Source organism: Pezoporus wallicus, unplaced genomic scaffold (assembly GCF_028554395.1).
Source record: "Pezoporus wallicus isolate ANWC-B61680 ecotype Strahan unplaced genomic scaffold, APGP_CSIRO_Pwel_v1 contig_8581, whole genome shotgun sequence".
Lineage (NCBI taxonomy): Eukaryota > Metazoa > Chordata > Aves > Psittaciformes > Psittacidae > Pezoporus > Pezoporus wallicus.
Window position 1 is genome coordinate 1 of NW_026642605.1, and position 51,705 is coordinate 51,705.

At 55.9% G+C, this 51,705-nt stretch overlaps 5 protein-coding genes and 1 long non-coding RNA gene across 7 annotated transcripts; 2 read left to right on the forward strand and 4 right to left on the reverse strand.

Moving 5' to 3' along the window:
- Nucleotides 1-477: 477 nt before the first annotated feature.
- LOC130610815 (leucine-rich repeat LGI family member 4-like) lies at nucleotides 478-6,051 on the forward strand (the record flags this gene model as incomplete). The annotated part of the gene is made up of 8 exons (XM_057430917.1): nucleotides 478-589; nucleotides 1,183-1,254; nucleotides 1,935-2,006; nucleotides 2,132-2,203; nucleotides 2,881-3,050; nucleotides 3,687-3,851; nucleotides 4,447-4,955; nucleotides 5,719-6,051. Coding segments are annotated over 8 exons (1,475 nt in total), but the record flags the coding sequence as incomplete, so codon positions are not given.
- A 213-nt stretch (nucleotides 6,052-6,264) lies between these two features.
- FXYD3 (FXYD domain containing ion transport regulator 3) lies at nucleotides 6,265-8,864 on the reverse strand. Of its 2 annotated transcripts, XM_057430920.1 has the most exons (7): nucleotides 8,741-8,864; nucleotides 8,312-8,347; nucleotides 8,089-8,112; nucleotides 7,495-7,569; nucleotides 7,164-7,194; nucleotides 6,732-6,775; nucleotides 6,265-6,611 (listed from the first exon to the last, which is right to left on the reverse strand). In XM_057430920.1, exons 1-7 carry the CDS (start codon nucleotides 8,793-8,795, stop codon nucleotides 6,592-6,594), a joined length of 285 nt encoding a protein of 94 aa, XP_057286903.1. In that variant the 5' UTR covers nucleotides 8,796-8,864; the 3' UTR covers nucleotides 6,265-6,591. The 2 variants fall into 2 exon arrangements, with proteins under 2 accessions (XP_057286903.1, XP_057286904.1); XM_057430921.1 differs by lacking the exon at nucleotides 6,732-6,775.
- A 2,006-nt stretch (nucleotides 8,865-10,870) lies between these two features.
- On the reverse strand, nucleotides 10,871-15,214 carry LOC130610823 (sushi, nidogen and EGF-like domain-containing protein 1). The gene is made up of 5 exons (XM_057430925.1): nucleotides 15,088-15,214; nucleotides 14,742-14,869; nucleotides 13,994-14,275; nucleotides 12,867-13,004; nucleotides 10,871-11,077 (listed from the first exon to the last, which is right to left on the reverse strand). The coding sequence occupies exons 1-5, from the start codon at nucleotides 15,212-15,214 to the stop codon at nucleotides 10,871-10,873; spliced, it is 882 nt and encodes a 293-aa protein (XP_057286908.1).
- Nucleotides 15,215-16,951: 1,737 nt separating this feature from the next.
- On the reverse strand, nucleotides 16,952-18,023 carry LOC130610822 (uncharacterized). Its single transcript, XR_008975103.1, has 2 exons — nucleotides 17,901-18,023; nucleotides 16,952-17,119 (listed from the first exon to the last, which is right to left on the reverse strand). It is a non-coding gene; the product is annotated as an uncharacterized LOC130610822 (long non-coding RNA).
- A 2,541-nt stretch (nucleotides 18,024-20,564) lies between these two features.
- Nucleotides 20,565-33,384, reverse strand: LOC130610808 (IgGFc-binding protein-like). Its single transcript, XM_057430910.1, has 16 exons — nucleotides 32,208-33,384; nucleotides 31,722-32,056; nucleotides 30,980-31,550; nucleotides 29,937-30,535; nucleotides 29,031-29,601; nucleotides 28,073-28,659; nucleotides 27,030-27,597; nucleotides 26,547-26,746; nucleotides 26,136-26,277; nucleotides 25,559-25,890; nucleotides 24,419-24,998; nucleotides 23,155-23,753; nucleotides 22,179-22,743; nucleotides 21,219-21,790; nucleotides 20,685-20,845; nucleotides 20,565-20,595 (listed from the first exon to the last, which is right to left on the reverse strand). Exons 1-16 carry the CDS (start codon nucleotides 33,382-33,384, stop codon nucleotides 20,565-20,567), a joined length of 7,590 nt encoding a protein of 2,529 aa, XP_057286893.1.
- A 2,769-nt stretch (nucleotides 33,385-36,153) lies between these two features.
- On the forward strand, nucleotides 36,154-50,725 carry LOC130610809 (IgGFc-binding protein-like). The gene is made up of 18 exons (XM_057430911.1): nucleotides 36,154-36,250; nucleotides 36,566-36,659; nucleotides 36,742-36,777; nucleotides 37,100-37,227; nucleotides 37,558-37,839; nucleotides 38,069-38,206; nucleotides 38,455-38,647; nucleotides 41,322-42,569; nucleotides 42,965-43,281; nucleotides 43,597-43,921; nucleotides 44,209-44,849; nucleotides 45,747-46,311; nucleotides 46,723-47,309; nucleotides 47,392-47,965; nucleotides 48,454-48,653; nucleotides 49,142-49,522; nucleotides 49,638-49,924; nucleotides 50,323-50,725. Exons 2-18 carry the CDS (start codon nucleotides 36,623-36,625, stop codon nucleotides 50,399-50,401), a joined length of 6,018 nt encoding a protein of 2,005 aa, XP_057286894.1. The 5' UTR covers nucleotides 36,154-36,250; nucleotides 36,566-36,622; the 3' UTR covers nucleotides 50,402-50,725.
- The last annotated feature ends 980 nt before the right edge of the window (nucleotides 50,726-51,705 follow it).

Here is a 51,705-nt window from a genome sequence, read left to right on the forward strand (position 1 = left end):
CCCGGTTTGACCCAGTTTAGCTCACTTTAACCCAATTTAGTCCAGTTTAACCCCATTTCACCCCAGTTTAACCCTGTCCACCCCAGTCCATCCCAGTTTAACCCAGTCCATCCCAGTCCCATCCCATTCCCATCCCAGTCCATCCCATTCCCATCCCAGTCCATCCCAGTCCATCCCAGTCCATCCCAATCCATCCCATTCCCATCCCAATCCATCCCATTCCCATCCCAGTGCATCCCAGTGCATCCCAGTCCATCCCAGTCCATCCCAGTGCCCTCCCATTCCATTCCCATCCCAGTCCCATCCCATTCCCATCCCAGTCCATCCCATTCCCATCCCAGTCCATCCCAGTCCATCCCAGTCCCATCCCATTCCCATCCCAGTCCCATCCCATTCCCATCCCAGTCCATCCCAGTCCATCCCAGTCCCATCCCCGTCCATCCCAGTCCATCCCAGTCCATCCCAGTGCCCTCCCAGTCCATCCCAGTCCATCCCAGTCCCATCCCTCTCTCCGCAGGTCCCTGGTTCGCCGCCACATCGAGGTGCTGGGGGAAGGCAGCTTCCGGGACACCCCGGCCCTACAGCTGCTGTAAGGACCCAGCCAGGCCCCTATGGGGCCCTATGGGGCTCTCTGGTGTCCCTATGGGGCCCTAAGGGACTTTATGGTGTCCCTATGAGGCTGTATGGTGGCGCTATGGTGGCCCTATGGGGCCCTATGGTGTCACTATGGGGCCACTATGGTGTCCCTATGTTCCCTATAGGGTCCCTATGGTGTCCCTATGTTCCCTATAGGGCCCCTATGGTGTCCCTTTGGTCCCTGTACTGTCCCTGTGGTGTCCCTATGGTCTCTATGCTGTCCCTATGGTGTCCCTATGGTCCCTATACTGTCCCTATGGTCCCTATAGTGTCCCTATGGTCCCTATAGTGCCCCTATAGTGTCCCTATGGTGTCTCTATAGGTGTCCCTATGGTCTCTATACTGTCCATATAGTGCCCCTATAGGGTCCCTATGGTGTCCCTATGGTCTTCATACTGTCCCTATAGTGCCCCTATAGGGTCCCTATGGTGTCCCTATGGTCTTCATACTGTCCCTATAGTGCCCCTATAGGGTCCCTATGGTGTCCCTATGGTCTTCATACTGTCCCTATAGTGCCCCTATAGGGTCCCTATGGTGTCCCCACAGGTTGATCACTGCCGGGCACTTGGGGACCATTGGGGACGGGGCCTTCTCTGGCCTGGTGCTGCTGGAGTACCTGTGAGTGGCACTGGGATGGCACTGGGATGGACTGGGATGGACTGGGATAGACTGGGATAGACTGGGATGGCACTGGGATGGACTGGGATGGACTGGGATGGACTGGGAGGGCACTGGGATGGACTGGGATGGACTGGGATGGACTGGGATGGACTGGGAGGGCACTGGGATGGACTGGGATGGTCTGGGATGCACTGGGATGCACTGGGTTGGGTAGACTGGGAGGGCACTGGGATAGACTGGGATAGACTGGGATGGACTGGGATGGACTGGGATGGACTGGGATGGACTGGGAGGGCACTGGGATGGACTGGGATGGACTGGGATGGACTGGGATGGACTGGGAGGGCACTGGGATGGACTGGGATGGACTGGGATGGACTGGGAGGGCACTGGGATGGACTGGGAGGGCACTGGGATGGACTGGGATGGACTGGGATGGACTGGGAGGGCACTGGGATGGACTGGGATGGACTGGGATGGACTGGGAGGGCACTGGGATGGACTGGATAGACTGGGATGGACAGGGATAGACTGGGATAGACTGGGATGGCACTGGGATGGACTGGGATAGACTGGGGTAGACTGGGGTAGACTGGGATAGACTGGGAGGGCAGTGGGGCTATGCTGGTCCTTACTGGTCCATACTGGTCCTTACTGGACGTCCCTGGTGACCCCAGGTTCATTGAGGACAACGATGTGGGCTCCATCGCCCCAACAGCGCTGAGGGGGCTCCGGGGGCTGCTCTACCTGTGAGTCAATGGGGGGCTCTATGGGGCTCTATGGGGCTCTATGGAGTCTCTATGGGGCTCTATGGAGTCTCTATGGGGCTCTATGGGGCTCCCATACCCCATACCCCCTATCCCATGCCCCATAGGAGTTTGGCCAACAACCGCTTGGAGACGCTGCCCAAGGGCCTCTTCCAAGGCCTGGAGACGCTGACCCAGCTGTAGGTGACATGGGGGGCTATGGGGGTCCCCATTGATCCCCATTGACCCCCGTTGATCCCCATTGATCCCCATTGGGCCCCATTGATCCCCATTGACCCCCATTGATCCCCATTGGGCCCCATTGACCCCCATTGGGCCCCATCAACTCCATTGAGCCCCATTGACTCTATTGAGCTCCATTCATTGACCCCCATTGGGCCCCATTGATCCCCATTGACCCCCATTGGGCCCCATTAACTCCATTGAGCTCCACTGACTCCATTGATTTCCACTGACTTCATTGATCCCCATTGGTCCCCACTGATCCTCATTGGCCCCCATTGAGATCCATTGATCCCCACTGGTCCCCATTGGTCCCCATTGATCCCCATTGATCCCCATTGGGCCCCATTGACCCCCATTGGGCCCCATCAACTCCATTGAGCCCCATTGACTCTATTGAGCTCCATTCATTGACCCCCATTGGGCCCCATTGATCCCCATTGACCCCATTGACCCCCATTGATCCCCATTGGGCCCCATTAACTCCATTGAGCTCCACTGACTCCATTGAGTTCCACTGACTTCATTGATCCCCATTGGTCCCCACTGATCCTCATTGGCCCCCATTGAGATCCATTGATCCCCACTGGTCCCCATTGGTCCCCATTGATCCCCACCGGTCCCTATGGGGCAGGGACCTCCGGGGGAACCCGTTCCAATGCAACTGCCGCCTGCGCTGGGTCGTGTCCTGGTTGGGCAGCGTCACGATCCCCACGGAGCCGGGGCGGTGCCATGGCCCCCCCCAGCACCAGGGAACGCCATTGGAGCAGCTCCAGCCCCGCGACTTCCAGTGCCTCAGCTCAGGTATGGGGCTGACCCAGAGGAACCCAGCATGGACCCATAGAAACCCACAGGAACACATTGGAACCCACCATAACCCCTTGGAACCCACCATAACCCCTTGGAACCCACCATAGACCCATTGGAACCCACCATAGACCCATTGGAGCCCATCATAGACCCATAGGAACCCATCGGAACCCATCATAGACCCATAGGAACCCACCATAGACCCATAGGAACGCACAGGAACCCATCATGAACCCAAAGGAACCCATATCCTGACCCACAGGAACCCATCATGAGCCCATAGGAAGCCATGATGGACCACAGAAACCCATTATGCACCCATGGGAACCACATCCAGACCCATAGGAACCTTGTCTTGACCTATAGGAACCACATCCAGACCTATAGAAACCCATGGCGGTCCATGGGAACCCAACATGGACCTATGGGAACCCATCATAGCCCTATGGGAACCCATCATAGCCCTATAGGAACCCATCATAGCCCTATGGAAAACCATCATAGCCCTATGGGACCCCCCACCCTGACCCATAACAACCCCTGGGATCCCCATCCCAACCCCACCCTGGCCCCCCTGGAACCCCATTGCAGGCGTCCAGGCCCTGATGGGACCATGGGGTTGCCCCATAGAGCTTCGCCCCTTCCAGTCCCTGCCCTTCTCCTCGCTGGCGGCCGAGCCCTTCGCTATGGGGGGACACCCAGGGTTGGCCTTGGCCCAGCCCTTCAATGGGGCTTGTGCCCTACTGGAATGGGACCAGTTGGCGGGGCGCTTCCGGGCCCCCACCATCATCAATGGTGAGTCCCATTGAGCCCCATCCCCACCCCATACCCATTGAGCCCCATCCCCACCATATACCCATTGAGCCCCATCCCCACCTCATACCCATTGAGCCCCATTCACACCCCAAACCCACTGAGCCCCATATGCACCCCATACCCATTGAGCCCCATCCCCGCCCCATCCCCATTGTGCCCCACCCCACCCCATCCCCATTGTGCCCCACCCCACCCCATCCCCATTGAGCCCCATCCCCACCCCATCCCCATTGACCTCCATCCCCATTGTGCCCCATCCCCACCCCATCCCCATTGAGCCCCATCCCCACCCCATCCCCATTGACCTCCATCCCCACTGACCCCCATCCCCATCCCCGTTGCCCCCCCTCCCCACTGACCCCCATCCCCACTGACCCCCATCCCCATCCCCACCCCATCCCCATTGACCTCCATCCCCACCTCCCCCATCCCTGTTGCCCTCCCTCCCCATTGAGTTCCATCCCCACCTCCCCCATCCCCGTTGCCCCCCCTCCCCATTGCCCCCCATCCCCACCTCCCCCCTCCCCACCTCCCCCCATCCCCACTGACCCCCACGCCCATCTCCGCCCCACAGGCACTGCCCCCGTCGCCTGCCACCCTCTGCCCCTCGGGGGGTCCCTGGTGTTGGTCATGGCCCAGCTCAGCGGCGGCTCCTCCGTGTGGCGCCGCTCCGGGGGCCCCGGCTCCCGCTTCGTGCGGCTCCAGGCGCTGGGGGGCGGCCGCTTGCGCCGGCCCCACGCCGTGGCCAGCGCCCGCCTCGGCGGCCACTGGTACCTGGGGGTGGCCGATAGCTCCAAGGGGGGCACCAGCACCCTCTTCCGATGGGGGGGCCGAGGCTTCTACCCCCACCAGGCCCTTCGGCCCTGGCACCGCGACACCCACCTGGAGTTCCTGGAGCTGGGGGGCAGCCCGGCACTGGTGCTCTGCAGCGGCACCCGCAGGCCCCTGGTCTATCGGTGGAGCGGGGGGGCCTTCGCGCCCCACACCGACATCCCCCACGTGCCCGACGTCTACGCCGCCAAGCACTTCCGGCTGCGGGGCCACGTCTTCCTCTGCTTGACCAGGTTCCTTGGGGACGCCAAGGTGAGGGGGGACAGGGGGCTATGGGGGGGGCTGGGGGGGGCTATGGGGTGATCGGCATCGAAGGGGGGCTGTGGCCGGCGTGGGGGTCGGGATGTGGGCATTGGGGTGAGTTGGCGTCGTGCGGGGATGGGAGGACACCAGCATCATGGGGGAGTCAACCTAACCCTGTCCGTGATGGCCATGACCCAACCCAACCCAACCCAACTCAACTCAACCCAACCCAACTCAACTCAACTCAACCCAACCCAACTCAACCCAACCCAACCCAACCTGTACCTCTGATGACCATCACCCAACCCAACTCAACCCAACCCAAACCTACCTCAACCCAACCCAACCCAACTCATCCCATCCTTATGATGACCGTCACTCAACACAACCTAACTCAACCCACCTCAATCCAGCCCAACTCAACCCAACCCATCCCTATGATGACCATCACTCAACTCAACCCAACCCAACTCAACCCAACCCAACTCAATTCAACCCATCCCTATGATGACTATCACTCAACTCAACCCAACTCAACCCAACCCAATGCAACCCATCCCTCTGTTGACCATCACCCAACCCAACTCAACCCAACCCATCCCTCTGATGACCATCACTCAACACAACACAACCCAATTCAACCCAACTCAACCCAACTCAACCCAACCCAACCCACCCCTCTGATGACCATCACCCAACCCAACTCAACCCAACCTTACCCAACCCAACTCAACCCACCTCAACCCACCCCATCCCATCCCTCCCCATGCAGGTGATGCGCTGGGAGGGCTCCATGTTCCGGGAGGTCCAGCAGGTCCCGGCCCGTGGCTCCATGGTCTTCCAGCCCTTGGCAGTGGGTGGCCAGCGCTACGTCCTGCTGGGCAACGACTACGCCCCGAGCCGCGTCTACCGCCTGGGGCCCGGTGGCCACCTCGAGCCCATCCAGGAGCTCCTGGCCCCATCTCCTCGCTCCTTCGCCCCCATCTCCGTGGGGCACCGGCACTTCCTGGTGGTCTCCAGCTTCAAAGGGGCCACCCAGATCTACCGGCACGTCACCATCGACCTGGGGGCCTGAGGGCCACTGAGGACACCCCATGGTGGTGATGGGGGATGATGGACATCAAGGCAACAGCTACGTTGGCCCCGTGTCACCATTGGCCACCATCAACCCAATGGCACCATTGGCCACCATTGACCACCCATGGCATCTCCTGGTGACACCATCAACCCAATGTCCCCAAGGCCACCATCAACCCAATGGCACCATTGACCCCATGTCCCCATTGGCCACCATCAACCCAATGTCCCCAAGGCCACCATCAACCCAATGTCCCCAAGGCCACCACCAACCCAATGGCACCATTGACCCCATGTCCCCATTGGCCACCATCAACCCAATGTCCCCAAGGCCACCATCAACCCAATGGCACCACTGACCCCATCTCACCTCCTCCTTCCCCCCCATCCCTTTGTCCCCTCTTGTCCCCCGATGCCCCCACCCCCCAATAACCACAATGTCCCCAAATGTTCCCTTTTAAACCATCATTTTTTATTCAGTGTCCCATTTCTTGCTGCTTTCGGAGAGTTTCACCCCAAAATACCCCCCCCCCATCCCCCATCTCCACTGGGGACACTTGGGGTCACTTCAACACGTGCTGGTGGCTCCTATGGAGAGATGAGGGTCAGGGGGGGACCCACAGCCTTGGGTCATGGTTACTATCGGACCTCCCACCCCATTGTCACCATGGGGTGACCCAATGGGGGGGGGAACACTTGGGGACGTACCAGGAGCAATGAGGTGGGAGGATTCCGGGGGAGGATAACGGCGTCTGGTGGGGTAGGAGGGGTTGGCATCTCCTATGCCCCATATCCCATACCCCATACCCCATATCACAAACCCCATACCCCATATCACAAACCCCATATCCCATATCCCATATCCCATACCCCATACCCCATATCGCATACCCCATATCCCATACCCCATATCCCCTACCCCATATCCCATTATCCCCATACCCCATATCCCATACCCCATTACCCATTATCTCCAAACCCCATACCCCATATCCCATACCCTATGCCCCATATTCCATACCCCATTATCCCATACCCCATATCCCATACCCCATTATCCCATACCCCATATCCCATACCCCACAACCCATACCGCATACCCCATATCACATATCCCATATCCCACATTCCATCTCCTACCTGGCTTTGCTCCCACACTTGCACTTCCCACCTGGCAATGGGACACACGTCACCCCCCCATAGGGGACATTGAGCCCAGGGGACCCCCATTGACACAAGGACCCCCCATTGACACTTGGGGACCCCATTGACTCAAGGACTCCCCCATTGACACTTGGGAACCCCCCATTGACTCTTGGGGACCCCCCATTGACACTTGGCTCCATTGACACAAGGACCCCCCCATTGACACCTGGGGACCCCATTGACACAAGGACCCTCCCATTGACACCTGGGGACCCCATTGACACTTGGGGACCCCATTGAAACAAGGACCCCCATTGACACTCACTGAGGAGGACGATGATGCCAACCACGCACAGGACAGCGGCCACCACGAGCCCGGCCACACGCAGGCGGTGCCAATCTGGGGGGGGACACATGGGGACACCCCTGTCACCTCCATTGGGGTCCTCAATGTCACCCCCAGTGGGGTCCTCAATGGCACCTCCATTGGGTCCTCAATGGCGCCCCCATGGGGTCCTCAATGTCACCCCCATTGGGTCCTCAATGTCACCCCCATGGGGTCCTCAATGTCACCTCCATTGGGTCCTCAATGTCACCCCCATTGGGTCCTCAATGTCACCCCCATTGGGTCCTCAATGTCACCCCCATTGGGGTCCTCAATGTCACCCCCATTGGGTCCTCAATGTCACCCCCATTGGGTCCTCAATGTCACCCCCATTGGGGTCCTCAATGGCGCCCCCATGGGGTCCTCAATGGCACCTCCATTGGGTCCTCAATGTCACCCCCATGGGGTCCTCAATGTCACCTCCATTGGGGTCCTCAATGGCGCCCCCATTGAGGACCATTGGGACATCCCATCATAACCTCCATTGGGGTCCCTCCATGTCACCCCATTGGGGACCCCCCCGTCCCCACTCACCGTACTGGAAGGGACTGGTGGCATCTGTAGGGAATGGGAAGACACCAGTATAAAACCCCCATTCCCAGTATAACCCCATCATATCCCAGTATAACCCCATCATATCCCAATATAACTCCACCATATCCCAATATAACCCCCTATATCCCAGTATATCCCACTCCCATTCCTGGTCCAGCTCTTCCCCCCTCCCAGTTGCTTCCAGTTCATCCCAGTTACTCACCAGGGGGCAGAGGGTTCCCTCTTACTAGGGGCAAAACTGGGGGGACAAAGCCAGATGGGGGGGGTGTGAGTGTCCCAGTTCATCCCATTTCCCCCTAGTTCATCCCAGTTACCCCCAGTTCATCCCAATTGCTCCCAGTTCATCCCAGTTACCCCCCGTTCCCTCCCAATTGCTCCCAGTTCATCCCAATTGCTTCCAGTTCCTCTCAATTCCCTCCCACTCCTTTCCAGTTCATCCCAGTTGATCCCAGTTGCTCTCAGTTCATCCCAATCCCCTCCCAGTTGATCCCAGTTCATCCCAATCCCCTCCCAGCTCATCCCAATCCCCTCCCAGTTGATCCCAGTTGATCCCAATCCCCTCCCAGTTCATCCCAGTTGATCCCAGTTGATCCCAATCCCCTCCCAGTTCATCCCAATCCCCTCCCAGTACCTCCCAGTATCACCAGTAAGGTCATGCTGTCCCATTCCATCCTGTGGGAAAGCATTAATGGGCGGGAACTGGTGTTAATGGGCGGGAACTGGTGTTAATGGGCGGGAACTGGTGTTAATGGGCGGGAACTGGGTGTTAACGGGCGGGAACTGGTGTTAATGGGCGGGAACTGGTGTTAATGGGCGGGAACTGGTCTTAATGGGCGGGAACTGGGTGTTAATGGGCGGGAACTGGGTGTTAATGGGCGGGAACTGGTGTTAATGGGCGGGAACTGGGTGTTAATGGGCGGGAACTGGTGTTAATGGGCGGGAACTGGTGTTAATGGGCGGGAACTGGTGTTAATGGGCGGGAACTGGTGTTAATGGGCGGGAACTGGGTGTTAATGGGCGGGAACTGGTGTTAATGGGCGGGAACTGGGTGTTAATGGGCGGGAACTGGGTGTTAATGGGCGGGAACTGGTGTTAATGGGCGGGAACTGGTGTTAATGGGCGGGAACTGGGTGTTAATGGGCGGGAACTGGTGTTAATGGGCGGGAACTGGGTGTTAATGGGCGGGAACTGGGTGTTAATGGGCGGGAACTGGTGTTAATGGGCGGGAACTGGGTGTTAATGGGCGGGAACTGGTGTTAATGGGCGGGAACTGGTGTTAATGGGTGCCAATGGGACATTCCTGAGTGGGGCGAGGTCGCAGGGCCCCATAGGGCCGGACCGGTCGTACCAATGTCCTTGGGGGGGGGGGGGGCCGGTTATTGGGGTTCCCCCCCATTATACACGGCCCCCAATGGGTGTTTGGGGACCCCACCACCATCTATGGGGCAGCCCCCCCATAGGGACACCCCCCCGGGGACCTGCCCCACACGTGGGACCCCCAATGCAGTGACCCCCCCCCATAGGGTAACCTCCCCATAGGGGACCTCAACACCCATAGGACCCCCCCATAGGGGATCCCAACACCCATAGGACCCCCCCCCCCTCCCATAGGAGCCCCCTATAGGGCCCCCCCCAACTCACGTCCCGACACCAGCAAGGACCAAAGCAGGAACTGGGGGGGGGAAGACCCATACCTGGAAGGGGGCGTGGCCAAACCCGGAAGAGCCAATCAGAGCCCTCCTATAAAGCACGTGACACACCCCCCCTTATAACCTGGGTCCCCCCCCATGGACCTATTGAGCTCCAATGGACCCAATGATCCCCCCATGGACCCAATGACCCCCCCATGGATCCATTGACCCCCATGGACCCATTGACTCTCAATGGGCCCATTGACCCCCCATGGATCCATTGACCCCCAAGGACCCATTGAACCCCAATGGACCCATTGAACCCCCCCCCATGGACTCATCAACCTCCAATGGACCCATTGACCCCTCCATGGACCCATTGACCCCCCCATGTACCCAATGACCCCCAATGGACCCATTGACACCCCCCATGGACTCATTGACTCCCAATGGACCCACTGACCGCCCCATAACCTGGGGGGGGGTCCCTTGGCAAGGCCACGTATGACACACATGTGTTCACACATGTACACAGATGGGGCGCTTGGAGAGGCTTTATTGTGGGCCCGTCCTAACGTGTCCTCCATGGTGATGGGGCCTTCTATGGGGCACGGATCTTCTATGGGTCATGGCTCTTCTATAGTTCTATGTCCTTGTATGGGTCATGGTCCTTCTGTGAGTCCGGTTTCTCCTATGGGTCACGGTCCTTCTATGGGGCAGGGATCTTCTACAGGGCACGGCTCTTTTATAGTTCTATGTCCTTCTATGGGTCATGGTCCTTCTATGAGTCTGGTTTCTCCTATGGGTCATGGTCCTTCTATGGGGCAGGGATCGTCTATGGGGCATGGCTCTTCTATAGTTCTATGTCCATCTATGGGTCATGGTCCTTCTATGAGTCTGGTTTCTCCTATGGGTCATGGTCCTTCTATGGGGCAGGGATCGTCTATGGGGCATGGCTCTTCTATAGTTCTATGTCCATCTATGGGGCATGGTCCTTCTATGAGTCAGGTTTCTCCTATGGGTCATGGTCCTTCTATGGGGCACGGCTCTCCTATGGGGCAATGTCCTTCTATGGGGCAAGGTCCTTCCCCCCACCCCATCCCGTGCCCCACAGCCCCCTCCCTCCCCCCCTACCCGCACACGTAGACCCTCTCCTCCGTGCCCCCGTGGCCTCTATGGGGCTCGGTGGGGCCGGGGGTGGTGGGGGCCCGATCCACGCGGAAGATCCAGCGCCCGGGGGTGCCGGCGTTGCTGCGGCGGCCGAGGCTCAGCACCGCGGGGGAGCGGGAGCCGGGCAGGGTGAAGGAGCGGCCGCCGGGGCCGCTGTCGAACCCGGCCTAGGGCACAGACCCAAAACCGCCCCATTTCCACCCGAAACCAAAACCACTCAATTCTGACCCAAAACCATTCAATTCTGACCCAAAACCATTCAATTCTGACCCAAAACCATTCAATTCTGACCCAAAACCACTCAATTCTGACCCAAAACCATTCAATTCTGACCCAAAACCATTCAATTCTGACCCAAAACCATTCAATTCTGACCCAAAACCATTCAATTCTGACCCAAAACCACTCAATTCTGACCCAAAACCATTCAATTCTGACCCAAAACCATTCAATTCTGACCCAAAACCATTCAATTCTGACCCAAAACCATTCAATTCTGACCCAAAACCATTCAATTCTGACCCAAAACCATTCAATTCTGAACCAAAACCATTCAATTCTGACCCAAAACCATTCAATTCTGACCCAAAACCATTCAATTCTGAACCAAAACCATTCAATTCTGACCCAAAACCATTCAATTCTGACCCAAAACCATTCAATTCTGACCCAAAACCATTCAATTCTGACCCAAAACCATTCAATTCTGAACCAAAACCATTCAATTCTGAACCAAAACCATTCAATTCTGACCCAAAACCATTCAATTCTGAACCCAAACCACCCCATTTCCACCCAAAACCAAAACCACTCAATTCTGAACCAAAACCATTCAATTATGAACCAAAACCGCCCCATTTCCACCCAAACCCACTCAATTCTGAACCAAAACCATTCAATTATGAACCAAAACCGCCCCATTTCCACCCAAACCCACTCAATTCTGACCCAAACCCATTCAATTCTGAACCAAAACCGCCCCATTTCCACCCAAACCCACTCAATTCTGACCCAAACCCATTCAATTCTGACCCAAAACCATTCAATTCTGACCCAAAACCACTCAATTCTGAACCAAAACCATTCAATTCTGACCCAAAACCATTCAATTCTGACCCAAAACCATTCAATTCTGACCCAAAACCATTCAATTCTGACCCAAAACCATTCAATTCTGAACCAAAACCATTCAATTCTGACCCAAAACCATTCAATTCTGAACCAAAACCATTCAATTCTGAACCAAAACCATTCAATTCTGAACCAAAACCACCCCATTTCCACCCAAAACCAAAACCACTCAATTCTGACCCAAACCCATTCAATTCTGAACCAAAACCGCCCCATTTCCACCCAAACCCACTCAATTCTGACCCAAACCCATTCAATTCTGACCCAAAACCACCCCATTTCCACCCAAAACCAAAACCACTCAATTCTGAACCAAATCCACCCAAATATGACCCAAACCCACCACATTTCCACCCAAAACCACTCAAATCAGACCCAAATCGACTCAACTCTGACCCAAATCGACTCAATTTTGACCCAAATCCACTAAATTCTGACCCTAATCTACTCAATTCTGACCCAAAAGCCCTACAATTCAACCCAAATTCACTCAAATCTGATCCTAATCCCCTTCTTTTCAGCCAAAATCGACTCAATTCTGACCAAAATCCCCTTCATTTCAACCCAAATCCACTCAATTCCAACCCAAACCTCCCATAGCTCCATCGCATCCAGGCTGGTGGCTGTAACCCCATTGCCCCCTTAACCCCCATTGCCCCCTTTACCCCCATTGCCCCATTACCCCATTGCCCCCATTACCCCCATTACCCCTTTACCCCCATTGCCTCCATTACCCCATTGCCCCCATTACCCCCATTACCCCTTTACCCCCATTACCCCCTTTGCCCCCATTACCCCCATTACCCCATTACCCCCATTACCCACCTGGGCCGCGATGCCCCCCAGGCCGCTGTGGGGGTCCCCCTGGTTGGAGATGCCCGTGGTCCATTGCAGGTCCCCGTAGTTGAAGATGACGAAGGAGGCGGCTCCATCGGTGGCCAGCACGGCTTGGAAGGTGTTCACCTGATGGGGAGGGGGAGCACCTCTGTGTCCCACACCCCATATCCCCTATCCCATACCCCATACCCCATATCCCATACCCCATACCCCATATCCCATACCCCATACCCCATATCCTATACCCCATATCCCATATCCCATATCCCATATCCCATACCCCATATCCTATACCCCATATCCCATATCCCATATCCCCTATCCCATACCCCATACCCCATATCCCATACCCCATACCCCATATCCCATACCCCATACCCCATATCCCATATCCCACACCCCATATCCCCTATCCCATACCCCATACCCCATACCCCATATCCCACACCCCCTATCCCATATCCCATACCCCATATCCCATATACCCCCCCATACCCCATATCCCGTACCCCATATCCCATATCCCATACCCCATATCCCATATTCCACACCCCATCTCCCATATCCCATACCCCATATCCCATATTCCACACCTCATATCCCATACCCCATATCCCATATTCCACACCCCATATCCCATATTCCACACCCCATATCCCATATCCCATACCCCATATCCCATGCCCCATACCCCATATCCCATATCCCATACCCCATACCCCATACCCCATACCCCATATCCTATATCCCATACCCCATACCCATATCCTATATCCCATGCCCCATACCCCATATCCCATATCCCATACCCCATATCCCATACTGGATATCCCATAACCATACCCCACATCCCATTATCTCATTATCCCACACCCCATACCCCATATATCCCATATCCCATACCCCATACCTCATATATCCCATATCCCATGCCCCACAACCCATTATCCCATTATCCCATACCCCATACCCCATTATCCCATTATCCCATACCCCATTATCCCATACCCCATATCCCATGCCCCATACCCCATATCCTATACCCCATAGCCCCTTATCCCATTATCCCATACCCCATATCCCATACCCCACAACTCATTATCCCATTGCCCCACCTTGTCCGACGCTGCCCCAAAGTAGGAGACCCGGTCCCAGGTGGCCACCAAGGCCCACGTTGGGCTCGGCGCCTGCCCCACGGTGACCGCGGCCAAGTCCCGGCCCAAGCGGGCCAAGAGCCGTGGGTCGCGGCTCTGCCGGTAGAAGACGTCGCCCCCCAGCCGCGTGTCCACGTCCGCCCAATAGGGAGCCACCAAGGGGCGGGCCCCGGCCAATGGGAACGCTTGGGGGGTGAACTCCGGGACCCCGATCCCAAAGGACAGGACCCCGTTGTTGTTGACCTGCGGGAGGGGCCGTGGGGAGGAACCAATGTGGGGCAGGGGTTGGGTGATGGGGGGACTGAGGATGGGGGCACCCAACTATGGGGCACCAAAGCACTGGGCACCCAAGCATGGTAGCACCCAAGCATGGTATCACCCAACTATGGGGTCACCCAACCAATGGGGCACCCAACCATGGGGCACCCAACCATGGGATCACCCAACAATGGGGACACCCAAGCATGGTATCACCCAACTATGGGGTCACCCAACCAATGGGGCACCCAACCATGGGACACCCAACCATGGGATCACCCAACCATGGGGACACCCAAGCATGGGGGCATCCAACCATGGGGACACCCAACCATGGGGTCACCAAACCAATGGGGCACCCACCCATGGTATCACCCACCCATGGGGTCACCCAACCATGGGATCACCCAACCCTCACCCCCCCACCCCATAGGCCCCCCATAGGACCCACATAGACCGAGCGGTAGGGATGTCCATAGAAGGAGAAGGTCTCCCATAGGATGATCTCTGGGCTCATCCCATCGTCCTCATGGGGGGTGGCTTCGTCTCCAGCCTCTGCCCCATAGGGGTACAGCAGTCCTAAGGGAGGGACACCATTGCTATGGGGCTGGGACCCACATGGTGGCCCAGGGCCCCACATTGTCTCTATGGGACCTTCCAATATGGGGCTGGGACCCCCCCCACTATGGGTTTAAGACCCCAACCTATGGGTCTGCCCCCCACCCTTTCCATGGGTTCCAATGGGACGAGGAGGCACCCATGGGTGCCCCTCATGCGCCCACAGTGCCCCCACTCACCTGGGGGACTCCTGGGCCCCCCACATGTTCCCAGAGGTCCCCAGGGATCCGTGAGGAGGAGGAGGAGGAGGATGGGGAGAGCCTTCATCTGCCCAGGGCTAGGAGCCAGGGGGCATCCTTCATCCATACCCCATATACCATACCCAATACCCCATACCCCATACCCCATATCCCATATTCCATATCCCATACCCCATATCCCATACCCCATATCCCATATTCCATATCCCATACCCCATATCCCATACCCCATACCCCATATCCCATATCCCATACCCGATACCCCATATCCCATACCCCATACCCCATACCCCATATCCCATACCCCATATCCCATATTCCATATCCCATACCCCATATCCCATACCCCATATCCCATATCCCATACCCCATATCCCATATTCCATATCCCATACCCCATATCCCATACCCCATATCCCATATCCCATACCCAATACCCCATACCCCATATCCCATATTCCATATCCCATACCCCATACCCCATACCCCATATCCCATATTCCATATCCCATACCCCATACCCCATACCCCATATCCCGTACCCCATATCTCATACCCCATACCCCATATCCCATACCCCATACCCCATATCCCATACCCCATATCCCATACCCCATACCCCATACCCCATACCCCATACCCCATATCCCATATCCCATACCCCATACCCCACACCCCACATCCCGCATCCCTACCCCACATCCCTACCCCAGCTCCCCCCTCACCCCATGGCTCCGTCTCTCCCCTCTGTGTGTCTGGACCCACTTGATCTGCAGGGATTTATCCGCAGGATGGGGGCACCCCCAAGGTGGCACCTCCCAGAGCCTCGGGCACTTCCTGCTCTCCCCATAGGAGCCCTGGGGCACTGGGAGGGACTTTATGGGGTATGAGGTATGGGATATGGGGTATGGGATATGGGGTATGGGATATGGGGTGTGGGGTATGGGATATGGGGTGTGGGATATGGGGTATGGGATATGGGGTGTGGGGTGTGGGGTATGGGATATGGGATATGGGATATGGGGTATGGGGTGTGGGGTATGGATATGCGATATGGGGTACGGGATATATGGGATATGAGGTACAGGGTATGGGGTATGGGATGTGGAATATGGGGTATGGGGTATGGGATGTGGAATATGGGGTATGGGATATGGGGTATGGGGTATGGGGTATGGGATATGGGGCATGGGGTATGGGATATAGGGTATGGGGTATGGGGAATGGGATATGGGATATGGGGTATGGGGTATGGGGTATGGGGTATGAGGTATGGGTTATGGGATATGGGGTATGGGGCATGGGGAATGGGATATGGGATATGGGGTATGGGATATGGGGTATGGGGTATGGGGTATGGGGTATGAGGTATGGGTTATCGGATATGGGGTATGGGATATGTGATATCGGATATGGGGTATGGGGTATGGGGTATGGGGAGGGTACTAGGAGCTATTGGGGACAACTGGGGGGGCAGCTGGTGCCCACCCCATGGGACCCACACATGGTTGTTCACCCTCTTCAGGACCCACACATCTGGGTTCTTCCTTCGTAGGACCCACGTATCTGGGTCACCCCACCACATAACACCCACATGGGGCTGTGCCCCCCCCATAAGCTCCCCATATGCAGGTGCCCCCGCATGAGCCCCACATATCCGGGTTCCCACCCCATAGATCCGGCCCCACGGGCAGCTCCGTGACCAGAGCTATTGACTCAAGGGGGTCAATGGGGGGGACCAGGAAGCGCCTGGGGCCAAGATGTGGCTGCCAAAGCACTCGGATATGTGGGGCCCGCCCCATAAGTGACCCCCAAGCCCCTTTTCCCCTGCCCCACACTCTCATTTCCTGCAATTCTCATCCTTTTATTGCGATTCCAAAGGGATTTTTTGGGTGGGAATCGGCCCTTTTCCAGCCTGGCGCGGGAATGGGGTGACCTCATTGGTGACGTCAGCGATGACCTCATCGGCCAAGCCTTTCACCCCCCCTCTGCAGGGCCTCTAATTGCAGCACTGGAGGAGGGGAAGGGAAAGAGGAAATAAGGGATTAATCCGTGGGTTTTGAGGGGTTTTCCCACTTTTTCAGGTCTTTCCCCTTCTTTTGGGTCTCTTTTTCCCACTTTTGGGGCTGTTTTCCTCACTTTTTGGTCTGTTTTTCCATCTTTTTCCCAATTTTGGCCTCTTTTCCCCTTCTTTTGGTCTCTTTTCCCTCTTTTGGGGCTCTTTTCCCCCAATTTTTGTCTTTTGGACTCTCCTTTTGCTCTTCTTTTCCCTCTTTTTAGGCTCTTTCCCCACTTTTTTGGCTATTTTCCCCTCTTTTTGCCCTGTTTTCCCCGATTTTGTTCTCTTTTCCTTAGTTTTGGGGCTATTTCCCCTCTTTTTGGTCCATTCACCCCCCTTTTGGGGGCTGTATCCTCTCATTTTCTCCATTTCCCCCTCTTTTTGTGGTTATTTGCCTTCTTTTTGCCCTCTTTTCCCCTTATCTTGGCCTCCTTTCCCTAGTTTTGGGTCTATTTCCCCTCTTCTTGATCCATTTCCCCCTCTTTTGGGGGCTATTTCCCCTCTTTTTGCTCCATTTCCCCCTCTTTCAGGCCTCTTCCCCTTCTCCTGCCCCCCTTGAGGATGATGGGACCAAGAACGACCCTTTCCATGCCCCACATCCATGGGGAAACACCCATTGGGGCTAACACAAAGCCACAGCCCCAACCCCTGGATGCTTCCCCATGGTGGGGACCCCCGATCCCATTGGGAACCACAACCAAGCTCCCCCCAACCCAAGCCATGGGGCACTCACATGGGTGAAGTCCGGGGCTCTCCATGCCTTGGCCATGGCCTCCATATCCCCAACCAAGGTCCCATCGGGTCCTTGGAGGTCATTGGCGGCGTTCCTGTCGTGATTCCCACAGATCCCACAGAGCTTCCCATGGAGGCCTTGGGCTGCCGTCACCGTGGCCTCCCCATTGGGGTTGAGCTCAATGTCCAATGAGGCTTGGCTGATCCGGATGGTTCCATGGGTCTCGGTGATGTTCAGCCCCCCATAGACTTCCATAGGGGTGGTGGCTGGGACCCCATTGACCTGGAGAAGACACCAAGAGGGTGGCTCTGTGCCATGGGGTGAAACACCCAAGAAATGGGTCATTTCCTCCAAACTGGGGTGAATTCCCTTCGTTTTGGGTATGGAGACACAGGGTTAGGGTTAGGGTTGGGTTAGGGTTAGGGTTAGGGTTAGGGTTAGGGTTGTGTTAGGGTTAGGGTTAGAGTTAGGGTTGCGTTAGGGTTAGGGTTAGGATTAGGGTTAGGGGTGGGTTAGGGTTAGGGTTTGGGTTAGGGTTGCGTTAGGGTTAGGGTTAGGATTAGGGTTAGGGGTGGGTTAGGGTTTGGGTTAGTGTTATGGTTGCGTTAGGGTTAGGGTTAATGATTAGGGTTAGGGGTGGGTTAGGGTTTGGGTTAGGGTTGTGTTAGTGTTAGGGTTAGGATTATGGTTAGGGTTCGGTTTGTGTTAGGGTTAGGGTTAGGGTTAGGTGTAGGTTTATTTTTGTGTTGGGTTATTGGTTGGTTTTTGGTTAGATTTGTGGTTAGGGTTCGGTCCAGTGTTGGGTTAGGATTAGGCTCATGGTCGTAGTTATGGTTAGGGTTAGGTTTATTTGGGGTTATGATTATGAAGTATCCCTTTGTGTTGTAGTGTGATGGGAATGACCTACCCAGACCTTCTTCTCCCTCTTGATGGTGATGAAAGCCCTATTGCTGAAGAGGTGAAGAGTGAGCACCGATGGTCTCTCTTGGTCCTCTCCAACCTCAGCCAAGAGCCGGAACCATGGAGAGCCTCGAGGGTCGCACAATGTGGCCACCACATAGACCCCATTGGCCATGGTGGTGCCAGTTGCCCCATCGAAGGACACGGAGGCAGTGGCCGGGGCCAAGCTGCAGCGCCCGGGTTGCTCCACGCAGGCCCGGGCCCCATTGAGGTGACCACAGACGTGGCCAAGGGGACATGGAGAAGGTCGGCACTGGAGGGCACCGGCGCCCCGGCACGTGCAGGTCTCGGTGCAGTCCGGGGACCTGATGGTCTCGGCGATCTGGGGTGGGGGAAGAAGCATCAGTAGGGAGCCTGTGGCTGGGTTTGAGGTTGGGAGGGGGCGGGAGGGAGAGGAATGTTGAGTTTTCCCATTGGAAAGGGGTAGAAAGCCAAGAAGTGAGGGGTTTCCTATTGGGAAGAGGGGTAACATCAAGACAGGTTGAGTTTTCCCATTGGGAAGGGGTAGAAAGTCAAGCAATGAGGGGTTTCCCATTGGAACATTCCCATTGGAGAACACCCAGGAACGCTGAGGATCCCCTTGGACCGCTGAAGAACCTCAGGAAGGGGCCTTCAGCACCCACGGACACCATGGGAAGACCTCGGAGCCCCCATGGGGCCCCCGAGGAGCCCACCTGGAAGTAGCGGCCGCGGTGCAGGCACCCACAGGAGCCCATGGGGACGCATCGGGCGCCGCTGAAGAGGAAGCCCCGGTCGCACTCGCAGCCCTCGAAGCACCTCCGGGTGCAGGGGGGGGTCCCGGAGATGGCGGCGCAGGTGAGGGGGCAGCTCCGGGTGCAGGGGGAGTAGTGGCTGTGGGGGGGGCAGGAGAGGGCTGGAGGGGAGAAGAACCTGGTTCTGTGGGGCTTGGGTATGGGGGGTCCTGATGGTGACCTCCTGCACCCATGGAGGACCCCAACCGTGCTCCATCCAACCCCATTTCTCCATGGAGGACCCCAACCATGCTCAATCCAACCCCATTTCTCCATGGAGGACCCCAACCATGCTCAATCCAACCCCATTTCTCCATGGAGGACCCCAACCATGCTCAATCCAACCCCATTTCTCCATGGAGGACCCCAACCGTGGTCAATCCAACCCCATTCCTCCATGGAGGACCCCAACCATGCTCAATCCAACCCCATTTCTCCATGGAGGACCCCAACCATGCTCAATCCAACCCCATTTCTCCATGGAGGACCCCAACCATGCTCAATCCAACCCCATTTCTCCATGGAGGACCCCAACCATGCTCAATCCAACCCCATTTCTCCATGGAGGACCCCAACCGTGGTCAATCCAACCCCATTTCTCCATGGAGGACCCCAACCATGCTCAATCCAACCCCATTCCTCCATGGAGGACCCCAACCCTAGTCCATTCAACCCCATTCCTCCATGGAGGACCTCAACTGTGGTCCATCCATCCCCCCAATGACCCCCTATAGACTCACGGCATTTGGCTGCATCCCTCCAATCCTTGAGGTCCCCACCAGCAGCTTGGCAAGCAGCAGCGTAGACCTGGAAGCTCCTACACAAGGCCTCCCCCCCCGGCTCCTTGCATTGCTCCTGCATGCACCCAATCACGTACTTATGGGGTTCCACCACCCCATGGCACCCTGAGAAAGGGCCTGATGCCTCCTGGAGCACCCCACAGGGGCCCAGTTCATCCATGGGGCAGGCAGTGGGGAGCAAGCCTGGGGTACAGGCAGTTGAATTGGAGTCCTCTTGGGGTTCATCGTTATGGGGGTCCCCATTGAAGTCACCGCAGAGGCCATGGGGTCGCTGGTGGTAGGAGCTGGGCAGGGTGACGAGGACGTAGGAGATCCCATCAAAGAGGACCTTGGGGCCCCCTTGGGTCAAGAGCACCCGGTGGGTGCCCTCCTGGCTCACGGTGACGGCCCCGTCAGCCAGGACCAGGGGCAGGAGGTGCTGGAGGCCGTCTACCTGCGGAGGGGACACCAAGGAGAGGGGTCAGAAAGGGGGGGGTGGACACAAAAAGTGGGGGTTTGGACCCCAAAATGGGGTCTGGAGGACCTCAGGGGCACCCCAAAGTGGGCTTTGGACCCTCAAAGTGGGGTTTTGGACCCCAAAGTGGGCTTTGAACCCCAAAACAAGCTCTTCAAGACCTCCTGACCACCCCAAAGTGGGCTTTGGACCCCCCAAAATGGGCTTTGAACCCCAAACCCAGCTCTTAAAGCCCTCCTGACCCCCTCAAAGACATCTTTTTCCCCCCAAGTGTGCCCTTCAACCCCTGACATCCACCCCCACAGCCATTTGTCCCCCCCAAAGCCGATGACCCCCATTCCCCCCCACTCACCACCACCTCCCACTGCCTGCCCCCAACCATGGCCACGGTGACTCCATGCGCGGTGACCACCACGCTCCGGATGCCGTCTCCTTCCTTGGCCACCTCCACCTTGAAGGCCCCCATTGGCTCCGTGGCGTCCACCTCCACCATGGCGCCGGTGCAGTCGGCACCCAGGGCCAGGTGGTGGCCATCGAAGGTGCTGAAGGTGCCACCGAGCACCTCGCAGCGCCCGCAAGCACCGGGGTAGCAGCCCAAGAGCCCGTCCTGGACCTCGCAGACTTCGTCGGCCCCACATGCCTCGGGCCAGCACTCGACCGCGCCGCCTGCTCGGCACCGGCAGCGTTGGCTGCACTGGGGCTGCGCCATGAAGTCCTCTCCGTGCCTGTAGTAGCGCCCGTGGTGCCAGCAGCCGCACTGGGACAAGGGGACGCAGTGGGGCCCGCTCAGGAGGAAGCCGGGGTCGCAGAAGCAGCCTTCGGTGCATGGGGAGGGCTCCTCGCAGGCTTCTTGGCCCCCGGTGCACGTGGCCGGGCAAGGGGGACCGCAGAGCTCATAGTGTTGGTTGGGGGGGCAGACGGGACCTTGGGGGGAAGAGAGGTGGTGGTGGTGGTGGAGGGGCCAAAGGTGGCCATGGGGCAGCAGAAGAGGCAGGGAGAGGCAAAGGTTTGGTCTATGGGGAAGGCAACCCTTGGTGGAACCTCTTGGTGCATGGAGAACCCAGCCATTGATGGAACCAGGTCTTAGTGCATGGAGAACCCAACCCTTGGTAGAACATAGGTCTTGGTGCATGGAGAACCCAACCATTGATGGAACCAGGTCTTGGTGCATGGAGAACCCAACCCTTGATGGAACCAGGTCTTGGTGCATGGAGAACCCAACCCTTGAGGGAACCAAGTGGATCCATGGACCCACCACCACCTTGCCCATGGCTCCCCAACCCCACCACGTGCATACAACCCCTCCACTCACTGCAGAAGGCCGCCGTGCGCCACGGTCCGATGTGGACACCTTGGCTCTGACAGGCGGTCACGTAGGCGCCGATGGAGCTGCAAACAGCTTCTTGGTGGCCTTCATAGACGCAGGCGTCATAGAGGCAGTCATCCCAGTAGGGCGCCGGGTCAATGGTGCCGTGGCAAGGGGCCAGAGGCCCCCTCTTCTTCACCAGGAGGCCACAGTGCTTGTCCCCACTGTAGACGCGTTTCTCCCCCTTGGTGCAACCCAGGAACCCTTCGGTGCTCCCCGGTTGGCACCCGGGGCCGGGGGCCACCCTCCAAGCATCCCCAAAGTGGGTCTCGTTGGCGGCCATGTGCCCGTTGGGCAGAGCCAAGTCGTCCTCGGGGTCACCGTTGGCGTTGCCGCAGAGGCCGCAGACGGCGCTGGAGTAGGAGGTGGGGAGGAAGACCCTGGCGTAGCTGCGCCAATCGAAAGTGATGGTGAGGCCGAAGTCGGTGGTGATGAAGCCATGGAAGCCGCTGAGGTGGGCCTGGAGCTTCTCGGTGTGCTGGAAGGGGAGCTCCACCACGACGCCGTTGACCTGGGTGGTTGGGGCAATGGGATGACGTGGGGGGGGCACCAAGAGGCCATGCAAGCAGGTGGGGACGGTGTCGAGGTTAACACAACAGTGGGCAATGAGGTTGAAACCCATCCAAACATCATAGAAGGACCTTGCAACCCATCTAAACCCCATGCAAGGAACTTAGAGCCCATCTAAACATCATAGAAGGGTCTTGGAGCCCATCTGAACACCATAGAGGGGTCTTGGAGCCCATCTAAACCCCACAGAAGGACCTTAGAGCCCATCTAAATCCCATAGAAGGACCTTAGAGCCCATCTAAACAACATAGAATCACCTTGGAGCCCACCTAAACCCCATGCAAGGACCTTGGGACCCCCCCAGCTGCCTCCCAATGCCCACCCCCATCACCCCCACCTCCTCCTCCCCTACCTTGACCTTCTTGGGGTGCTCCTGGCTGAGGCCGAGGCTCATGTTGTAGACCTCCAAGGTGACCTCCTTGGTGTAGGAGACCACGGGGCTGCCCCTGTTGTTGTTCTCCACGGTGACGGCGAAGGGGACGAGGGTCGGGTCCTCGGAGCAGAGGGCGACCAAGCGGTAGGCGCAGGTCCCCATGAAGTCGTAGCGGCGCCCATCGAAGGTGGTGTAATGGGGGTCACCGGTGGCCACGCAGACGGACCTGCTCTTGGCCACGCACCTCCTCACCCCCTTGACCAGGGAGCAGGTCTCGCTCGGCTTGCAGGCCGTCTCCTCGCACACCACCATGGCCAACGCCGGGTCGCAGCGGCACCGGACGCTGCAGCGCTCATCGGCCCAGAACTCCTCACCGGGGGGGTGGTAGCGTCCGTCATGGGTGCAACCACAGCTGGCCAAGGGCACGCATTGGCCACCGCTGAGGACGTAGCCCCGGTCGCAAGCGCAGGTCTCCACGCACGGTTGGGTGCACGCGGTGGGAGCGTCTTGGTCGGCACACGTGGCCGGGCAGGAGGTGCCGCAAGGGTCGTAGTGGCTGTTCTCAGGGCAGGGTAAGGCTGGGAATAAGGAGGAGATGGAGGAGGACAATGAGGATCCATCACGGCGAAGGGCCTTTGGTTGGGTTGGGCAACCCCAAGAAGGGGTGGAGGGAAGGGCTTGGCAGTGGTGGTGGTTGAGGAGAACCTCAGTGGTGAGCAAGGAACCAACCATGTCTTGGGATCCATCACCAGAAACATGGGATCACGGAGCCAACCACACTCCAAGGCCAGAGGAGGCCATGGAGATGCTCCAAGGGCTGGAGAACCCTTGCTATGGAGATAAAGGGAGTTGGGGTTGTCCAGCCTGGAGAAGGGTCCATGGGGACCTTGGAGCACCTTCTATGACCTAAAGGAGCCACCAGGACCCCGGAGATGGGCTTTGGACAAGGGATGGGATGAGGAGAAACAACTTCCATTGGGAAGAGTTGGATGGGATCGAAGGGCTCTTTACCATGAAGGTGGTGGGACATCGGAATGGGTTGAATGGAGAAGGTTGGGATGACCAGGGTGGACAAGGCTTGGAGCATCCCTATAGTCTTGGGTTCCAAGCCCACCTCACCACCTACACCATGGTCACCATGGACCTTTACCTCCAACCCCCCTTAGATACCAGTCGCAAAGGCTTCAATGGACCCCAATGAGCTGTGGCTTCTTGGCCACGGAGAGCCATGACCAGCACTCACGGCAACCCGATGGTGTCCTCCAGTCGTGCACGGTGGCCCCATGCTTCTTGCAGATGGACGCATAGGCCTCCACCACGGGGCAGAAGATCTGCTTGGCCCCATCGCCCATGCACACGTCATAGAGGCAGTTGCGGTAGAAGTCCTGCGGCGGGACCACGTCGTGGCAAGCTTTGAAGGGCCCTTGGAAGCTCTTCTTGATGAGGCCACAGTATTGGTTGCCACCGTAAAGCTCCCTCTTCTCCTCCTCGCACAGCGGGCACGCTCCTTCGCAGTAATGCCAACAGAACGGGTCGTCCTCGTGCTCATCGAGGACCTTCCAAGCTTGGGCCCAGGCCACCACGGAGGTGAGGTTGGTGCCGCCCTGGGGGACGTCGTCTTCTGGCTTGAGGTTGAAGTTGCCGCAGAGGCCGCAAGTGTGGCTGTAGAAGCTGCTGGGGAGGTCAATGAGGAGGCGCCAGTTCCAGTCGTACGTGACCCTCAGGCCAAAGTCGGTCTCCACCACGGCGCTGAGGCCGCTCTGGAAGAGCCGGAGCTTGTTGGTCTCCAGGGTGACCGGGAGGAGGGTGGCGACGCCGTCCAGCTGCAGGGAGGGACGGGGACGCGGGGTGGGCAACCGGCCCATGGCAATGGGAAGCCACCCGTGAGAAGGTGCAAGCACTCACTGATGATGTTCAACCACCCATTGATGATGCTCAACCACTCATTGATGACGTTCAACCACATAGTGATGATGTTCAAGCACCCATGAGAGCGTTCAACCACTCATTGATGATGTTCAACCACTCATTGATGACATTCAACCACATAGTGATGATGTTCAAGCACCCATAAGAACGTTCAACCACTCATTGATAATGTTCAACCCCATTGATGACGTTCAACCACTCATTGATGATGTTCAACCCCATTGATGATGGTCAACCACTCACTGATGATGTTCAACCACTCATTGAACCACTCATTGGGTTCCCTTTGAACCCAAATCACCCTGATTTTGCCCATTTCCCTGGAGTGGATGGAGATAACTTTCACCATAGACCTTGATGGTGGCCAAGCTCATGGAGAAGATGGATGGTGAAGGATATGGATGGAGAAGGAGGTGGAAAAGACCCATTTCCCTTCCGCTTGGGGTCCACTCACCCTGACTTTGCCCACTTCCTTCTGGTGGATGGAGATGCGTTGACCATAGACCTTGACGTTGACCAAGCTGACGTAGGAGATGGATTTCACCCCCCCACGGACATCGTTCTTGCTCTCCACCTTGAAGGGCACCAAGGAGGTGTCATTCCCACAGGATTCCACCATGGTGTAGGTGCAGGTCCCTTGGAAGTCAAAGTCCAGCCCATCAAAGGTGTGGTAATGGGGATCTCCCCAAGCCCAGCAGGTTGCAACCATGGATGGGACACACTTGGCTTGGCCATCCTTCAACTTGCATCTTTCCTTGGGTCGGCACCGAAGGGCTTTGCAAGGGTCTGGAAAGAGAAGGAACCATAGGAGAAACCATGGGAGATGGGCATCAGGGACTTCCATGTCCCATTGCCCTTGGAGATGGACATCAGGGGCCTCCATGCCCCATTGCTCTTGGAGATCAATGGCCAGCATTTCTCCTGCTTTAGGCTTTGCTCCTCAACCTTGCCCCTCCCAATAGACCCTCCAGACCATCCAATGGACCTTCTCCATCTCCAGCCCCCCGTTCAGAAGCCCCATTGCTCCTTACTTTGGTTGATGCACCCCATGATCCCATCCTTGACCTCACAGGCCTCATCCTCGGTGCAGCTGTGATTGCTACAGGTCAAGCCTTGGCCAGGGACACAGGTACAACGCTGTTGGCAGGTCTCCTTCAGGACCACCTCGTGGGGCTGGAGGGGGAGAGGAGCCAAAGGGATGAGAAGAACCAGATTGTGTTGACTTCAATAAGTGGAACCATGTAGGGATGGGGGAAAGCATCGTGTCTTGAGGTCTTCAAAGTCCATCCTAACCCAACCCATTCCATTTCTCCATGCGAAGCCATGGGAGATGGAAGCCACTGAGATATTTCATCTCCAAGGAGCTGTGGATCCATCCATCTAGATGGGTCCAAACTGATGAAGAACCCCCCCAAAGGCCACCAGAGGGAGAAGGTTCCTACCCTGTAGTACTCCCCATCCACAAAGCATCCGCAGTGCTCCTCAGGGACGCAGTCATGGCCATCGGAGACGTACCCATGGTCACATTGACACCCTTCCATGCAGCCTTGGGGACATCTGGAGGCATCTTCAAGCCTTGAGCAGCTCTGGGTGCAGAGCTTGGTGCAAAGGGAGTAGCTGCTGTTGGCTGGGCACTTGAGGGCTGCAATGGAAGCCATGAGTTTGCCCTCAATGTTGGGTTAGAAGAGTGGGGGCAACCTCAAGGGTGGGCCTTAAGGTGGTGGAAGGGTCAAAACGTTGATGGGAACAGGAGCCATGGGGTGTTGGGGGCAAGGAGAAGACAACCTGAGCACCAACAAGCACCAGCATTGGTGGTCACCACGGACCTCCATCTCCAACCCTCCTTAGGTACCAGTTGTGATGGTTTCAATGGACCCCAAGGAGAGGTGACTTCTTGGCCATGGAGAACCGTGGCCATCACTTACGGCACAAGGCTGGTCTTCTCCAAGCCTCAATGGTGACCCCAGCATCTTGGCAAGCGATGGAGTAGCTCTGGATGCTCCTACAGAGGACACTGGTGTCCCCCTCAGCAAGGCAAACGTCATGGAGACAAGCTTGGAGGTACGGGTCTGGGTCAATGAGGTGGTGGCAGGAGGCAAAAGGTCCCTTTGGGAGCATCAGGAGGCCACAATAGTTGGGTTTCTGGAGGACCACCATCTTCTCCTCCGTGCAGGTGGGGCAATGGTCCTCAGGGCAATGGTCAACGCAAGGTGCATCAAGGGTCTTCCATGCAGAGCCGAAGACCGTGGTGTTGGGAGCCTGGTGGCCATCAGGGAGGAGAAGGTCATCGTCTTCCTGGCCATTGTAGTTGCCACAGAGCCCACAGAGGTGGCCTTGGTAGCCTGGGGGCACTGTGACCATGACGTGGTGGAGGAGGTCGTAGCGGACGAGGAGGCCAAAGTCAGTCTGGAGCAGGATGCCCATCCCGTGCTGGTGGACCTCAACCTGCCCATGGCTTAGGATGGCCGGGAGGTGGTGGGATATGGAGTCCACCTAGGACAGGAGGAGATAAAGCCCACCAATGAGCTCCAAGGAGGCTCCAGGGGGAAGATTATGGAGGTAGGAGTAGGAAGAGCCCTTCCAGCCAACCTTCAAATGGATTTATGGAAGCTGGAAGGCAAAAAGATGGGTTTGTATTGGACATAAGGGTGAGGTCTTCTCCCATTGTGGAAACCCAGGCTTGGTATCTCATGTCCATAAAGTGGACCCCGAAAGGTCAACATGGATGGAGCTGTCTCCCTCTCACCTCATGGCAAGGTCAGTATGAACCCACAGATGGTGATGGTGGATGACCATCATGGAACTGTGTCTATCCAGCCTCATGGTAAGGTCAATATGAACCCATAGATGATGATGGTGGACCACCATCATGTAGCTGTGCCCATCCAACCCCAACCCAAAGCCAACATGTCCCCCTTGACCTCACCATCACAACCATAGAGTGGTGGACCTCCAAGCATCACCTTACCAGGACACTCCTCCTGCCTTGCATCAGGGTCAGTGTGAGCCCATGGACTTCAATGGTCAACGTTTGGATGCTGGAGGCCTTCTTCTTCTGCCGAGCATCCTTCTGGACCTTCACCACGAAGGAGTCCAGGTCACCGGAGCAGGTCTCAGTGAGGACATAGGAGCAGGTACTGGAGATGTTGAAAGCCACCCCATCAAAGGACACATAGCTGCGGTCACCGGTGGCCACGCAGGTCCCTGGTGCAGTAGATGGGCATTGGAAGACCCCATCGATGAGTTCTCCTTCCCCGTCGCCAGGACAAGAGGTCTTCTGGCAGTCCACGGTGCCACCGGCTTGGCAGTGACACTTCTCCTGCGTGGAGGGGTAGAAGGTCTCGTTGGCCTTGTAGTAGAAGTCCTGATGGTGGCAACCACACTGGGACATGGGGACGCACTCATCGCCGCTGAGCACGAAGCCTTGGTCGCAGACGCAACCCTCATGGCATTGGGCCTTCATGGAGCATCTTCTGGAGGTGTGGATGGAGCTGCAGGTCTGGGAGCAGGCCTCGGAGCAGAGCTCATAGTGGCTTCGTGGAGGACAGGAGATATCTGCCATGGGGACATGGAGATCCATGAGGAGCAAGGCAATCCCACCCCACATCCTCCAGGTCTACACTTAGGGGCCACCACAAGGAGATGGGTTTAAGCCATGGTTGTGCCTCATCTGTACCTCCTTATGGACATCATGAGGGTTGAGGTGTCCATAGAGGTGATGGAACCAAGCTAAGAAGGGTTCCTGATCATTGTCTATGGCCAGAGCTGATGGCACCTATCTAAGGGGGGTTCTTGGCCATGCTGGACCAACCTAGATACTGAGTGGGATCTCCACCTCCCTGCTTCATCTCCACAGGGTTTGGGGCTTCCCTTGGACATTCCTGACCATTCACGAAGCCCAAACCCAGCCGCTGATCCCAACTTACTGCAGAAGTCCTCTGTCCTCCACATCCCAATGGGGACGCCAGCAGCTTGGCAGGCAGCAGCATAGCGGGCAAGGATGGGACATGCCACCTCCTCCCGATGCGGGAAGAGGCAGGAATCATGGACACAGCTTTGGAAGTACTTGGTGGCATCTACATGAGCATGGCAAGCTCCGAAAGGTCCCTCGACTTGGTGGAGGAGCCCACAACCCATCTCGGAGTCTTCCTCCCCTTGCTGTTGTCCCCTTTGGGGACATTCCATGTTGGATAGCTCCATGCAACCCGGGATGTCCATCACCTTCCAGTGGTCTCCAGAGGTGTCTGGGCTGGAGGTCGCGCTGTCGTTCTTCGCCATCATCATCATCTCATCCTCCCTGTTGCCATTGTAATTGCCACAGAGGCCACACAAGGCGTTGGAGTAAGTGCTGGGCACTGAGACCAGGACTTGGCTTTGCCAATCGTAGGTGACCGTGAGGCCGAAGTCGGTCTCCACCACGGCTGCTTGGCCACCTCTGGAGATGGAGATCTTCTGCTCTCGGTGGTGGTAGGGGAGGTTGACCAAGCGGTCGTTGATCTGGGGGCAAGAGGCAAGAAGAAGCCATCATCTGGTGTCTAAGCCTCGATTCTCCACCACCTTGACTCCAACCAACCCATGGAGGTGGAGAGTAGGATGACCCCATAACCACGTGCCCACCATCGGGCATGGATCTGCTTCAGGTGGAGATCCATGAGGCCATTAACCCTCATCTTGGTGCATGTGGTTGGCCACATTGTCCCATTGAATTCCACCCTTCCAACCCCAAGCTCTGGGTCTCAGTGTGGTTGAAGGAGACCCTTCAGTGTTACCCAATGGATGGAAGAGATGGGCTGAGGAGCAGGAGAACACGAAGAAACAGCTACGAAACCCACCATGACTTTGCCAGGATGCTCCCGCTTGACCGCAATGGTCTTGCCGTAGACTTCGACCATCACAAGAGCGATGGAGGACAACGCGTCCTCTTCGTGGCCATTCTGTACCAACACTTGGAAGTCCACCAGCTCCTGGCTCGCCTCACACAACCCAGCGAGCTGGTAGAGGCAGGACCCTTGGAAGGTGAAGCTCTCACCATCGAAGGTCTCGAGATGGGTGGCCCCAACAGCAGAGCAGGTCCCATAGCTCTTGGGGTAACAGTCTTGGATGCCCTCTTCCACCCGGCACTCTTCTCCATGGCGGCAGCTGGACCATTGACACAGGGGCCTTCGGAGCTCCGGGTCACAGCGGCACCGCTTGGTGCAGTTGGTGTCACCCCAAAACACCTCATGGGGGCCATGGAGGAGGCCCTCAAAGACGCAACCACACTTGTCTTGGGGGATGCACTCGTTGAGGTCCAGCACGAAGCCCTCCTGGCACTCGCAGGTCTCCACGCAGGCCGTGGGGTCACAGGTGGGTGGCATCGCAGCCGGGTTGCAGGTGGTGGGGCAGGAGGTGCCGCACGCAGTGTAGTTGCTGTTCTTGGGGCAGGGCAGGGCTGTGGAGGGGATGGGACACAATGGTTGTGGTGGGATGGGGCACAATGGTTGTGGTGGGATGGGGCACAATGGTTGTGGTGGGATGGGGCACAAAGGTTGTGGTGGGATGGGGCACAATGGTTGTGGTGGGATGGGGCACAATGGTTGTGGTGGGATGGGACACAATGGTCATGGTTGGATTGGACTTTCTACATAGACTTTCTAGAATCTCCATGGTCTTCCTGGAGTCTCCATGGTCATTCCAGCCCCACCTCCCCTCCATGCCCCTCTTCCAAACAACCTGTCCCACCTCACTTGAAAGTCTCTCTGGTGACACCAACATCCCCATTGCTCCCGTTTCCCTTCCTCCTTTTTCTCCTCATTCCCATCCCACCACCCCTTGATTCCATCCATTCCTTGCCCACCAAAGGGACAGCCTTTGGGGCCCACCGGGAGCTACTCACGGCACCGTGCCGGTGTCCTCCAGTCCTCAATGGTGACCCCTTCCTCTTGGCAGCTATCTGCATAGGCTTCGAGGGCTTGGCACAGCATGGTGTGGAGCCCATCGTTGACACACAGGTCATAGATGCAGTTGTCCACGTAGACCTTGGGGTTGATGGTGGCGTGGCACCTCCAGAAGGGCCCCATCCGTTGGGTCATCATCCCACACCATGTCTCCTCCTGGTACCTGGCCACCTCGTCCTGTTGACACCGCTCACAGGCCCCACTGCAGTTGTCCCAGCAACGATGGCTTTCATTGGCCACCTTCCAGCTTGCCCCCAGCTCCACCGCGTCCTGGGCCACGTCGCCGTCAGGTTTGAGGGCATCGTCTTGGGGGTCACCATTGGCATTGCCACACAAGCCACACACTTTGCCAGAGAGGACACTGGGGAGCTTCAGCACTACGCGGGCGTCCCAGTCATAGAGGACCTTCAGCTTGAAGGCTGTTTGAAGCAGCATGGACCGGCCCCTTTGTCGTAGGTGGAGCTTACCATCGGCGAGGGTGATGGGGAGGTGGGACCGGTGGTTATTGACCTGGAAGAGGAAAGAAACCCCGTGAAGGACCCAAAAAAGTGGATCCAAAAAGGGGGTGAAACTGAAGGGTTTGAGCTGTTTGGAGGTGTCTTCTGCAAGAGGTCACTGTGCAGAAGCTCATTGAGGTTGGAGAAGACCCTTCAGGTGCATCGTTGCTTTGGGTTGACTTACCCTCACCATGCCGTTCTCCGACCTGACCACCACAATGGTCACACCATAGACACGGATGGTGATGGAACCAACATAGGAGACCTTCAGGTTGCCCCGGTGCTCGTTTTTGGCCTCAATGCTGAAGATGGGCATGGTTGGGTCTGGGTCACAGGTCTTGGTCAAGGTGTAGGTGCAGGTGCCCATGAAGTCAAAGGGTTTCCCATCAAAGGTCCTATAGTGAGGATCGCCAGTGGCCCAGCAGGTTGAGAAGGTCTCTTGGACGCATTTAGGTTGCCCATCCACCATCTCACACTTCTCCTTGCAGGCCAGGTCTTGGCATGAAAGAGGAGGAGAACCTGCAGAGAAAGAGGGGATAAACCCATGGAGAAGAGGAAGAGGAAGAAACCCGTGGAGAAGAAGAGGAAGAGGGAAGAAACCCATGGATGGCCACCATGGAGAAGACCTGCGCATTGACAACACCACAACCATGATGCTGACCATACTCACTGGTGGCACAAAGACCACTGAAGCCATAACCAGCATAGTTCTGGAAGCCAAAGACCAGGAGCCCAAAAGGTGTCCTCGGGTGCTGCACACTCTGGATCTCCCCTGCCCTGGTCATGGTGATGGTGGCCCAGGAGAAGTCCGTGCCAGGGATGCTTTGCCAGGGTATGATCCTCTCCATCCTCTGGTTGAGTGTTACGGTGCTGGTGTCCATGTTGGGGGCCATGAGGACAATGTGGTTCTCATAGCCGGCCATGCTGATGACCTGGTAGGACTTGCAGTAGGTGGGCACGGGTTGGATGTTGACCATGAAGGGGTCTTGCTTCATGGAGCCCTTCTTGGAGCCGGTGAAGAAGAAAACCACCTGAACCCCAGCTGAAGCATTGAGATGAAGGGGAGACCTTGGGCCCACCTTGACCTTACGGACCTGCCCGGCCACCAGGACCTCGGTGGCAACCGCGTTACCCCTACTGTAGCTAAGGGAGGTCCTCTCCGCTGCCACCACGTAGGCCAAGTCCATGTCCTTCTGCACCGGGCTGGGAGGGATGACGAAGACCTTGCCCCATCCATCGACGGGCAGAAGCTGCTCCACCGCGTGGTCGCATCCCGTGTGGACCTTGACACAGCTGTGGCCACTGAGGACCGCCACGGGGTGGTCCGATGTGACCTCGGTGCCGGAGAGATCGGAGCGACTTTGGAGCTGGAAGCTGTGGTAGGGACCCAAGGAGACGCGAAGGATGCTCCCAGGGGAGTAATTCCTCCCTCGGTAGTAGAACCTCCCCTTGGCTTTGATGGTGACGGTGGTCGAGGTCCTTCCGGCCACCACCACCAGCTCCTTGAGCCCATCTCTCCCAGTGCCTTCCGGTGTCACCGCGTAATACCTCCGGCCCAACATCTCCACCGGTAGGACCACGGTGGCACCGGTCGTGAGCCTCTTGGAGCTGGTGGCCACCACAGAGATGTCTTTGGTGGCCTGGATCAAGACGGCTTTATCCGAGAGCTGGGTGCCCACCAGCTCCACGTTGCCGGGGAGGCGGAGAGGAACCGCATCGCCGGTGCCGAGGGAGATGGTGCTGGTGAAGGCACCGCCGCGCGTGGTCACCGTCACCATGGTGGCCGTGGAGGAGGCGGTGAGCAGGAGCTGGGCGTTGAGGTAGGCGCCTTCCTCATCATTCTGCATGAAGGCCGTGAGGAATTCCGTGCCGGGAAAAGCCAAAGTGGGAAGAGCTGGAGGAGAAGGTGGGGAAAGTGGGAATTGGGGGGGGGGTGTGTGTCTGTTTGGGTGGTTGTGGGAGTTGGGCTGGATCAATGGGAATGAGGGGATTGGGGAGGGAAAAGGGTGCGGTGGGAAGGGTGGAAAATAGGGGGGTTGGTTGAGGAAAGGGATGGGAAGTTCTAAGGGAATGGGGTTTGGGGGGAGAAATGGAAACGAGGGAGAATGGGGATTGGAGGAAGGGGAAATTGAAATGGGAATTGGGGGAAATGGGAATTGGGGGAATGGGAATGGGGGAAATTGGGATTGGGGAAATGGGAATAGGTGGAAATGGGAATTGGTGCAAATGGGAACTGGAGGAAATGGGGATTGGGGGAAATGGGAATTGGTGGAAATGGGGATTTGTGGGATTAGGGAATTGATGGTGGGTTTTCCTGGTGGAAGCAGGGTTGGAATGTCGGGACACATCCAAACCCAGCAAAACAGGGAATGAGAATTTGATGCTCAAAACGAAACAGGAAACATGGGGGGGGGGATGAGGGAATTTAGGCTTTTGTTGTGAAAAACACGCCAAAAAGGTGAGAAAACCTCTTGGATTCTAAGTTAAAACAGCAGTGGTGAGGATTTGGGGTGAAAAAAGAGGGGCTTTGGGTAAAAATAGCTGTTTTGTGCAATTTTTCATTGAAATAGAGAGGGAAGGAGGGTGTTTTGGGTGAAAATAGGGAATAATGAGGTTTGGCTGGAGGTAAAGTCAGGGAATGAGGGGATTTGGGGTGAAAATAGGGAATAATGAAATTCGTCTGGAGAAAAACCAGAGAATAAGTTGTTTTGGGTGAAAAAAGGGGCTTTTTGGTGAAAAGCAACAGGCAAAGAGAGATTTTGGTGAAGAGGCGAAGGGTTAATAAAGTGGGAAAGGGGAAAATAGGAAATAAGGGGAAATCTCTGGAAAACAGAGGGAATAAAGCCTTTTGCTGCAGAAACATGAAGTAGAAGGGACTAAAATAAGCTTAAACCAGGGGAAACTGGGGCTTTGGGGAGGGGAATGGGGTCGGGTTGATGCTCACCGCAGCAAAGAGCCAATGGAAGCCACCAGATGTCCATCTCCATCCCTGGGAAATGCCCAAAATAAGAAAAATGAACCTCTTGTTTGGGGTAAAAAGAGCCATGAACAGACAAAGAGGAACCTGGAGGTGACCCAAGTGTCTCCAGCATCTCCTTTTGGTCCCAAATTGTCCCCAGAGACCCTTTTCTACCTGTTGGAAGCCTCTTGCAAGTCACTTGGATTGAGTTCTTCTCATCCCAAAGACCCCCAAGTTCCCCCTTTACCATCACCTCTGACCCAAACCCCTTCTTGATGCCACCTTCAAGCCATGGTGCCATCAAACCCACCTAATGATGAATCCCTCCCCTAAAATCACAGCAATTTGGGTCCAAATGAGGCCAAATGGCAGCCATTTGGCCATTCCCACCTTCTGAATGTTCTTAGAGCTGCTGGTTGCCCCCCATCACTCAACACCTGATGGGGGTTCCATCCAAAACGTCTCAATTCAGGCTTGGGATGGAGGAAAACCCCCTTTTAATGGGGTTTTCCTGGGAATTTGACCCATTTAGGACTTCTTTTCGGTGGGTGAAGGCACCTCAGACATCTTTGGCTTAGAGGGACCAACCCAGCATGCCCCAAAGGACCCATAGTGCTTACCTTTGGGCTTCTTTCTGCTTCAGCACCTCTTTGCTCTCCCAAAGACCCCTCCCATCTGTGAGGTTGGATGAAGGGAAACTGTCGTCTTGATCCCAAAACTTCCCTTTTTATGACCCAATGGGGCTTATCTCATGGAGCTGTCACAGGGACCTCTGATAGGAGAAGGAATTGGGTCCAAAAAGGGCTGGATTTGGCCACATCTCATGGGTAGGAGGTGGGGTTGGGGCTTTGAAGGCCAAAAGAGGTTGGACTTCCAGAGACCTGGAGTTAACGGCGTGCATGGTGGAGCCAGAGGACATGGGAAAGGTGGAGCTGGATTCCTTCATCTCCACTGCTTTCCTTGTGGGAAGGATGCTGAGGAGGTTGTGATTGGTGATGTGATCCATAGGGAACGTTGGGATGGGTGATGCGATCCCATAGGGAATGTTGGGGTGCATGCAGGGTCCCTATAGGGACATTGCAATGGATGCAGGACCCCCATAGGGACATTGTGATGGGTGCAGAACCCCCATTGTGATGGGTGCAGGACACCATGCCTCACGTCCCCAGCTGCCTCCCACTACCATTGCAAGGTCCCCACCACCAAGACCCCCCCCCAAACGTACTTGGATCATGTTCTTCCCATTGCCCCCCCTGTTTGAGGCCTCCAAGGGACGGTGGGGATGGAATGGGGTTGATTAATGAGGATCTTCCTTGTGGGAAGCCTGGAGAACGTCAAGGCCCAGCTTGTGTGTCCATGCCAAAAGCTTATCTAAGGGCTCATTAAACATCTGGATGGAGCCAGATGTCTCCCATGACCTTCTGGAGGCCTCAGATGGGCTCTTGAACCCTGGATGGACAGGAAGTTGGCAGATTCCATTGTGTTTATGGGGCTTGATCCTGATGGGATGGGTTTCCTCATGGTGGGATGGGTTTTCCTCATGGTGGGATGGGTTTTCCTCATGGTGGGATGGGTTTCCTCATGGTGGGATGGGTTTCCTCATGGTGGGATGGGTTTTCCTCATGGTGGGATGGGTCCTGGAGATCTTCAGGTTAAAAGAAGGGACAGGATGTGACCCCAAACCCATTTCTTGCTGTCTGAACTCCACTTTCCTTCTTTCCCTTGGGACATCAAGCCACAGCAAGGACAGCCAGGTAGGACATTTGATTTCCATCTTCTCCCTTGGAATTCCAAGGGTTGGAGCGGTCCCTCCTTCTCCCTATGGCTTCAAATAGCAGGAATTGGGCTGAAATGAAATTCCCTTGGGAAATGGGATATTTCATGGAATTATGGAACGGGTTCAGCTTAGAAGGGCCTTGAAGCTCATCCAGTTCCAACCAAGGGACATGGACCAAGCCCCATCCAACCTGGCCTTGAACCCTTCCAAACCTTCTCCAGTCAACCCATTCTGATGTCCCACCACCCTCCTGGTGAAGAACTTCCTTCGATCCCATCCAACTCTTTTCCAGTCGGAAGCTGTTCCTCACCCTCCCATTGGAGAAGCCCCTCATTTTGGAGCTGTTGGGATGAAGGCCTCATTCCATGTCCTGCTCCTGCTCTTAGGTAGGTTGGAAGGAGACATCTGCTGAGGATGCTCCAGTCCTGGGTGATGGTTGCTCCTCTTTCCCTTCCATGTCTTCTCCAGGAGCTGTGGGGAGCGTCCAAGCAGCAGAAGACAAAGGTGGGTCCTCACACCATCCAAAGATGGGCTTTTCCACCCAAAATGGGCTTGTTTCTGCTTCATTTTGGGACGTGGGATGGGAAAGGAGCTTCCATATGGGAATACGGACGTTGGGGGTCCTCTTCTTGCCCTCAAATTCGTGTCTACCCCACTTGCACCCCAATCTTTGGCCACCATGGAGAAGTCAACCCCATCTGACCCACTTGGTCAACCCCACATGGAGCTCAGGCCCCATTTAAGACCAAGCTGGTGGGTTGCACCCCAAAGTCCATGGGATGGGTTTGGGATGTCCATCAATAGCTCAACCTCTGTGTTCCTCCAGCATCTCTGCTCTACCCCTATGGTCTGGAGCAACAAGACCAGAAGAACCCCAAACTGGATGATGGGACATCAGAGGTCACCCTCACTGTGCCCTTCACCTTCTATGGCCAGGAGCACCAAACCCTCTACGTACGTGAGTCAAGATCTGACCCCTTCCATGAAGACCTTTCATTTTCCCATTCCCACCTTTCCTTCTGCTCCATTTCATCCCTTTGCCCCCCATTTGGTCCCATTTCTGGTGTATCCAAGTGTCCTCCTATGGCTGGTGGGTCTTAGGAGAAGACCTTCTCCCATAGAGGAGGCCACATTTAGGGATGGAGCAATGGTGCCCTCAGGCATGGTCACGGAGATGTAGAGGACAATGGCAAGAGCACATCTGGATCCCAGCTCCATGCTACCATAGCCAAGGTGGTGGTGGGGCTCCAATGGAGGTTGGGGTTGACCTGATGTCTTCTGCAGGTCAACAACAACGGGGTGATCTCCTTTGACACCCGGGTCAACCAATACACCCCAGACCCCTTTCCGTTGGCTGATGGACGCCCCTTTGTGGCCCCATACTGGGCAGATGTGGACAACGTGCTTGGAGGAGATGTCTTCTACCGACAGACCACTGACCCAGCACTGTTGGCCCTCATCACCAACGACATCAACCAGTACTTCCCCACCATCCCCTACACGGCCACATGGGCTCTGGTGGCCACTTGGGACCATGTGGCCTACTACGGCTCTACCACCAACAAGGTAAGGTCCATAGGTATGACTTGAAGGGCAGATGAGACCCATGTGTTGACCTCACCCCCATAGGAAAGAAGCTGTGGTGGAACCCATCTGCTGGTAGACACCAAAGGAACCAGCTTGGATGCCCCGTTCCTCACCAAGAGAACTTCCTTAGCACCCCTCAGAGCTAAACCCCATCCCTATCTCCTCATCCCACCACGTCTGGTGTCCATCTCCCCCTTCCTTTCTGCAGGGCAACACCTTCCAAGCCATCCTCACCACCGACACCAAGAGGTCCTTCATCATCCTCAACTACTGGGATATCCAATGGACTACAGGGGCAGCAAGCGATGGGGACCCTGAAACGGGGCTTGGTGGGACTCCAGCCCATGTATGTTGGGAAAGGAGGAGGACATGGGATGGGGTTGGGAATGGGGGAGAAGGTCGATGCCATCTTTGACCCATCCTTGTAGAGGACAATGCCCAAATAGGTTGGCCCATGAGGTTTCTGGGTGACCCCACCAGGTCCAATGGAGACTGGAGGTGCCCCATAACATGTACTGGGCCACCACCACCACCAATAGGAGGTTGTCCCATGCCATGGGTGGGATTCACCTCCCCTTTTGGCCTCCTTTCCAGGCTGGCTTCAACAGTGGAGATGACACCAACTTCTACAACATCCCTGGCTCCCAAACGGAAGCCATCATTAACATCACCAAGACCTCCAATGTCAACATCCCAGGGCGATGGGTCTTCCAAGTGGATGACTTCAAGGTGACCGGGGTCCCTGCTGAGGTGCCCAAGGTCTCCAAGAGCAACAACTGCTGGTTGTAAGGTGGGTTTTGGGGTCAAAACCTGGGAAAAAGGGACAATTGAGACAACTTTCCTCCTCTTGAGGTCTTGGTTTCTTCCAACAGCTCCATCAAACCCATTGGGCCAGAGGAACCCTTTGGTGTCCCCACCATGCATAGGATGAAGGTGACGCAATGGGATGCATCAACCTCCACTAGAGCAATAAAACTCCGTTCGGGACACGGTGGCTCCTGGGTCCTCATCACTTCCAACTTGTGGCCATGGGATTTGGGGGGGAGCTGGACAACGTGGGTGGAAATAACCCATTTTGGGCCATTTTGTGCTCAAATCCCTGATTTTCCCCTTTCTTTATGCTCAAATTGATGATTTTCCTCCTTCTTTGTGCTCAAATTTGTGATTTTTCCCCTTATTTGTGCACAAATTTACAACAAATTTACAATTTTCCCCTTCATTGTGCTCAGATTCATGCTTTCCCCCCTTTTTTTTTGTGCTCAAATTTCTGATTTTTCACCTTTTTTGCACCCAAATTTAAGGGTTATTTTTGGTGCCAAAATGACTCATTTGAAGGGGAAAATCCACATATTCCAGGAAAAACATCCCCAAAATCCCCCAAACTGGGAGTTTTTTTCCCATAAAATGGAACTTTTTAACCCCCAAAAGTGGGATTTTACATATAGCCCCCATATGTTGCATCCACAACACGCTCCAACATGCCTACAACACGCAACCCCCCCAGCATGTCACATACAACCTACAAACAACACCATCCCCCCCCCCATTTCAAATGGGATAATTTGGGAATATCCCACCCCTTTTTCCCCCTTTTCAGCCCCATTTTAGCATCAAACCCCCTCCGATCTCCCCCCCCCCCCCCCTTGTGATTTTGGACCATTCCAACCCATCCAGGACCCCCCCCCCTCAATCCCTATGTAGGAATTCCGGGAATTCCACTGCTTTTTGGCCCTTGGCTGCTGCCTCGGGTGGGTTTGAACCAAACCCCAGCTTTTTTAACCCATTCTGGCAGCCAAAAGTGATGTCAAAGCAGCGGGTGGGTGGGTCGGTCCCTGGGGGTCCTTGGTGTTTGTCCCGGCTTAGAGGGATATTTGATCCCAAAACGTGAATCCAAGGAAGAGCAGGAGGGCTGAAAGGGGAGCCGGGATCGGGATTTGGGGCTAAGGCGGTGGATTTTGGGGCTGGAAGCAAGGTAAAGCTCCAGATGGGGTTAAAACCGGGAGGGATTTGGCGGCGATGGGTGAAAAGACGGGAATGGAGCCAGGAAATTCCTTAAGTATTCCACAGCCCCACACAGAGAGCCCTGATTGCGGCTGGAATTGGCTGCTTGGGAAGGGACTGGGGGGGAAAGGGGGGGGGAAAAAGGGGAAAAAGGGGAAAAAGGGGAAAAAGGGAAGAGAAAAGGGGGAGGAAAGGGAATGGGGTGGGAAAGGGAAGGGAAGGGAAGGTAAAAGAGGGGGGGAAAGAGGAGGAAAGGGATGAAGGGGGAAAGGGGGAAGAAGGGGAGGGAAGGGGAAAGGGAGGGAGGGAATAGGGTGGGAAAAGGGGGAAAGGGAAGGGAAGATGAGGGGAAAAGGGGAGGAAAGGGAAGAACTGGGGAGGAAAGGGGATGAAAGGGAAAAGAGAGAAGGGAATGGAGGGGAGGGAATAGGGTGGGAAAAGGGGAAAAGAGAGGGGAAAATAGGGGAAGAAGGGGAGGAAAGGGATAAAGGGGGAAGGGGAAAGGGGGAAGAAGGGAAGGAAAAGGGGAAAATAGGGAGGAAAAGGAAAAAGTGGGAATGGGAGAAGAAAGGGGGAATTGGGGGGAAAGAGGGAAAAAATGGGCAAAATAAGCAAGGGAAAAGGGAAGCAGCCACATGGGGACGAGTCCACATGTGCCACCACAACCGGGATCAGAACCTCAAGCCTTAGGGCAAAGAGAAGCCCCATTTTGGGTATAAAACAAAGGATTTGACCATTTTCTCCTCTTCTGCAGCAGCAGAACCATGGCCCGGGGTGAAGGTGATGTCCTGAGGGGCTGCACCAGCATGCTCTGGGGTGAGTTCAATGATCAATGCTCATTGGGTCAATGTCCATCAGATCAATGCCCATTAGATCAATGTCCATCAGGTCAACGTCCATCAGATCAATGTCCATAGATCAATGCCCATTAGATCAATGTCCATCAGGTCAATGTCCATCAGATCAATGCCCATCAGATCAATGTCCATCAGATCAATGCCCATTAGATCAATGTCCACCAAATCAACATCCATCAGATCAATGTCCATCAAATCAACATCCAGCAGATCAATGCCCATTAGATCAATGTCCACCAAATCAACATCCATCAGATCAATATCAAATCAATGCCCATCAGATCAATGTCCATCAGGTCAATGCCCATCAGACCAATGTCCATCAGATCAATGCCCATCAGATCAATGCCCAATGGGTCAAGGTCCATCAGATCAATGCCCACCAGATCCATGTCCATCAGGTCAGTGTCCATCAGATCAATGTCCATCAGATCAATATCCATCAAATCAATGTCCATCGAACCAAAGCCCATCAAATCAATTACCCATCAAATCAAAGCCAGTCAAAGATCAATTGTCCACCTCAAGCCCACCTTGAGCCCCATTCCCCACCCTTGCCCTTACGGGTGATGAAGACCCCAAGGGCCAATTCTCTTCTTGCAGGGCTGCTTTGGTTGCTCAGCGCCTCTGCCTCCACCCCACCTCACCTTGGAGAAGACTTCGTGGTGGCCTTCATGCAGAACGGGCTGCAGCAGACCCTCAACAGCGACTTCAAGCTGCTCCTCACCGGTTACTCCCCCTTTACCTCCGTCACCATCTCCATGAAGAGGCCGGGTTTGAGGATGACGGTGCAGGCCACCACGGGCCAAACCATCCTGGTGAAGATCCCCCCCCAAGCCGAGATGGTTGGGAGCAAAGCCTTCGACAACACCGTGGTGGTGAAGGCCACCAACGCCGTCTCCTTGGTCATGGTCAACGAGAAGCCCACCTCGGTGGACTCCACCGCGGTGCACCCGGTGCACGCTTGGGGCACCGAGTACCACGTTGTGACCCCCAACGTGGGCACCGACCGCTACGGGGAGTTCGTGGTGGTCTCTTGGGATGAAGCCACCATGGTTGACATCCACCTCAAAGCCACCGTGACCTACCAAGGCCGGACCTACCCTCGGGGCTCAGTTCTTGCCATCAAACTGGAGCCTTTCCAAGCAGCCCAACTCCAAAGCCCATCTGATATGTCCGGCACCAGGATCATGGCCCATAAACCTGTGGCTGTCTTCACCGGTCATACTTGCTTGGCCAGGTTCACCCAATGCGACCATTTGGTGGAGCAGCTCCAACCCGTTTCTAGCTGGGGAACCACTTTCATTGTGCCCCCGTTGCCCTTTGAGACCCAAGCAGACATCATCTACGTGTCCACCTCACAGAAGACCCGTGTGGAGTCTCAACACGGGGTCTCCAAAGAGGTCCGGGAGCTACGGCCAAGCAGGTCAACACTCTACGGTCTCCAAGCCTTTAACACCTTGTACCTGTCGGCCAGTGCTGGCATCCAGGTCATCTTCTTTGCCGATGGAGGTACCAAGGAGTCCATCTCTTATGACCCCTTCTTCATGACCATCCCAGATGTCTCCAGCTACTGTCACTCCTACAGCGTCATCGCTCTGGATGGGTATGAGAACTACGCCCTGCTCATAGCCAAGACCTCGGAGACGTCCTCAATGATGCTCAACAAGAGCCCCTTGAGGAACGTCATGTGGAAGAAGGTCCCAGGGACCGACTACTCCTGGGCTGAGCAGAGCTTGGGCAGCCAGTTCTCGGTCCATACGGTGGAGAATGAGGTGTCCCCCTTCGGGTTGCTGAGTGTGGGCATCCGGGAGCAGAAAGCCTACGGGTTGGCGGCTGTTTGTGACAGTGGTGAGTGTCCCATGGCCACCTTCTTCACCTCCTCTCTGCTTCCTTTAGGTGGCCAAACCCACCTGAGATAGGTTGTGATCCATGAATGATCCGTAGGTTAATGGTCTATCAATGGAAGGAGCCTCAAGTGGTCAAGCCATATGGTCAAGCCCAAGCCCTGGAGGTGCTGGTTGACCACCTATGGTGATGGTGGCCACAAGTGGTCAACCCATATGGTCAAGCCCAAGCCCTGGAGGTGCTGGTTGGCCACCTATGGTGATGGTGGCCACAAGTGGTCAACCCATATGGTCAAGCCCAAGCCCTGGAGGTGCTGGTTGGCCACCTGTGGTGATGGTGATGGTGATGCTGTCCCTGTCCCTCTCCCCATGGACCATTCCATGTGTGGTTCCTTCTAGATCCCTGCCGGCTCCTGAAGTGCCGCACAAAGGAGACCTGCAAGTTGGAGAAGGGGGTGGCCACCTGCATCCATGACTACATGGGCACCTGCATGGGCTCACAGGCCTTGCAGTACCACACCTTTGATGGGATGACCATGGACATCCGTGGTGGTTGCACCTACACCATTGCCAAGTCCTGTGGCAACGATCCCACCTTGGTGCCTTTCGTTGTGGAAGAGAAGAAGAGTGAAGGCAACATCAAGGAGTGGTTGACCAAGGTCTATGTGTATGGTTCCAACATCTCCATCCATGTAGGGGAAGGAGGTAAAATCCAGGTGGGTTCTTCCAGGTCTTGGAAGTGGTATTCCGTGGGCAAAGCCAAGTGGAAGAGGGTAAAACATGGTGGTGGGTGAGGCTGGCATCAGAACCTAAGGAGAACTACCAAAACCATGGAGAACTGGGACATAGGGGTGAAGGGAAGGGTGTTTGGAACCTCACTGAGATGCCCTCAGAGGTGTCTCCAACCAAACCATGGCCACTTTTGGGTTAGAATCAAGGAAAAGGCAGGTTTAATGCCATAAATCCACCATGAAATGGGGTTTTGGGCTCAGAGATGCCCAACCAACCTTCTCCTTCTCCTTTCCTCCAAGGTCAACAAGAAGCCCATCAATGTGCCAACCACATTGGAAGCTGGGAAGATCCAGATCTCACAAAACGAAGGGAGGCCCATGCTCCAAACAGCCTTTGGGCTGCAGGTGACTTATGACGAAGATTGGGCCATAATGGTGGCCGTGCCCAGCAGCTACTTCGGGGCTACCTGTGGCCTCTGTGGCAACTTCAATGAGGACACTGAGGATGAGATGACCCTTCCTGATGGCACCCAAGCTGCTACCATGGAGGACTGGGCTGAAAGCTGGCGAGATGCCTCCTGCCAAGATGATTGTGAAGGCCAGGAGATGCTGCAGGACACATGTGGTGAGTTCCTATGGGGGTCTGCAACCGTTGGAGGGGAGATCTGCTCATGGGGATTCAAGCCCAGCCTGTTGAGTTGATGCTTGGAAGTGTCAACCAAGTTGATGTCAACCATCATCAATGAAGGGTCGGGTTGCTCTTTCCATGCCAAACCACCCCATAATCCACCTTCAGCTCTGCAGCACCCATCATCTATGTAGGACTACCTTGAGGGACATCTCCTGGGCTTGGGCTCACTTGTAGGCATCATCTGAGCCAGCATCCCCAGTGTTGTCCCTCTCCCTCCTTAGTTCATGCTTTGTTTGAAGTCTTCTTCTCAACTCTCGCCCCGACAGCTCAAAGATGCCCCCAAAACAGCCACTTCGAGGCCTGTGGGACAAGGTGTCCTGCCACCTGCACCCACCCCAGAGGTCCCACCTCCTGCACTGAACCCTGCACCCCGGGGTGCCATTGCAATGAGGGCTTTGTCCTCCACAACCGCACGTGCGTCCCAATGGAGACCTGCCCTTGCATCCACAACGGGCGCTCCTACAAGGCCCAAGAGGAGTTTTGGGACGATGGGACGTGCCAAAGCTGGTGTAGGTGCAATGGTGGCCAAGTGACCTGTAGGAAGAGGGGGTGCAAAGCCCATGAGAAGTGTGCGGTGGTCAATGGCGTCCCAAGGTGCCAGGTCATGAAGCACCTCACGTGCATCGGCACGGGTGACCCTCACTACACCACCTTCGATGGGTTGAGATACGACTTCCAAGGGACCTGCATCTACCAGTTTGCCGCCCTCTGCGCCCAAAGGGACCCTGAACTGGTCCCATTCACCGTCAAGGTGGAGAACAACAACCGGGGCAGCAAAGCTGTGTCCTTCACCAAGACCCTCACCCTGGAGGTCTATGGCAACGTCATCACCATGAGCCAGGAGCATCCACGCAAGGTCATGGTAGGTGGCCACCAAACTCACGTTCAACCTGCATGGAAAGTGCTTATTTCCTGCCCCCGAACCCCCTTTTTGCCTCATTTTTCCATCAAAACCCATCCCATATCCCATCGTCCTTCTTGGCTCTCCACTCCCCTATGGCCTTTGGAGTGTACCATTCCCTTTCTCCAGCTGCAAAGTGACTCAGTTCCTATGGGAACGGTTCCATTCTCACCTTCTCCTGGCCAAAGTGTTCCTCATCATGGCTGGGAACAGCTTTTCCCTTGTTTTTCCTCTTGGAACAATGTTTTCCCATTGAATAGTGAAGCCTCCACCTGGAAAACATCCAGCTCTTGAGCAAGCTCAATGTTCTTGGGAATTGCATCCATGGAAAGTGTTTCACAACCTTCCCTAGATCTTGACTCACTTGGATTTGGCTGGAAGCTCTTCCTGGCTTACAGAAAACCAGCCAAATCCCAAGTGATTGGGGTTTGAATTGGAAGTTCTCCACGCGGAAAGCTTTGCTTAGCCCCAGCTTGGGTGGAATTGGAGCAGGAAACCTCTCCCAAAAGGACTTCCAAGACCTAAAGGGGCTACAGGAAAGCTGGGAAGGGGCTTTGGACAAGGAGGTGGAGGGATGGGATGAGGAGAAACAGCTTCCAAATGGAAGAGGGAAGCTGGTAAATGGGATCTAAAGAAGTTTTCCACTAGGAGGGTGGTGGGACATTGGAATGGGTTGAACTGAGAAGGTTTGGATGAACCTGGCCAGGTGAATGGGAGCAACCTGGTCTAGTGGAAGGTGCCCATGTCCTCAGGTGGCCTCCAAGGCCCCTTCCAGCCCAAACCTATGCAACCACCCCTATCTCAGGAAGGTTGCATGAGCTTAGGCCCACCACCAACCTTCTCCAACCACCTCCCCAGGTCAACGGCGCCTTCGTGGAGCTCCCATTCACCAAGAAGGACCAGTTTGAGCTCTACCACAGTGGTGTCCATGGCTTTGCCCGCACGGCCTTTGGTCTAAGGGTGAGCTTTGACTGGTACAGCTACGCCCGTGTCCTCCTCCCCGAGGCCTACGCTGGTGCCGTGTGCGGCCTCTGTGGCAACGCCAATGGAGACCCCAACGATGACTTTGTGACCAGCGATGGCCAACGGGCCACCGATGAGGTCCACTTGGCTAACAGCTGGAAGGTTGGAGATGTCCCTGGTTGCTCCTCTGGTTGTGAAGGGGATTGCCCAACGTGCACCCAAGAGGAGAAGGAGCCCTACCTTGGGGATGGGTATTGCGGGGTCATCGCCAAGGTGGAAGGGCCATTCAGGGCTTGTCATGGTGTGGTCAACCCAATGGCCTTCCTGGAGGATTGTGCCTTTGATGCCTGTCACTACAAAGGCCACCGGGACACCGTGTGTAAAGCCATTGCTGCCTACGTGACCGAGTGTCAAAGCCATGGAGTCAACGTGGAGCCATGGAGGACGTCGACCTTCTGTGGTGAGTGGGGTCAGAAGGAGGTTCTCCATCCTTCCTGGCCGGGGAATGAAGGTTTGGAGGGCAACCAAACCCACTGGGGCTTTGCTTAAAGCCAACGGAAGCCCCCAAAAGCTCCTCAAGTTGGGTTGGTTTGTCCCATAGCCAACATCTCCTTGTGATGGAATGGGTTTCTCTTCCCCATCCTTAGCTCCAAGGCCAAAGGTTGAGGCTGGAAGCTTCCAAAGCAACATTCCTTCCTTCCTCCATCCCTATTGTCCTCCAGATCCTTCCAGGAATGGGAATCCCAAACCCATCCCTGTATCCACAGCAATGCTCCACCACCAAACCCATGGGCTGCTCAACACCCCCTCCACGGGCCTGCTCATCCTGCTGCTTCCAGCGCCTTCATCCTTCCTCTCCTTCCCCTCCCAGGCCCTTCCTGCCCTCGGCATTCCCACTACGAGCTCTGCGGGAGCAGCTGCCCCACCACGTGCCGTGGGATCGCCAATGCTTGTGACTCAACCCCATGCACCGAGGGCTGCTTCTGCGACCAGGGCTTTGTCCTCAGTGGGGATGAGTGCGTCCCGGTGACCGAGTGCGGCTGCGAGCACCAGGACCTCTACTACAAGAAGGGCGAGGTCTTCTTCTCGTCGTGCCGGGAGAGGTGCCGCTGCGAAGCCAATGGGGTGGTGGAGTGCCAAGAGGCCTTCTGCGGTGCCCATGAGGAGTGCAGGGTGCAGGACGGGCTCTTGGGGTGCTACCCCACCAGTTACGGGCGCCTGGTGGTGTCCGGAGACCCCCATTACGTGACGTTCGACGGAAGAGCCTTCGACCTCTCGGGTTCTTGCACCTACGTCTTGGTGCAGCTCTGCAAGCCGGAGAGGCGGCTGATGGACTTCTCGGTGCTGCTGGAGCACGACGTGGGCCACCAGAGCAACGTGGCCTTGATGAAGAAGGTGGTCACCTACATCCACGGCTACACGGTCAGCATGGAGAGGGGACGGCCATGGGAGGTTGTGGTAAGTTGGATGGGTGCCACATGGTCCATACGGCCCACGTGTCCCCAGGGAAACCCTTCCTCACCCCATGTCCACCCCTTAGGTGGATGGGGAGAGCTACACGCTGCCCTTGGTCACCAAGGACAAGAAGCTACGGGTTGGCCAAGAAGGCAACAACATCGTCCTCCAGACCATGGCCGGCATCCGGCTCCTCTACAACGTGGCCACCTACCTCCTGGTCACCATCCCTGCGGCCTACAAGGGCCACGTGTGCGGCTTAGGTGGCAACTACAACGGGGACCCCAGCGATGACTTCCAGGTGCCCGGAGGCTCCTTGGCGCAGAGCACCGAGGACTTTGTCACCTCCTGGAAGGTCCGCAGGGACGATGGGACCTGCACCGATGGCTGCACCGCCACCACCTGCCCCATGTGCGACGCCGCCGACGTCGCTCCCTACGCGGGCAGTGGATCCTGCGGGATCATCCGGGATCCGCTGGGACCTTTCAGCTCCTGCCACCCAAAGGTGAGCCCGGTGGAGTACTTCAACCATTGCCTCCACGATGTCTGTGCTGCTGCTGGAGCTCCCGAGGTCCTCTGCCACAGCATCCAAGCCTACGCTGCTGCGTGCCAAGCTGCCAGCGCCGAGGTCAAAGCATGGAGAGGGCCCGCTTTCTGCCGTAAGTTCCCCAAGGAGCCACCCCAGCTCCTGTCCTCCTCCAAACCCCACGCTTTCCCCCCATAAAACCCATCCAGTTTGACCATTGTGGCTTTGGAGGCAAGGTCTCTGTTGCTGGCCACACCAAGAGGACGCACGAGTGACCTCAAAGCTTAACCCGCCCCAAACTCCATCAAACAGCCCCCAGATCCCCTTCAAACCACCTAAAGAAGCTGGTTTTGGGCTTCAAGCACCCATTTACCACCTTAGAAGGGAGGAATTCCATCCTGCCACCTCCAGAACATCCCCATGGATCTAAGGAGGGGGAAATGGGTGTCCCTCGATGTGGTTGTGATCGGGAATGCTTCCGTTTGGGTGTTCAAAGCAGGGTTTGGTTGCTTGAATGTCTTCTGTTGGCATCAGAGGTGGCCAAGGACATTGCTGGGGGCGGCCCATTGGGTGCAGGTCATGTTTTGGGTGCCAATAAAGGTGTTTCTCCTTCTTGCCCAGCTCTGTCCTGCCCACCACATAGTCACTATGAGCTCTGCACCCGCACGTGCGACTTCACCTGCTCCAGCCTCTCCATGCCGGCCCCATGCACATGGACATGCTTTGAGGGGTGTCAATGTGACGATGGGTACCTCTTCGATGGAGACACCTGCGTGTCCTTGGAGCAATGTGGCTGCTTGCACCAGGGAAGGTACTTCAAGGTGAGCTCGGCCATCAAGGCTCCTGTTGAGGAAGGGTTGGCCCATCTCATTGATGCAACTGGATTGGAGATTCCATCTCCAATGAGCTGGGGTGTCCCATTGGGTCAAAGCAACCGAGTTGGGGTCTCAGCCTTCAGTGTCCCATCAAGATGATGCAAGAGGTTTTGGACGTCCATCTTTGATGAAATCCTCTTAAGGCCACATGTCCACACAGTTGATAACACCCCCAAATCCATGGTTTGGATTTGGAAAAGGGAAATCAATTCATTGAATCCCACCATCTCCACCTTCTCCATCATCTCCATCATCTCCATCATCTCCACCATCTCTATCATCTCCACCATCTCCACCACCTCTACCATCTCCACCATCTCCACCATCTCCATCATTTCCATCTCCTGGTTTTTCTCTCCCTTTGGGATCTCCTCCCTCATTGGAGATGGGAAATCCTGGAGATGGTTGATCCATATGGATCTTGCCCTTTCCAGGCAGGAGAGACCATCACCTCCAACAACTGCACCACAAGATGCACTTGCCACCCGTCCCAGGGCCTTGTCTGTGAGGACACCCAGTGTCCCCAAGACCACATCTGCTCCACACGGGATGGGGCTCAGCTCTGTGTCAAGCAGCAAGGCCAATGCCACCTCAGCCCCGGGGCCTCGTTGACCACCTTCGATGGCACCAAGGGGATGCTCCTCACCAGCGGCACCTACAAAGTGGCCGCCCTCTGCAACGAGCAATCACCCAACTGGTTCAAGGTGGTGCTGGAGGTCAACGAGTGCCGGGAGGACCAGGTCCCCGCTGCTGTTGCCATCTTCATCTTCTTCCGGGAGGCCTTCATCACCATCAACACCAACATGGAGGTGTGGGTAAGGACATGCACCAGCCTTGAGGACCAACGAGAGGGTGTTGAGTGGGGTCATCTCCTCCTCTTGAGGTGCCCACCCCCTGTTTCGTCCTGATCCTCCCTTCTCCTCGCTGCAGGTCAATGGTCTTTCTGCCCATCTCCCAACCAACGTCTCCAAAGCAATCTCCTTGAGCACCGCGGACGGGAACGTCACCATCTCCCACGCATCAGGCATGGACGTGCTCTTCAGCCCCAAAGGCGCCGTGACGCTCACCGTTGGGGCCACCCTGGTCAACCGCCTCTGCGCTCCTTGTGGCAACTTCAATGGGGACCCCGAGGATGACCTGAAGCTCCCCGATGGGCGCCTTGTGAGGAGCATCGCCGAGGTGGTCGATGCCTGGAAAGCCAGGGACTTTGTGGGCTGGTGAGTGGGATGGAGACGTGGCCCCCCACCTCGATGGGGTGAGATGCTTGAGGCTTGCCAGGGCAGGGACCAAGCTCCGTGGGGCAGCAATGGGGTGGGTTTGGTGGCCTCCAAGGATGGGCTCCCCCAGCTTCTTTGGTTTCATCCACAGCGACTGAGCCCCAAAGCCAAGGAGGTGACTTGGGTAAGTGAAGCCTTCTCCTCCATCCTGCCCCCCCGTCATGCTCATGGATGAAGCTTGGTCCAGCTTCCATAAGGGAGAACCTGGATAAATGGTTCCATTGACCAAAACCTCACCTTCGTGTGTGTGTGTGTGTGTGTGTGTGTGTGTGTGTGTGAGGAGGATGAACTTCCCACCTTTCCCAAGGCGATATTCCAAGATATTCCATGTCTTCCAGCTATGCCTCCAAACTTGTGCGGATGGAAGTGGAAGCCCCCGTCTACCCCATGCAAGAGGTGAGATCACGCTGGGATTGACATGAGAAGACGCTTCCCACCCTCACCATGCTCCATGCTTCCAAAGGCACCCGTGGGGGTCTCCAGTTGAGGTTCTTCCATGGTAGAAGGAAAACTGGCACAGAGCTATGGTGGACGTCAACAGGAGCAGATCCTATGGCCTCAAACTCATGGAAAATGCTGGATCCAACCTCAAATTCGGGAGGAAAAAGGGATATTTGGAAGACCTGGCTCTCCACCAGGTAGAGCTGGGAGCCTGGATGATCCATTCCATAATGGATCAAAAAGGGAAGCCCAAATCAGCTTAAAATCAAGACCCACAGAACCAAATCCCATCGTTCCCCCCCACCCAAACGCACTATTCCCACCTCCTGGTTTCCATGGAATGCTGCTTGTGGCTGAGTCAACCAATAAACCCTTTTGCTTGTGGCTTTGTGCTTGGAACATGGGGTTGGGAATGGGAATTGTCTCCTCTGAGGATGGGGCTTGGAGCAACCTGGTTTAGTGGAAGGTGTCCACGTCCCTTGGTCTTCAAGGGCCATCCCAGCCCATTCCTGGTCATCCCAAACCTTCTCCATGCCACCCATTCCCATGTCCCACCAGCACTGCAGAGCTGCTGGAGTCCTGGAATCTTCCACTTCCCACAGCGATCCCATAGGACTGGGGTGACTTGAGAACATCCTGATGGGAATGGTGATGGGGAATCCAGCAGGAACTCGTTAGAGCAAATTCCAAAGGCATTAGAACAGATCCCAAAGGAATTGGAGTGAATCCCAGTGTAATTACATCAAACCCCAACCCAATTAAATCAAATCCCAAGGGAATTAATCAAACCCCAGTGTCATTGAATCAAACCCAAACCCAATTAAATCAAATCCCAAAGGAATTAATCAAATCCAAATGTCACTGAATCATATCCCAGTGTAATTAGGACATAACCAAAGGAACTGGAGGAGATCCCAAAGGAATTGGAGTGAATCCCAAAGGAGTTGGAGCGAATCCAAGTGTCATGTAATCAAATCCCAAAGCAATTAAATCAAATCCCAAAGCAATTAAGACAAAACCTAAAGGAATTGGATCAAATCCCAAAGCAATTGGATCGGATCCCAGAGGAATTGGAGACGATCTCAAAGCAATTAAATCACAACCCAATTAAATCAAATCCCAAAGGAATTGGAGCAAATCCCAGTGTAATTAGGATGAAACCCAAAGGAATTGGATCTGATCCCAAAGCAATTCCAACTCCCCTAAGTACTTAGAAGAGGATGGAAAAAACCCAAAGGCCCTTCAAATGATCCCAATGGAACATAAAACACATCCCAGAG

Excerpts from the sequence above, each read along its gene's own strand:
- LOC130610808 (XM_057430910.1), bottom strand. The coding sequence starts at position 33,384 with ATGCAGAATGATGAGGAAGGCGCCTACCTCAACGCCCAGCTCCTGCTC. Across the intron at positions 30,536-30,979 it reads GAGGACACCGGCACGGTGCC|CCCTGCCCTGCCCCAAGAAC; the intron begins GTGAGTAGCTCC and ends TCCCCTCCACAG. Across the intron at positions 24,999-25,558 it reads AGGAAGTGGGCAAAGTCAGG|CTGGACGGCGTCGCCACCCT; the intron begins GTGAGTGGACCC and ends CCCTCCCTGCAG.
- LOC130610823 (XM_057430925.1), bottom strand. The coding sequence starts at position 15,214 with ATGGATGAAGGATGCCCCCTGGCTCCTAGCCCTGGGCAGATGAAGGCT. Across the intron at positions 14,870-15,087 it reads GGGGCCCAGGAGTCCCCCAG|GACTGCTGTACCCCTATGGG; the intron begins GTGAGTGGGGGC and ends TCCCTCCCTTAG. Across the intron at positions 14,276-14,741 it reads ATCCCTACCGCTCGGTCTAT|GTCAACAACAACGGGGTCCT; the intron begins GTGGGTCCTATG and ends CCCCTCCCGCAG.
- LOC130610809 (XM_057430911.1), top strand. The coding sequence starts at position 36,623 with ATGAAGGCCTCATTCCATGTCCTGCTCCTGCTCTTAG. Across the intron at positions 46,312-46,722 it reads GAGGACGTCGACCTTCTGTG|GCCCTTCCTGCCCTCGGCAT; the intron begins GTGAGTGGGGTC and ends TTCCCCTCCCAG. Across the intron at positions 49,523-49,637 it reads ACACCAACATGGAGGTGTGG|GTCAATGGTCTTTCTGCCCA; the intron begins GTAAGGACATGC and ends TCCTCGCTGCAG.
- FXYD3 (XM_057430920.1), bottom strand. The coding sequence starts at position 8,795 with ATGCTTTCCCACAGGATGGAATGGGACAGCATGACCTTACTGGTGATA. Across the intron at positions 8,348-8,740 it reads CTTACTGGTGATACTGGGAG|TTTTGCCCCTAGTAAGAGGG; the intron begins GTACTGGGAGGG and ends TTGTCCCCCCAG. Across the intron at positions 7,195-7,494 it reads TGGCATCATCGTCCTCCTCA|GTGGGAAGTGCAAGTGTGGG; the intron begins GTGAGTGTCAAT and ends TCCCATTGCCAG.